We start from the raw sequence: 72,089 nt of genomic DNA, 5'->3' as shown, positions 1-72,089 counted from the left end.
ATGCAGATTTTGGAGCCATGCCATAGATCTACTGAATTAGGATCTCTAAACTGGGATCCAGAAACCTAGCAAACATCCAGGTGATTCACATGCACACCAAAGTCAGAGAACCAGAGGCTAAGAGTTTAATTAAACTTGGGTTTAAAATAAATCAACAGGGTAATAATTCTGAAAAGACAAAAGAAATCTGGGGGCTTCCCTGGTGGTGCAGTGGTTGGGGGTCTGCCTGCCGATGCAGGGGATGCGGGTTCGTGCCCCGGTCCGGGAGGATCCCACATGCCGCGGAGCGGCTGGGCCCATGAGCCATGGCCACTGAGCCTGCGCGTCCGGAGCCTGTGCTCCACAACGGGAGAGGCCACAGCAGTGAGAGGCCCGCGTACTGCAAAAAATAAAAAAATAAAAATAAAAAAAGAAATCTGAAAGTGAGACAAATTTACGTTGATCAAGGAGCAAACATATCTGCATTGCTGAAGTCACTTTTGAGCAGCTCATTTTAAGGAGATTTAAAATTTGCAGTGTACTCTGAGAAGAGCAATCAGTGTGATGAGTGTCCTTGCTGTAGTTGAAGGAGCTATGACCACTCAGCCTGGAGGAGAGAAAACTTGTGGACCAAATAGTGTTGCTACCATCCAGTTCTAGTTAAGTGATGCTCCTTGCAATTTAGTGTAAACCAGAACTCAAGTTCTAGGAATATAAAAATTAGACATTAAACACACATAGCAAATCTTACGTTCCTGCTTTGAATTATCATGCTAAACTACTCTTCTATATGTTGACTGAATGAACCAGTCAGTAAAAGAGCTTATGGAAATAACTACTTTTTCTTGAGTCTAGTGAAGTTCTGCTTCCAGCATGCTATCTCTTTTGCTCATAAGAATAAAGTTTACTGACAGTTTTTTCTTAAAGGCTAATGAGGGTTGGGTCTTTATTCTAGGACCAAGAGTTTAAAAATTATGTATAAGCTCTTCACTTAAAACTCAAGGGAAGGTCAGTCAAATATTTCTTAAGACAAAAAAAGTATGTATCATAATAGAAAAGATTGATGAATTGAAATTTATTGAAATTAAGAATTTGTGTTCATTAAAAGCCCATTAAGAGAGTGAATATGCAAGTCACACACTTGGATAGAATATGTACAATACGTATCTCTAGAAAGAATTTATAGCCAGAAGACACAAACAATTCCTACAGGTCAACCAAACAACAAAAGAAAAATACCACAATTTAAAAATGAGCTGAAGACTTGAACAGTTATTTCATAAAGAAGGACAGAAAAATGGTCAATGAACATTTGAAAAGTTATTTAACATCATTACTTACCAGCAAAATGCAAATGAAAATCACAATAGTATTTCAGTCTACATCCATCTAATTGGCTAAAGTGACTAATAATAATGTTGTTGACAATGTTGAACTCATACATTGCTGCTAGGAATGGGAATTGGTATAAGTAAGTTGGAAAACTGACTGGCAGTGTATACTAAGGATAAACATATGTTTACCTTAAGACCCTCCTAGATATATACCCCACAGAAATGAATGCACATGTGCACCAAAAGACATGTACACGGATGTTCATATAGCAGCTTCATTCATTATAGCCAAATCAAACAACTCAACTGTCCAATAGCAGTGGAAAAGATTAATGACTTCATATGATGGAAAAGTACACAGCAATAAAAAAGTGATGTATTGCTGTACACAATAATATGGATGAATCTCTAGACATAATAATGAGTGGAAAAAGCTTGACTGCACACTTCATTGTTTCATTTAGTGAAGGTCAAGAGTAAACAAAGTTAATGATAGTGATAGCAGTCCAAAAGTGGTTATCTCTGGAGAGGGGTGGTGGATATTGATTGGGAAGGAGGATGATGAGGGAAATTTGCAGTCTTGGAAATGTTCTATGTATTGAACTGTGTTGTGGTTACAAGGATGCACACATACTCACACACACACTTCATATAGATGTAACCTAAGATTTAGGATTTACTGTAAAACTTTGATAATAATAATAAGAATGAAATGTAAAAGAAGGAAACCAGCACTTCTGAAATCCTAATGTAAGCCATATACTGAAATGGGGGTTTTAAGTGACATTGATATGAACAAAAAGACAAACTACCACTGTTTATTAAGTACCAGTCTTTTAAGTTTGTTACCTCACCTAAAAACCACAGTGATCCTATGAGACAGGCATTATTATTTTACAAACGAATAAACAAAAACTGAGAGAGGTTGAGTCACTTTCCTGTGGTCTGTCAAGATAGGGTTCAAAAACAATTTTTTTATACTCAATATTCACCTGTAGAGGATGAAGACATGTCTGTTTAACTTACTTGTGTATCTCCAGCACCTGGCACAGGGTCTGGCATATATTAGGTACTCAATAAATAGAGTTAGATAAACAGGGTAGATAATATTTGAATGAATGAATAAAGGTATATTCTTTCCCCTCTACCAGGCTAGGTACCTCTCTGCTGGTCACGTCAACATTAGTGAGGATCAAAACATATTTTTTCAGATTTGGCTGGTGTGTTGACTGGAATCTAAAAAGCAGCTCAGAACCAGGAATGCTCACGGAATGGGCACATCATGGGGATCCCAGCCAATCATGAAATGCCTTGAATTAGTGGCTTTCTCTTCCCTGCCCCACCTCCCTCCAGCCCCATGCACCTTACTCAAAGGGCCTCCTGCAGATAAGCAATTACACCTGTTCCGTATGGCCTTAGGGCTTGACTTGGACCAGGTCTGATACGCAGATGGCATGCACTGCATCAGCCTGGCAGGTTGTTAATACTTTGAATATTACCCTAACTTGAGACCAAAGGGCAATAAGCTTCATGGAGGGACTGATCACTGCTTAACACAGTGAAGAAATTCCTAACAGCTGAAGATTACATGAACTGCTTCCTGCAGTAACCATGTTCCCATCAGTGGGGATGTCAAGTTCTTTGGACAAGTTCTTGCAGATGCTGTAAAGAAAATTTGAACACCAATTGAGAGCATGGACAAGATTTGCGACTTTCAAACTATTTATTTGCTTATTATTCGTGGCAGAAACCTTTCTGAATGGAAATCTTAGGCAGAGGCTCAATCCATGAAAGAAATAAAAGAGATCCTGAGATGGTGACTCAGGGCTTCCTTCTTACCCTCCCCTGAAGACCCCAGCAGTGCAGCTGGAAAACCTAGCACTGGGGAGCTCATGTTCTGTTCAGCAGGGTAGTAGAGGCTTTCATCTCTGTGGAAGTCTTTCCCTAGCAGGAAGAAACGCTGTCACTATAACATGGGACTAATGGCAGCTCCTTTCCATGTTGCAGGAAGCTGAAGATTTCATCTGTCAGGCTGTTCTCACTGTTGAATAATTTCATAGTGCCAGAGAAGTGCCCTCACTGTTGTCCCCTTCTGGAGGTACAGCCGTGTTCGTCACCTCCTTTCTCCATAATGTGGGAGAATAGACGGGGTCTGGGCTTCAGCATCAAGATAACTGGGTTTGGCCACAGGTTTGCAATTAACCATGTGGCTAAGCCAGGACCTGTAATCTCTTTGGAGTGTTTCTTCACCTGCAAAATAGTGATCATTGTGGCTGCTCTGCTTCATCATGATATGGCCAAGGGCCAAATTAATAAAAGACAATGAAAATGGAATAGCCATAAACACTGTATATAAAGTCAGGAGTTAATACAATTCCTACAACATATTTTATTTATTTTTTTTACATTATTTTTTTCTTCTCTCTGCCTTAGATGGTGTTTCTGACAATGTCTGTGACTCCTTTGGTTCTTGCTTCTGCCAGGTGACCCTGACCCCTTGGCTTTGGTAACCCTGTTTCTTCCCTTTGTCCTAAGAGCCTAAGCATGCAAGTGCCTTCCTGTTGCTAATCTCTGTACTGCTGTCTCCTGTTCTCAGCTCTTCTGTCACCTGTGCATTAATTCTCTGCATTAAATTCTGTTTCACATAGAATGGTTTTTATTTTCCTGGTTGAATCCTCATGGATACTCATTGTTTTTGCATTCCCTTCCCATTCCCTTTCACCCTGTGGAATATTGAACCTCAGTTCTCAGGCCTTTCTTTCTTTCTTCAGGCCTTTCTTTTTTTTAAAAATAAATTTATTTAATTAATTAATTTATTTATTTATTTTTGGCTGTGTTGGGTCTTCATTGCTGCATGTGGGCTTTCTCTAGTTGCAGCGAGCGGGAGCTACTCTTCGTTGCGGTGCACAGGCTTCTCATTGCAGTGGCTTCTCTTGTTGCAGAGCAAGGGCTTTAGGCACACGGCCTTCAGTAGTTGTGGCACACGGGCTCAGTAGTTGTGGCACATGGGCTTAATTGCTCCGCGGCATGTGGGATCTTTCCGCACCAGGGCTCGAACCTGTGCATTGGCAGGCAGATTCTTTACCACTGCGCCACCAGGGAAGCCCTCTGCAACATATTTTAAATATATATATTTAAACTATGTTGTTTGCAAACTGAGAAAAAATACTGTGCATTAACCTAAGCTCAACTGTAACAGAACAGATTACGCTAAAATAGGATGAATTGGAACAAATTAATTATAACAATAAGTGCCTGTCTCTTTATCCAAGCTCAACTTTCTACCTGATAGGGTTATTGTGAAGGATGCATGAGTACATGTGTGTAAGGAAGGACCATGAGTCTGCCAAATGGTTTAAATGCATTGATTACTATATTCCTACCAAAATCCTTGAGGAACAGCTATTGGAAGCACCCTGTTTTACAGCTGAGGAAACTGAGGTCCAGAAAGTGTAAGCATCCTTCCCTGAGCAGTCACTGGCTGCTCCACATCACTTTAGGCAGTGGTGATAGGGGAGGGAACTGTATTCTTCTTCTCTGATGTCATTGGTGAAAAAAAGGTACCATAATTTAGCTCAGATGGAGAGTCCAGGAAGGTATCAGGAACAGAGAAGTTGAGAAATACAGTGGGTCTGGGATGATCTTGAGGCTGGTTGGTCTTGTCTCACATGTGTTTAACGGGGCTCCTGCTCTGAGTTACACACTCCACTAGTTATTGGTGGCATAGCCAATTACACATGGTTCCTGCAATTACAATGCCCTCGGTACTAGTGTAAACAGGTTACATTTACACTTTCTTGCTGTAGCTTCTGCTTCATTCCTCCTCCCTCCTTTTCTTCCCTCAATTCTCAGCCTGTAAACACACCACGGAGATAGTTTGGCTATTCTTCCTTCTCTCCCTCATTCTCTCTCACCCTTTGCCTTCCTCTTAGTAACAATTTCTTGTATATTTACTATGTGCCAGACTTTGCGCTGCACACTTTATTTTTTTATTTTATTTTTTCATCTTTGTTGGAGTATAATTGCTTTATAATGTTGTGTTAGTTTATGCTGTACAACATATTGAATCAGCTATACGTATACATATATCCCCATATCCCCTCCCTCTTGAGCCTCCCTCCCACCCTCCTTATCCCACCCCTCTAGGTCGTCACAAAGTATCAAGCTGATCTCCGTGTGTGCTCCGGGTGCTATGCAAGTGCTACACACTTTAATTAGACCATCTCTTTTAGTCTTCATAGCAGCATTATGGTATGTTTAATTATCTTATTTAAAAAAATAGGTCTGGGGTTTCCCTGGTGGCTCAGTGGTTGAGAATCTGCCTGCTAATGCAGGGGACACAGGTTCGAGCCCTGGTCTGGGAGGATCCCACATGCCGTGGAGCAACTGGGCCCGTAGCCACAACTACTGAGCCTGCGCGTCTGGAGCCTGTGCTCTGCAACAGGAGAGCCCGCGATAGTGAGAGGCCTGTGCACCGCGACGAAGAGTGGCCCACGCTTGCCACAACTAGAGAAAGCCCTCACACAGAAACGAAGATGCAACACAGCAAAAATTAATTAATTAATTAATAAACTCCTACCCCCCAACATCTAAAAAAAAAAAATAGGTCTGGGATATTAAGTAATTTATTCAAAACAACCTGTTGTGGCCGGTACATTTCTGAGCTGGCTTTTAAGAGTGGGTCTTCGGACTTCAAGGACATCACACTTAAATGATATAATAGCTGCCTTTATTCAGCATGCATATATATTTGCTGTTGATGTGATAATCACTTCAGCAGAAGAATAAAAGTGTAACAGCTTCTGGAAACCATATTTGAAGAGAGTCGATGTGCTATATATATGAGAATTATAAGTAAAGCTTCTATGTCTTGGAGTTATTTATCTTGCATGCAAAAATAGTAACGGCTACTTACAGGCTATCTTCATTAACAGCCTGTAGAGTTAGAAAAATTGGATTTGAGTCTTGACTCTACCATTTAGTTGATGTGTGACCTTGGAAATTTAATTTTGGTAAGCCTCATCTGTAGAATGGGAGTCGAACATACGGTAATTATAGAGATTTGAAACACAGCATAATTCCTAGTATATAGTAAGTGATCAATATAATAATAACAATAATTATTGTTATTGTTATGACTATGATTGAGTCTTTCATGTTCCTCAGGTACTCTCAGAGGATGCTGTCATTCTTCATTCTTTTATGCTCAATACATGTAGAATGGATGGAAATTTGGTGAGTAATTAAACACTGTTAGAAGGGAACACCTTTTCCCTACACCTTGCCCTATTCATATTCTTAGTCTCCCTTTCTTATGGAATTGCTCTGTCCCGAGAGAGGTGTCAAGACATTATGAAAATATTAGGTAAGAATAACTGGAGGTTCTCTGTTCTTTTTTCCAGTTAATTTCTCTTCTCCTTAGCCACGTTATGAGTGTCATCTGAGCCTGCTTTCCCTGGCTAATGTGCTATAACTGAGCCTATGTTGCCAGGTTTATGTTTTCAGTGCTAGGAAAGCCATTTTGATCCTCTAATCTATCAGTTCAGGCACTAAAGCTGAACTTCTGACTGTCATCTGCCACTCTTTTGCTTACTTCTCAATGTGTTCAAGAGTCAGGAAGAGAAGAGGGGTGCCATACACTGTGGTCTCCCTTAGAGAATCCCCAACAACCACTTTCCAGCTAATTTGACAATAACATTAAACAAGTCAAGTGAGATCCACAATGCAAGGAGCTGGTAAGTTCAGGCTGAAAAGGGATTACAGTGATATGGGAAAGGCAGGACTTACCCATAGGAAGCCTATATTCCCAAATGACAATGTGAGTGGTGAGAGTGGTGCAGGCAAACCAGGGAAGAGCCAAAAAAGGAACTGGTATGGGCTGGAGTTGGTGGGGAGGTGGGCCCTGAGATGATGTCTGGAAGGATGGGAAAGATGGGGTAGTTCAAAAATACTTGGCAGGCCTTCCAGAGAGCAAGGGAAATAGTATTAACATCAAGAAAACAGCTGGGCCCTGGAGTTTGAGAGACTTTGATTACTGGGCAAACTGAATGTAGACTTGGTACAGGGTTTGGGGGAAGGGTCCTCATTTTTGTCATTTATTCACTGAATGAGCTTGGGCAAGTGAATTCCCCTCTCTGAACTATGGTTTTATCATCCATAAAATGAAGACAATAATTTTGCCTTTGTCTGGCAGTTGTGAGATCTTAATGAGACTGGATAGAAGGCATATAGCCCAATGCCTGACACATATCAAAAAACTTCATATATTTATTTGTGATGACCGAAGAGTAAACTGAGGTGCATGTAAATGAAGTGACTTAACCTGCAGTCACTGAGTGTTTTCTCTGCTTTCCATTAAATCACGTCAGAATTCTTTGACCTTTGAAAGCAAAATACCCTAATTTTTAAGTGGATATAGTTATTATTCAGTAGACCAGAGTTCTACATTTAACTTGTCTCTGCAAAAGTCTTTAAGCTCTGGTCTTTTTAAATTATTCATTTTCACTAAATTTTTAATAAAAGAAATGTAAATACAGAACCAGCCTGACCAAATTACAGTGCTGACATTTTGTACCAATTATTACATGTAGGTTTTAAATATTAAAGAACAGGATTACAAAGGAGGACTTTATGAAATCAAGTCTCGCTAGAGGTTTCATCTGCCTCAAGTTCTTATTATAGATTCTCTATCAAAGTTCTGTTTCCTCTTACCAACTCAATTGCTCATGATTTTTGTGTGTTTTGGAATACTTTCAAGCATGGCTCTTGGGTGAAAATAGCCCTATCCTTCGACAATATTGAGTTCACAACTAGCAGAATAACAAACATTGCATAGGAAATGGAGAACAGCTCTTGACATGCAACCAGAACCAGATGTGCCACTTGAAAAGCACCACCTTCCATGTCACATGGGCCACACCAGTGATCGTGGTGAACCGTTGATGTCACCCACTTGACGACCACTGTCATGTGTACACAGATGACTTCCAAATCTAGATCTCCAGCCCAGAACTCTCCTCTCTGCTCCACACCCACCTGCCCATCTCCTTGCTTGGCTTTTCCACCATGATGTCACAGGTGCCTTGATTAACATACTCCCCCCCAAAACTTGGTCTTTCTCCCAGTATCTGCTCTTTTTCCTGTCAGGATGTAAATGGTATGGCCATCTATCCAGTAGTCAACTAAGCCATTGACTCTTGGGAGTCAATCTTGGCAGTGTGTATTACTGGTATTAATGTTCGCGGTGAAGAACATAGACTCAAGGGGAAGACTATCTATTCATGAGCTGAGGGACCTTGAGTCAGTGACTTAACCTGTTGGTGTCATATTCATGTCATCCATAGCATAAGGATAATAATTCTAACATCATAGTTTTGGTGTGATGATTAAATGAGTTAATATTTTTGAGGGCTTAGAATAGGGCTTGGCACATAGTAAACGCTATGTAAATGTTTGTTAAATAAATAAATCATACATTGCATTCCCTGAAAGGCTGTTAACTTCGCACTTTCCTCTCCATCTCCATGGAGGCTGCCTTTGTTCAGACTCTAGCTCCTCTGGCATCCTATAGTGATCTTCATTTCTCAGTGAGCTCCCACCTCCAGTCCTGGGCTCCTCCAGGCTATACTACCTATGTTAACCAGAGTGAAGTTTACTGAATGCAGAGCTGATCATGTTTCTCCTCTGTCTACAACTCTGAGTGACTTGATCGTCTCACCGAGGCTGACTTGGCTCTGCATAGCCTGGCTCCTGCATCTCCAGGAGCTATTGTCTCTCCTCAGCACCGCATGTTCTAAGCATTACCAAGTCTGTTTCCCTAAGCCTGTCTTCACTTGCTCTGCTCCCTGTTGGCAGGAAGCCCCTCTCAGCTTTATTCACCTTCAGATCCAACTTAAACATCTCTTTCTCTCTGAAGATTCTCCAACTCTTCCACCAGAAAAATTCCTTCCTTTGCATTTCTTCTGTATACATGATTATTATTACACAATGCATTTATTTGTTTGTACATCTATCTCCCCAGCCATAATGTGAACTCCTGAAGGCATGGAACATTTCTCTGTCTCTCTCACATTTAATTTTAATTAACATTAAAAAGATTTTATTCCAGTACCTTCCACAATACCTGACATAGCATGGATGTTCAATCAGCATGCATTTAATGAAAAAAGAAATAAACAGAATGGCATCTTATTGACCATTTAACCAAACTCCTAATTTTATGAATGAGAGAACAGATCTCAGAGAAGTTAGTTACCTTGTTCTAGGTTACCAATCTGGGCAGCATTAGAATCTAGACTAAAACCAACTTTCCAGCATTTGCCATTACTACATAGCCTCAATTATGAAGAGCCTTTTGGATCAATTACACCACTTAGAATTCTACACTGAGGAAGCGAAGTATTCTCTGACCCCATTCTTCTCACATATCCCCATTAGAAATACCTTTCTTGATACTCTGGATTCAGACTCTGTGGACAGGAATGTTAGCTGAATCTGCAAATCTCTCGGGGCTTCTAGGACAGGAGTAAGACTTGCCTATTCTCCAGGCACTGCAAGTGACCTTTACTCTTCACCATTTTAATTTGGGTTGGGGTTGGTGCAGCAGACCACTTTTTGAAATTTAAACGTGGGAACTCTTATAAGAAGAATTATTTTGTCTTTGAGATGTGTGTGTGTGTGTGTGTGTGTATTGCATGTGGTGAGCAAGGGGTGACAGGTTACTTGAGAGAGTGCTTCAGAGGCAACAACATAGGGCTGCTTGGGTTTTGCATTCCAGTTGAAAAGTCATCAGAAAAGAGTAAGGTCAACTCTGAATTCTGCCAAGTTTTGCCTTCGGTGCTGCAGTGTGAAATGAGGTAATGTACTTTATGAGCTGTGAAGAACTACAGAAATGTGAAGCATTTTTAGAAGCATTGATTTATGGAAAAGGAAGGTCTTTAGAAATGATGTAGCTCTCCCACTTCCTCATTTCACAGTAAGGGGAAGTGACTCTCCCAAGGACATAGCTAGAAGGTAGCAGAGTTGGACTCTGCTTCCTCCCCAGCCCATAGCTTACCCCTCTCTACAGGCACTCTGCAATCTCACCAACTACTGTGGCACCTGACACTTTGGCCGGACACTTTACTTCTCTGTGCTTTTGTAAATGCTGTCCCCAATGCTAGGATACTACTTCTTTCATGGCTGCCTGGGATACTGCCTCATCCTCTGAGATTCTGCCTCATCTGGCACCCGTTTAGTCTCCCAGCTCTGTACTCCTAAAGCCCGGTCACAATATAATAAAGTCAGGGAGTTTAAAGGAATTAGTTATCTTAGGGCCATATGACCTCCAAGCTTCTATCTGGCTCTGAGGTTCTTGATTCAATGGCATAACATCCATCCCATCTCTAATATCGCAATTTTGGGTCGTGATCCCACAAAGTGTAGAAGGGCTTTTTTCCTGTGGACCTCCAGAGGAATGTTATTTTCATCAGGGTTGGAATGACCAAGTGAAGGTTCTTCGAAATGTGAAAAAAATCACAAGTGTGGTGTGGTTGTATATATGCGTATGAATATGGTGAGAGCAGAAAATATAGATATATTATGTAACTTTTATCATCTCCCTCATCTTTTCCATCCACTGATAATTCTGTGAAAATCCATTCAATACACATATATTGAGCACATCTTCTGTATCCCAGTTTCTAAGCTAGATGCTGGGGGTACAGATTAAAAGACAAATAAAATTTGGACACTTCTCAATTTTCTCAGCTTAGAGGGGAGAGACAGGAAAGAGAGCCTCCCCACCTCTCTCAGTTAGCTCTGAGCTTGTTTAGTACCTCAATATGTCCTTAACAAAATATATTCCTTTTTTATTCACCTAAAAATGAATTCCCATGCCCACCTATTTATTTAGAGTTCCTCTGCAGGACTTAGAGAATATGAATCTGTCAGAGTCCCAGAAAGACACAGAATAAATGACGTACTCAAACTGTGTGATTAGGGAAGAATTGAATAAAGGACTCCCTTATAAAGGTAGGGATCGGTTGTATGGAAATCATAAGGATAATGCAGTGTCCTGGGGCTCATAGCAGCTGGCTATTTTTACACTTGTGTGTGAGGGATAAAAGGAGGGGGCAGTTACCAGGATCCAGAGATATAGAAATGGAGGGAGAGGACCACTTGGCAGTAGTTGCACCCTTGTGCCAAGGGTGCAGCAGCCTGGGATGACTGCGGAGGAGGGAGCTGGAGCTGACTCTTGCTTCTCTGATTTCCTATGATGCCCTTCATTGCTGGACCCAACTGGAAGTCAGCGAGGGAGCCCTCTGTTGGAGTCCAAGCAGGCCAGGCTGCCAGAACACGAAGCTGGAGACAAGTGTTGTGGAGTGGATCTGGGGTAAATAATTGGAGATGGATAGTTAATTATATTAGATAAGGTAAGTCTTCAGTCCTACAAAGACATGCTCAGGGGCTTCTCTTTGATCCACACACTCATGTGCCCACATGCAAACTCCCATCTCTCCAAGTTTATGAAAACTTGCTGGTGTCAGATACTGTATGAAACACATGATGTACTTTATTTTCTCATTTCAACTTCACAATCAAAGTAGGTGAAGAGACAGAACAAACATGAGAATAAAATTTCTCTGACTCCAAAGCACATGCTGCATGCTGAGTTTCCAAGTAGTGTGAGCACGTTGGCTTTGGGCAGTGTCTTCAGGAGACAGACTCCCTTCTGCCTGGACACCCTTTCAATCCCCATCTACTTGATCAGCCATGATTCTTCACCCAAGACTCAGGTTGGTTTTCTCTTCTAGGAAGCTTTTCTAGAACTTCATAGCTGGTGGTGCGTCCCTCTTTTGTGCTCCCTGTGTACCCTGGCCTCACTTCCCAGGTGGTACCAATCGTATTGAATTTAATCATCCTGATTGCTTTTCCTGTGAGACTGTTAGGTCTTTGAGATCAGGGATCATTTCTTTTTCATTTACATGTCTGTACAAAGCACAATGTCTGCCATTTACTAAGGCGCAGTAAATATTTCTTAACTGAGTGATTGAAAAATAAGGACTTTGTCTATAACTAAAACAGATCAGGTGGAGGGGAGCTAGGAAGATAAAGTACAGAATATCCTTTATTCCTCAATATTTCAGGAACATTCAATACTCAGGAAACCTAGTAGTTTCTGTAACCAGATAGACCAAAGTGATGTCATGAAAATCCTACCGTTTTCACCCATGAGAACATCACCCTACTGCAGTTAATGGAAATAAATGTACCATCTAGTACTTTATTTTTTTATTTTTTTGCGGTACGCGGGCCTCTCACTGTTGTAACCTCTCCCGTTGCGGAGCACAGGCTCCGGACGCGCAGGCTCAGCGGCCATGGCTCACGGGCCCAGCCGCTCCGCGGCATGTGGGCTCTTCCCGGACCGGGGCACGAACCCATGTCCCCTGCATCGGCAGGAGGACTCTCAACCACTGTGCCACCAGGGAAGCCCCCCATCTAGTACTTTAAGTCACAAAGCAACATAACTGTCTTCTATTTGTGGTGACCTTCTGGTGCCCTCATTATTTTCTCACTGCGATGTCTGTACCTGATCTTGTTGATTCAGCATAAGGGGGTGACTCTGAAAGCCATAGGTGAGGTGCAGAGAGGTGGGAGAATGGAGGAAGGAGGGATCTGTAGTCACCTGAGGAGTGGGGCGGGACCACCCATGATTCCCCCATCCTCACGCGTGTCCCTCCATCACAGCTCTTAGCACATTTGTTGCAGGGCTTTACGTGTCTCGCCACTGGATTTTGAGCATCCTGAGGGCTGGTATCACATTGAATTCGTCTCTGAGTGGTCAGTGTCTGGTGTAGTGTGTTGGGAAAGGAGAGTCTCAGTGTGTATGCTATAAAAATGACAAATGGGGCTTCCCTGGTGGCGCAGTGGTTGAGAGTCCGCCTGCCGATGCAGGGGACATGGGTTCGTGCCCCGGTCCGGGAAGAGCCCACATGCCGCAGAGCAGCTGGGCCCGTGAGCCATGGCTGCTGGGCCTGTGCGTCCGGAGCCTGTGCTCCGCAACAGGAGAGGCCACAGTAGTGAGAGGCCCGCATAGTGCAAAAAAAAAAAAAAAAAAAAAAAAAAAAAAAAAAAAAAAAAAAATGAACGAGCAAATGAATGATTAAAGGAAGAAATAGTTTCTTTCTAGCTGCTACTAACGATTCAGAAGAATGGCTGAAAGAGTGAGAGAGGGAGTTATAACTCTATGAAGAAGATGATGATTAAATTTAAGGGGAAAACCCCCAAACAAGGAAGCATTTGTTCTTCTCCTGGTGCCCTTCCCTTTCTCTCTGACAGCCCCCTTACTCCTTGGCGTTGACATTCATCACTGTAAGATCTGGTACCATAAGCACCATATCTGCTTGCTTCAATGTGATATTCTCACTGCATTACACAGTGCCTGGCACATAATTGTAGCTCAACAAATTTTTTTTTTTTTTTTGCGGTACGCGGGCCTCTCACTGCTGTGGCCACTCCCATTGCGGAGCACAGGTTCCGGACGCGCAGGCTCAGCGGCCATGGCTCACAGGCCCAGCCTCTCCGCGGCATGTGGGATCTTCCCGGACCGGGGCACGAACTCGCGTCCCCTGCATCAGCAGGCGGACTCTCAACCACTGCGCCACCAGGGAAGCCCAACAAATGTTTTTTAATAAATTAAAATCTCCCTCTCAGGGCTTTTATTCCTCCTGTCATAGTCAGTCCCCCCTACCTTCCCTGTCTGTACCTCTAACGCTGAGTACATGCCCTGAGCGGCCTTGTCCAGTGGACCTTCTAAAGGGAAATAGGAAGGAGGCTAAGCTCTCATGTCATTAAACTTTCCATTTTACAGACAACGAAACTGAGGCCTAAAAGGGAAAAAGACTCATCTCAAGTCATAAGAACTATCAGATGTAGCATTAGAAAATGAATCTCTTGTCTCCTTTGTTTGCCATCATATTGTAACCCCCAAGTTCATTTTTTTGGTTCAGTGGCTTTCAACCTTTTTTTTTTTTTTTTTTTAACTAGGAAACTCTTTGTTCAAAGAAAATCTTATCTAAAAGCTCAATATGTTGGGCTTCCCTGGTGGCGAAGTGGCAGAGAGTCCGCCTGCCGATGCAGGGGACACGGGTTCGTGCCCCGGTCCGGGAGGATCCCACGTGCCGCGGAGCGGCTGGGCCCGTGAGCCATGGCCGCTGGTCCTGCGCATCCAGAGCCTGTGCTCCGCAACGGGAGAGGCCGCAACAGCGAGAGGCCCGCATACCGGAAAAAAAAAAAAAAAAAAAAAAGCTCAATATGTTAAACAGATAAAGTCAGTGCTGCTTTGATTAGAGCAGCAATGCAGACTCCCCCCAAACTCAAAACCAAATGGCTCCAGGGGAGCTCGGAGGAGCACAGCTGGAAAACCATTGATGTAACAGGGTGCATGGATCTTTATTCAAAGCATTCTGGGTGAGGGCAAAGGGAAGGGTCAGTTGAGATTGGGCTCTTCTCCATAGCTTCTTGGGAGACTACATAGTGGCAGTGGCAGTTATAAACTAGCTATGCCCAGTAGAGAGGAATCAAAAAGGTGATAGGGAAGCAGGACAACTTGGAACAGAGGTTCCAGGTTCAAGGCTCAGAGCTGCCAATTACTAAGGGCAAATGTTCTTTTTTCCTCCAATTTATTCTTGAATTCTTCAAGAAGATATAAATGAAGCTTCATATTGTCAGTGATGAACAAGCTATTCATCTTCTGATGCTGATTAATTCAGGAAATAAAAAAACATTTAAGTGCCACTTATTTTAAAAAATTCAAAGTGAAAATAACTTTATTGAGTTCTATAGAAAAATTATATTCTTATAACCTGTATTGCCTCTTTTATTAAATAGGAGACTTTCAGTGAGAAACTTGAAAACTTTTTAAGCCAGTAAAATTAAATCTTAGCATACTTGAGAAATGGCAATACAGAGACAAGCTCATAATATTCCATCCTGAAGTTGTAATTTAGCATTCAAGTTTGTTCACATGCATTATCTCGATTCGTTAATGAAAAATCCTGCAATGTAGCTATAATTGATAGGGAGACTCGGAGAGGTAAAGTGATTTTCTCCAAGTCATCCAGCAAGTTTACCACAGAGCTGGGACTCAGAGTGGTTAATTCCAGTTAATGCAATGTTTACTAACTTTGTTAATGAAGGCAGATATAACATCTGTAATAAATAAACCTCCAAAATTTAATGCTTAACACTATAAAAGTTCTTTTTTTTTTTTTTTTTTTTTTGCCAATCTAAGAGCCCACCGTGTGTGCTTGTGGTTAGTGCGTCTCTAAGTAGTGATTCAGGGAGCCAGGCTCTTTCCATCTGTGGTTCTACAATTTTAAACACGTGGCTTCCCGGTTACCTGGGGGGCCATCTCAATTCCATTCAGCTGGAAGGGGAGAAGCACACGGAGGATTGCATGAGAACATTTTTATGGAGCAGGTCTGGAAATGACACATCACTTTCCAGTAGGTATAAGTCAATCACATGACCATCATTGGCCACAAGTAGCGTGAGAAATATACCCTCACTGTGTGTCCAGTAAGGAAAGGGGCATGATGGTCTGCTGCACTGTTATCGTGAGCACCTTAAGGATTAGTGATGGGGGGGTCTTATTCATCTCTCTGGACTGCACATTGTTTTTGCTTGTAAATAATGTGTTGAATATCTTCCCACCATTGAAACCTCCCTCTGCCATTATTGAGGCTCTTTTCTTTCTGTTGGTGAGATAGAGTGCAAAATCCTAATTCCTCTTCCTTCTTCTGGTAGTATTCCTCTCTTTTCACATGAATACAGTTGGGGTTGCCATACTGTTGAACATAACCTTTCCGTTCTAGAAACAGCTGATTGGTAAAGTGGTAGGCACCACCCCTTTACCCCACACTCAACCAAATAGAATCCTCCATATGAGCCTTACTCTGGGATTTTTTCAAGCTGTAAACTTACTTCTTTGGAGGTAGAATCTATGCAATATGAGGCTCAGGAGCTGCTGGTGGTCATGATTTCCACTTTGCAGCAGAAGGCAGTCTGCAGTGATAGACAAGGAAACCAGCAGTGCAAAACCAGGGAGGTGCAGACAAGAGATGAGACACGTCCTTCTGGTTCTTGTCCCCGATGCCAGTTGCTCCAAGGCCGAACTATAAGCCCACATCCCTGCAGTTTAGTCCAATACTTCCATCCATGTGAGATAATCCAGTATCCTTCCAATAAATTCTACCTTTGCTGACCTAGAGTGAATTGAGCATATATCTAAGCAGTCGTTAGAGACCTGATCACGTGGGGTGAACCAGAGGGAAGCTGCTGTCTTCCAGAAGGGCTTTCTCACTCCAGTGGACTGCAGTGAGCTCAATCACCACCGTGCAGGCCTTTCCAGACTCAGTGAGGGAAGCCACCAAACCTCTCATGGGATTCTCCCAGGAGGATATGTGCCTGAGGATTCTATGAAAATGTTCTGTGTGGTTGCCTGGTAGACTTCCTTTGGTCTTTCATCTGCCTCATGGAAACTGAATGGACAGGTTTCCAAGCAGACTGAAGGTCTTCTCTGAAAGCTTGGTGGGTCAGTGAGGCCCCTGGTTCTGGGCTCACTCGTATCCACTTCAGATGATGCGTGAGCTCCCTTCCATCTCTGAGCTTTGTGCAAGTGCTACGCGTGGGCCGAGGGTGGAAAAATAATCATTTCTCAAGTGCCTCTCTTTTTACAAGTGACTCCCCCATCCATTTCTCTTTTAAGCCTCTAAGGGGTTAAATGACTCCATCACACATGAGCTTGGTAGCCTAGTGACCTTTAGGATTTCTGTTTTCTCATGTGTAGAATTAGTGATTAGTGAGGTTTACCTTGTGTGAATGTATGCAACACACCCAGCGCAGGGACAGGAACTTGCTAAGTGCCAGTTTCTCCCTCCCATCTCCCATTACCAACTTCTACACTCAGGGCTCTGAGCAGCGGAGGGAGCTGAAGACAAGAGGGATACAGTGGTTTTGTCCAGATTCTCTCGGAAGCCATCACTTACCTCCCTAACCTGCTCCTCTTGGCCCTCCTTTCCTTCCATGCTCCACGACGCCTCTTTTTCTCCTCTCCTCTCCCTTGCAGTGTCCTTGTTTTCTCCCAGGAGCTCCCTCTCTCCCCTCCTCCTGCCCACCCCACCCCACACCCCCAGCTGCTGCTGTGGCTGGCTGTTTTGAATCTATTGATTTTGTTCTATAAAAGATTGCTTAATTCATTTTCTCCACTGCGGCCCAGTGCCAGACCTCAGGGTAGGTCCCAAGATGACCGAGTTGATTATGTGCACGGCTTCCCATGAAGGACAGCAACCACATTCCCTCTGGATGCCCAGGCCGGGTAAGACAGTGAAGGTGAACATGATTCATAAACTCAAAAGAGCTAAACAGAGAGCAGTGGACCCTGACCTACTCATCTCCATATTTACAAGGCCTAGCATGGGGCCTGGCATCGAGTCGCTGTTGGTAATGTTGGCTGACATTAAATGAATCTCTTTTCTTAGCTTCACAGCATTCTAGATGCACGGGGAGAATCTCCACTGACTTCTGATTGCCTGCAGCAGTGATTCGCAGCCCTGGGTGCACGTTAGAATTACCTGGGTAGATTTTAAAACGACTCATGGCCGAAACTTACCCAAGACCAATTAACTTGGAATCACGGACAGTGTGGCCCAAACATTGGCACCTTGCCAGAACTGGACAGGTGACTCTGATATGCACCTGTTGTGGGCTTACAGGATACGACTATGTTCCCTAGCCTAGCACTCAAGGGCCTTCATGTCTCTGCTCCTGCCTGGTTGCCAGCCTCACCTCCTTCCACTTTTCATTCTGCACACTCAACGTCCCAACTACTTGACGTTCTTGCTCTTCCCCTTGGGCATCACTATGCCTTTGCTCGTGCTGTTTCCCCTTCCAAGACACCCCTTCCAGGACACCCCTTCCTTTGCATCTCTTCCTGGCAATTTCCTACTCATCTTTTAAGACCCAGATCAAACACCACCTCGTCTGAGAAGAATTTTCCAGCCTTTTCAAGACTACAGTGCTTCAGATTTTCACTCTGCATCATGTTCTCTTTTCTGATTGGGTTTTGCCTGATATCTCCAATTTCTGTTCTACTGCCCTGGATTTAGTTTCTTTCACTCTAGCCCCTCCTGCCTCAGTCCAGGCAGATTTTTCACTGGGCTTTGTACTCCAGCTTTGTCCTTGAACATGGCTCTTTGGGGATCTTCTTTGGCTCTAAGCTTTGAAGTCCACTATCCTTCCCCTATCCTTTCTCTGCCTTCAGAACACTTACCTGGATGCAGTGGCTGGGACCCTACATCTCCAGGAGAGGCATTTGAAAACAAATTGTGTTGGGTAACAAAGACCCACATTTTCTGAGTGCTTAGTACATACCCTGTTAAAGTGATTCACTGCATTATTTCATATAACCTTATACCAATGGGTCACTGGGCCTTAAAGACCTTAAATGAATTGTCCAAAAGCAAACAGGCAGCAAGAGGCAAAGCTGGATTTCCCTGTGGCTGAGTCTCCCAAGTCCACATGCTTCGTGCCTCTGTGATACTTTAATGCTTCTTCTCTGTGCATTTGATTTTTAACTCTGCTGTTATGTTCTCAGTGCTGTACTGTAATTTATTGGTTGGTATGTCTTGCCTACCCCACTAAACAGTGACCTCCTCAAGGTTAGGGATTGAGGTGTTCGAGTCTGTATTCCTAGCACTTAGCAAATTGCCTGGCATGGAACAGAGGCTCGGAAAATGCTTGTGGCCTGAATAAATAAATGGCCACTCTAGCCTGAAGGGAGACTGGTCAGGAAAGTAAACAGAACAATCGAGATCACAGTCTGACCAAAAAGCCCGTTTTCCTATGGCCCTGATTAGTGATATCTCTGCTAGGCAGGGTAGGTAGATGGGTGGCAGAGTAGGGGCAGCAGGCCCCAGGGTGCCTTTCCCTGGTTTCCTTGAAATCCGGCGTCTGTCCCGTCCTGTCACCCAGCAGCCAGAGAACATTTGTTCCCCAAAGGGCCGGCGCTGTGCCAGCAGCAGGTGGAGGCCCGTCCACTGGGAGGGAGGGAGACAGCCGGCGGGAGCACTGATGTGTGCCGGAGACAAGATGCTGCAAGTCTGCCGCAGCATGCCGGTGACAGCAGCTGGGACAGGGCCGCAAGTCACCATTCTGTAACCATTAAAAACCAGTTGCTGTCCCTTTCATAATAATAAATTAAAATATCACTCCACATCATGCTGGTTTCAGAGAGCAAAAAGAACAAAAAAACCCAAAAGACAAAAAGAAAAAAAAAAACAAACACCAGTGATGGACCATATGTTATAAGTTGGGTTGTCTATAAAATTGATAGGTTTCTGGGTAATTACAGAAAAGCTTTATGGCTGCTTTTCAAGATGCAATTTTTCATTTCCTTACAGAAAATTAATTTTCATTTCCCCAGCAACCTACAATCAACCAACAACGTACACGTGTGGAAATAAGAAGACGAGGAGAGTAGAGGCAAAGTATTTCTGCCTGCTTATTTGGTTGCTTGAAAACTTAAGTGTTATCACTAAGCCGAGTCATCAGTATCCTTCTTCACAACTGCCTGAAAACACGCAGGTTTGATGTCGCTGGGACCGGAGTAGAAGTCTGTGATGTTGACCTCAATGGACCCACGTGCACTGGCCTGCAGAAGGCCACTTTTTAATTTAATGACCAGATAAAGTGACCTGGAACAGCACTCCCATCTATAATGGGCAGCCCAGTGCCCTCCAGAAGATTTAAGGGGATTCATAACACAGCACCCTATGATATCTTAGAGCCTCTTGCTGTGAATTTCGGCTTCTTGATCAACCAGCTCACACTTTGCCTCTTGTGGCTGCCCTCCTGCCTCTCCCCACTCTGTGTCATTTATTGATGGGAGTCTTCTCCTTCATTTTTCAAAGCATCACTGATGCAGGGCAACCATATGCAACAGACTTTTACTAAAAATTTTGGGATGACTGCATGGATTAGAGCGCAGTGCAGGAAACAACGTAAAATGCAAAACTAGACTACTAGATGTCTCAAAAACTTCCAGCCCTCCTTCTTGCAGGAAGAGCCTCACTCGCTGCGTTTATGTTCACGTCCTGCTTGCAGACGTGTCTCCTTAGACCGCAGCTACAAAATTTCTATTACTTCATGTTCAGAGCAAATCAGGTTTTTTTTTTTTTTTGTAAATTCTTACCCATCCAGAACAATATAGGAGGCCTTGCTGTACACAAGACTTGTGTTTTATTTTTTTTAAAAAATAAATCAGTAAACAGTCTCTAAATTTTATTCTCTAAGAAATAGGAATCTAGCTTTTATCATACTAAGAGAGGAAATCTGGTTCGATAAGTTTGATATCAAATTCTTAATATAAAATATTGCTACTACTCTTACTATCAAAACTACCATGACTATAAAGAGAAAAAAAAATTGGAAAGTTTTCTGCCACATTAGCTTAGAGGCTCTGAGCTCATGCTCTGAGCCCTGATCCAAGCGGTCTGAGGATGGTAGCAGGATAGCACTGTGGCTGTCGAAGAAATGTTATACACAGTGTACTTGGAGTGATTTCCTTAAAAGGGGGCTGTGAGGATGGCAAATATTTAAATCTTCAGCCTGTTCTCTGGTAGGGTAAAGCCAGGCTTTACCTGGAGATAAAGGGGATGGCACTGATATCCTGGCTGTGGGCTTAATAGTTGGCTTAATAAATGGAAGGAGAAACATTACTTAGTGTTAAAAAGGACCTCTTCCACATTTGAAATCATGCCAAACATAGGAGACTGTTTGTGAGGTCTTGTTCCCGACGGATCAAAATAAGCTCTTCAAGGCAGTGGCAGTAGACAGTGGGATTTTGCATTCTTCATTTTGGAATCTTCTACAGAGACTTGCAGGATATCTGGCATATACTGGGTACTCTCTTTGCTAAATCAGTAAATGGAACAAATGTCATATTCCACCAAAGAATAACCCTGAAATAGGTTATTCCTGTACCCTGGAATGCTTTCTGTAAACATCTCTCTCAGACACACACACAAACCCACACACATTTTTCTCACATAACTTGGTTGATTCCTACACATCTTAGTCCCTTGTTGTCTATGTCATAATACTTGTTAAATTCGTCCCTTATACCCTATGTTCTCATCACATTTGCAATGGTATTGTTTAAATATATGTGTTCCTGTGTTTGTGATTAGTTGTTGAAGCTCTTGAGTTTTCTCCATACTTTCCGCTCCCCGAGGGGAGGCCATGTCTATATTGTAACTGCTGTCTTTTCAGTGTATGACCTAATGTCTCAGACAGAGCAAGCACTTCTCTTCCGGCCTACGGAATGAGAGTCATATGTACCCCTTCCCAGCCTTGCCTTTTAAGACCTCCCGTGTGAGACCTTCCATGATTTTTTCTCATACCACTGGCTTGTGACAGACAAGTGTAGTGATTTGGGAAGCTGCATATTGAGGATGGTGGAGTCACAGATGGCAGGAACCTGAGTCCTTGAACCATCACTTAGAATAAAGACATCACTCATCAGGATTACCTGTGTGGACTCTACTTGATCGAGAAACTTTTATTTTATTTAAGTTTTTATATTTTTATGTATTTGAGCTTATTTGCCACAGTGGCTAGAATTACCTCAATTAATACAATACTTAAGACAAATACTGTATGCTAACACATATATATGGAATTTAAGAAAAAAATAATGTCATGAAGAACCTAGGGGTAAGACAGGAATAAAGACACAGACCTACTAGAGAATGGACTTGAGGATATGGGGAGGGGGAAGGGTAAGCTGTGACAAAGCGAGAGAGAGGCATGGACATATATACACTACCAAATGTAAGGTAGATAGCTAGTGGGAAGCAGCCGCATAGCACAGGGAGATCAGCTCGGTGCTTTGTGACCACCTGGAGGGGTGGGATAGGGAGGGTGGGAGGGAGGGAAACGCAAGAGGGAAGAGATATGGGAACATATGTATATGTATAACTGATTCACTTTGTTATAAAGCAGAAAGTAACACACCGTTGTAAAGCAATTATACTCCAATAAAGATGTAAAAAAATTACAATACTTATTTTTGTGTGTGTGTGTGTAGAATTAATATATGCATACAGAGAAGCAGATATCTAGGTACAGATTGTGTCATTAGAAAAGTGGAGGCCTGCCGTATGATGGCAATCTTCAAGGTACTAAAAGACACATGATTCCATGGGTAAGAATGAGGTGGTATCCCATCAACCTAACATTCTCTTGTAGCCTTGAAACAGATCCCTTAGACTGAAGTTAACAGAGGATTGTTCCCCCTTTACACCTATAAAAATACTGTCTTCTCTAAGACACCTAACTTTGCTGGTTGCTATAGACTAACTCTTTATGTTCTCCCCAAATTCATTTGTTGGAATCCTAACCCCCAGCGTGATGGTATTGGGAGGTGGGGCCTTTGGGAGGTGACTAGGTCATGAGGGTTCCACCCTTACTATAATATTTTATTGTAAGAATTTGATAACAATGAGATTAGTGCCTTAATAAAACAGACTGCAGAGAGTTCCTTGACTCTCTCCTCCACGTGAGGATATGGCTATCTATGAACTAGGAAGTGGGCCTTCATCAGACGCTATATATGTTGGTGCCTTCACCTTGGACTTTCCAGCCTCCAGAGCTGTGAGAAATAAATTTCTGTTGTTTATAAGATACTCAGTCTTTGGTATTTTGTTATAGCAGCCTAAACATACAAGCACCAGTGCTCTCTATCCCAAAATGACCCCCCTGACCTTCCTGTGCCATCAGAAAATCCAACATTTTACCAGGTATTAATGATCTTTGAAACTTGTATTAAGGAGTAGACCAATGCTTTCTGCTTTACTTTCATAAGGAGGATTTGCATTTTTAGGAAGAATGGCAATAATTGGTCTTTAATTGCTGAAATTTCAGGACTAAATTAAAACAAGGCAAAGATTATTAAACAGTGACAGACTGTTTACACGCTCATCATCCTAAAGTATTTGCAATACTCTATCCAGAAAGCAGAGGAGAATGATAGAAGGAGTCCCAGATCTTGATTAAAAACATAAAACTGCCTTCCCAGCCACAGACTTCAACCTCTGAACTTCTGTTATTGAAGGAAAATAACTCCTAATGGAAATAGGTACCAGTATTTTCTCATGACAGTGTGATGCCTCCAGCATCATGGATGACAGGAGACTAAGGGGAGAGGGTAGGAAACTAGATGTTACAGGACCAGGAAGATTGTAGAAATGCTTTGTCATGGGTTCAGTCTGACACAGCTGTAAGAGATGAGGCAACTGAAAAAAAATTCTACTCCCCCTGGAACCTTTCTTCCCAGAAGGATAGAACCTGGTGATGAAGGCCGGACTTGAGGGACCAGAAGAATCTGCTATGTCCTTGCCTGCATCCCCCCACTCCCAGGCCTAAGAACTAACAACTCAGCCTATCCGATATATTAGGACACTAAAAGACCAGCTCTTGCTGTGATTGAGGGCTGGATAAATTGTTTTACTTCCAGAGTGAAGTGTAGGTAAGTCTTGGACGAGTATAGCACCACTCTGTCTCCATGAGTCCTGGGCTTTTGCCCCCTTGCCTCACCCTCACCATTGTGGCTTGTCTGCCTGACAGACCCAGGATCTTTGTTCTCAAGTACCCTTACAATTAAAGCCTAACCCTGCATCCCAAGATGGTGAGCTGGGATTCAAGGCCACCTTATCCTGCTAGCCCCCTTTCCTATGGAGCTAAATTCAGGCAGACTTTCTTGATTCATAACTGAGACACCTACCTGACAAAGACTGGTCCCTTCCTGAAAGTCCCTGAACTTTTTCTCCACCATTTAGTCTCATGTGTTTATGCTGTCCTTCATGGCACCCTGCCTTAAAGTCCTGGGCCACATCTTATTCATCGCCATATCCCCAGTGCTCAGCATGGAGTTTGGTATACATTGGCTACATAAATGACTCGGTATAATTTGGAAAACTGGCCTCATTGTGGGAGAAAAGACCAACTCCTGCTGCTCTGCTTAATTTTCTTTCCCCTGGTTGGCTCTAGCTTATGGCCATATAACCAAAGCCATCCAGGGCTGGGCCAAGAGTCAGCTACAGATTCTTTCCAACTGAGTGGGTGGGAAGTTAAGAAGTATCAAACACAGCAAAATATAGAGGGAAAAAACAAGAATCTGTTACTATTACCAAACATTTTGGGTAATGGGTATATTTTTTCTAAAGGAACATTGAGCTTGGGGAACTCTGACATCAGGGGGATGAGATAGTTGTTCACATTGGAAGGGACTGATGAAAGAAAAGTAGATTGCTTCAAATCCAAGATTCTGAAGTACATTGAGTAAAATGTGGTCACTAAATCCTAACAGTAATATTTCAGTAGTAATTGTGTCTAATGTGACAACTACACAGTTATGATGATCGCCATCTTGTCGCTATTGCCACCTATTATCTGAGCATGAGTTTGATGCTTTTATCAACATCACCTCTTTCAATACTCACAATAAACTCAGATAGAGATAGAGTGAGAGAGAGAGAGAGAATAAGAGAGAGGGAATCGTAATCTCCATTGTTTAGGTCAAACTGAGGTCCAGTAGAGCTAATACTATGACAGAGCTAATACTATGTGCTCACCACAGCATTTCCTGAGCACACAAACAGACTACATTCCCAGCCTCCTTGTGTAGCTACATTAGGTCATAAACTGAGTTCTGGCCAGTGGAATGTGGGCAGAAGTGATGTAAGTTACTTCCAAGACTGATCTTTAAAAACATTCTGCACAAGTCTTCAGCTCTTTCTTGCCCTTCTCTGGTGACCTTGGGGGTCCTTATCATAGATGGTGTCACTACAAGATGGAGGAGAGTTCCAATAGACACTGGACTGAGACATAAGCAAAAATAATCTTTTATTATGTTGAAACAACTGAGATTTGGAGACTTGTCTCCTACTGTACCAGCCTGGCCTACACTAACAAATTTAAGTAACTTGCCTAGATTACAAAACCAATAATTTGTAAAGCTGTTGTTTAATCCTTTTTATTTTTATCAGATGTTCTATTGAACCCAGTTTGTAATCACTCCATATTATCTTGACCATGGTTTTCTGCTTGATGCTACTGATGGCCCTCTAAGATCACCTGACAAGAACTTCATTCTTACAAGCTGAAGAAGGGAGGTTTTGATCTCCAGTTCTGTGGCCACCTTCGTGGCAGGGTCAGGTCATCATGGCACTCCACCTGTTTCCAGGCTCTCATGTTAACATGATGGCTCCTGTTTTGTGGCTTCCTTGATGCTGCAGAGACAGGAAATAACATGGAGCCCTAAGGTTTAGAGTGATGCTTATGTGCTGGCTCACCATTGTTCAGCTCCCCCCACAGGCTCCCCCCACTGCCGAGTGACTCACAACTCATGTACTGTTGGGGACTGACTTCATGTATCCAGGGATCTGTATTCCCTGATGTTGCCAAGGGGCTGGGTAATTTGAGTTGGACTTGTGAGGGAGTTGGCCCCCCATGGGATGAACTTTACCAGTGGGATAATTCTCCCTTTTTCTCCATATTCAGCTTGTATGGAGAGGCAATATGTTCATAGGATCTCTCCAGAGACATCTCCTGGGACTGAGTTGGGATGAGCTCAGTAATGCTTTCCTTATATTTGCTTTTCTTTCTTCCTATCCCCACTCCTCTTTCTCCCCCTCCTGCTTCCCTGGGACAGTACTCTCCAATGAAGCTTGCCATGAAATCTTTTGACTCTGGATCTGTTTTTTAGAGAACTCAGACTAAGATAAAAAGCTTCATGGTAGGCCAAGTGTATGTAAGCCTACCTACACTGAGATATTTGAGCTGCCTAACAAAAATGAATATAATTATGGGAATAATGGGGTGAAAATTTTAAATGTATTTATTTATTTTTTCAAATTATGAGAGTAATATATTTTTTATAGAAAATTCAGATTTTATTGTTAATGGATTCATCTTCTCTCTTTCTCTCTGCCTTTCCTCCCTCCCTCCCTCCCTCACTAATCCAAGCACTCATTCCTCTTATTAATGAAAGAAAGGTCTGAGAAATTCTTTCCCAAAGAGGCATTATGAAATTTCTTCATTGCCTTTTTCAGGGAGAAGTTCAGTCTCTTTAGAAATACTAACCTCCCGAACTGGAACTGGATCTGTCAGGCAGAAAATGGGAGTAAGGAATTTCTTGAGTCATGGGAAGAGAACATGAGAATACAGACATGAAGGCCTGGAATGATTTGTTTGGAGAATAGAGAGATGTCCAATGGAGCAGGTGAGATTATTGGGCAGATGCAAAGATGGGCAAGAGCCATGTCATTGAGGACCAAGGTAGCAGGGTTAGCACCCAATATCTTGAACTGGGAAGATGCAGAACTGTGGTGCAGAGTTATCTCTCCAAAAGTCTGTCTCCAGACTTGCCTTCTTCAATCCATTCTGCCTGACGCTGCCAGAGTCATCTTTCTAGATCTCAGAGCTGAGCATATGATTCTCCCAATAGAGCCCTCCATGTCTCTCAATTCCTGCAGGATAGAGCTCAAACCCCTTAGCATGGCATTCAAAGCCCTCATGATCATTCCAGGACTCTGTATGTCCCTGCTGCCACAGCTGTGCCACAAGGAAACAGTTCTCCCATTCCTGCTGCTTTGTTTCTCCAGCTGTAGAGTCAGAGCCTTAGAAAGGGAAAGAGACAGATGGACACCAGGTTATGTGTCCATACCTCAGCTGCCAGGCAGCTGGGAAAAGGAAAACCTCCATTTCCATCTCTCAGGAAAACATGAGATGTGAATCACTTTTTCCATATTCCAAATATAAATGGTGATTGACCTTTCCAGGGAAGTTTGTATTTGAATGAAGCTGGAAATTTTTGCCACACTGTGTTGACTTCACAGGTATTTCGACTCCTTTTGTTTCCTATTTGCCATTACAAAGGAATAAAAATATATTATTTTTATGGCATATTACTCACAGAAATATGGAATATTACTCTTAGAAATAATCAAAATAAGAAGAAATTGGCAATGACTAAAACTTTGCATGATTAAATATGTTACAGGTGAAAAAATAGGTAAAGGTGAAAATGCAAAAATTGCGGAGACATATAGTTTCTGGAGAAATAACCCAACAAAACCATCACAGACTAAAACTCGATAAAGTAAAAAAGTTGACAAGATATTAATGAGTAAATAAAACAATTTAGACAAAATTTATAAATGCAAAATTGAGTTAAGAAAATTAGACTTTGTGGAAATAATAACCCCTAAAAAACTTCCCACGGCAGAAGCTATTAGTATTCAATTTAATGTGGATGAAAAAGTAAATAAAAATCTATTATAAAATGTACATGGAAAAGAGGGGATACTCATGAAAATAATTCTTGTAAGATAGAAATAAAGATGGAAAATATGACTAAATAGAAAATTGGTCAAAGAATTAAAATGACTTAATCATATCAGAGAAATATAGTTTTTTTTTCCCATAGGGAAAATTCATCAATATTAGTATAGTTCTGGGGACATGTTTGTATTTGTGAATACTGAGTTTAATTTCAGGGTCACTAAATTTTGATTGAATTGAGCAATTGTCAACCAGAAATTATACCACTCATTTACTGGCAATAGCACTGTAAAACTACTTATTAGAGAAACAACTTTTGGCTGAAATATTTCTCTGAACCAAAGATAAAAGGCAAGGACATAAGCATTTCTTCTGAGTTGATAATTAAATTCTGAGAGCAAGCTGCCATACAATGTGCTACTAATCTGAGAGGGTTCTAATGGGGGAGGACAGCAACTGTCATTCCTCACTACATGGAAATGTATAGAAAAGTCCACATTCTTCAAAGGCACTGGGTGGTGAGCAACCAAATACAACTCAGACTGAGCTTCTTGGAGCCTCCCAAGGTGTCTCCAACTCTCTTAGTCTCTTTTGTCATCTCCTCAAATAATTTCTTTTCTCTGTTTCTGGGACACGAATAGGACTAAGGGATCCTGGGTCCTGCTTCCTACTGTTGGCAATGCCTTGCCATGCATAAGACGTGGGGCTTTAATGTTTAGAAATAGGTCACATGGGACATTTGCTCAATGTAGCCCCATGGACATTGCCAGCTGAGATCTGTTTCTGCATCCATTATCAGCAACTGAAAGCATTTACTAAGATCTCTCTGTGCATGCTTCATTGTTACACTGGATACAATGAAGAGAACAGATGTGGTGGGCCAACCTCCAGAGGTTTGTAATCCAAGGCAGAAGGATAGACAGTGTGAACACAGATGAGCGCTCAGGCATAACCTGCGAACCAGGACACAGGTACGACAGTTGGGACTGACACAGCACTGGAACCAAGGCTGAGTTCCTCCCTCTACATAAGGATGCTTCTTCTTACCACAGGGGCCTCTCTAGGGCTCCTTTGAACAGCAGGCTCTTTGTGCATTTCTAATAAGATCTGATTTACAGAACCACCTTGAAAACAATTTATGCAGGAGCATATTGACTGCATACAGCTCGTGATGGTGGTACAAAGAAAGAAAGCCAATACAGTATGTCCCCTACAAATGAACGAGTTCTGAGAGCATGTTCATAAGTCCAATTTGTTCTTAAGTCCAACAGAGTTAGCCTAGGTACCCAACTAACACAATTGGCTATATAGTACTGTACTGTAATAGGTTTATAATACTTTTCACACAAAAAATACATAAAAAACAAACACAAAAAATAAAGAAAAAAATTTTAATCTTACAGTACAGTACCTTGAAAAGTACAGTAGTACCATACAAGAGCTGGCATACAGGGGCTGGCGTCGAGTGAACGGGCAAGAAGAGTTACTGACTTGAGGAGGGAGAGGAGGTGGGAGATAGTAGAGCTGAAGGATTGTCAGCAATAGGAGATGGAGGGCAAGCTGCCATTTCACTCACAACTGACCTTGATGGCACAGGTTTTGGTTCCTTGATGGAACCAGATTCACGTTTGCATCTTTGAAAGTTTGCAACTTGAAGGTTCCAATGTAGGGGACTTACTGTATTGAACAGGAAGGTAAAGAAAATGTGAACTTGTATTTACATTATAAACAATCTGAAGGGCTCCTTCCAATGTGCATGAACATCAAAAACCCTGGTTCATTTCCGTGTCTAGCCGAAAACCTGGCATGTGGTAGATGGTTAACTAATATCTATTAAATGAATGAATGAATGGATTTAAAACAAAATATTAACACCATTCATAGGGAAGATAGATGCAACTCATTTCCATTTTCTACTTCTTTTCTTCTCCATTCTCCTCTTCCCCTTTCTCTTGCTTTTCTCCTCCTCTTCTTCCTTTCTTCTATTCCTCTTCTTAACACTTATCACTTTACTAAGTATGTCATATATTTTGGTATATGGTATGAGCCTTTACATATTTTCCCCAGAGTATTAATAAATTCCCAATGACATTCACTAAATAGTCCTTCCTTTGCTCACTAATTTAAGCTTCTTCAGGATAGGAACTCTGCTTTATTAATCTTTATGTCTCTAATACCTGCAGCAGGGCCTATAAGGTATTATCCTCTTATTGTGTGTATGATGTATTTGTATTGCCACACTTAGCACCTATTATGATCTGAATTATGTCCCTCCAAAATTCATATGTTGAAGTCCTAACCCTTGGTACCTCAGAATGGAACTACATTTGGAGATTGTGTCATAAAGAGGCAACTAAGTTAAAAAAGAGGTCATTAGAGTAGACCCTAATCCAGTATGACTGGTCTCCTTATAAGAAGAGGAAATATGGACACAGGCATACACAGAGGGAAGACCACATGAAGACAGAGAAGAGATGGCTATCTACAAGCCAAGGAGAGAGGCTTCAAAAGAAATCAATCCTGCAATCACCTTGATTTCAGGTAAAATTAAGCCTCCTATCCTCCAAAACTGTGAGAAAAGAAATTTCTGTTATTTAAGCTATCCAATCTATGGTCCTTTTTTAAATGATACCCTAGGAAACTAATAAAGCACCTATAAAAGTATATATATATATATATATATATATAATTTATTTTTGTTGTTGTTGTTGCGGAGCACAGGCTCTGGACACGCAGGCTCAGCGGCCATGGCTCACGGGCCTAGACGCTCCGTGGCATGTGGGATCTTCCCAGACCAGGGCACGAACCCATGTCCCCTGCATTGGCAGGCAGACTCTCCACCACTGCGCCACCAGGGAAGCCCCAAATTATATATTTTTATATTAAGATCTATTTGTGAGTTATCTACTTTATTATCAATAGTTTGAGCTATCTGACTATGCATTCAATGGAATTATTGTATCATTTCAAATATGTAACATATGTGTAGGAAAAAAACAAAGGAGCAAAATGTTAACCAGGGTTATCTCTGGGTGTGGATTTTGGGTGAAAGTATGATTTTCCTTTGTGTCTTTCAATATTTTCCAGATTTTGTATAATGAGCATGAGTTACTCTTCTAAATGGGGAAGGAAGCTATTTAAAATTTATAGGAGGGTGTTAGTGTGTTTATAAATTGGTGACCTAAGTGTGATATACAGGTAACGTTTGTGTGTAGATGAGTTTTGCAGTCTCTGATGCTCCTTATCCATTTTTGAATTACTGTATCTTAGGCTTATTCTGTAAAAAATGCTTGTTTCTGAAAATAATGATTTGTTTGGATGATCCCTTCCCCACTTTTTGTCTTTTTATTGTGCAATCATGATGGGAAGGCATTGTTCGCATAGACTAGCATAGTTCATACTATTCCTGTCACTGACAGTATTATTTGCAACTGCTTTTTTTAGCCTCTTCTAATTTGCACGCTACCACTTACTGTATTTCATTAAAACTGGTTTAGAAATGCAAGGCATATAATTAGATTGAGAAATATGCTATCGATTTAGTTTTCCATTATGATGTTATCACATGTACAAAAAAAGTCATTTGGTACAATTGTTATGATTAAAACCACAAAAGAGATCTATTACATCAGACTTAGTTTTCAGTGCCTGATGCAGTGTAAAATATGAGAGGGGTTAATCTGTTTTTATTAGAGCTGCATATGTCATGTATCCGTAAATGCCTATAGGCTAATAATTTCAATTGAATCTTCTCTACAGAAGATTTTTTTCAGGAAGTCATATTAAATAAAAATAAATCAATACTTAAATACTCAATTTTTAAGACTGCTGTGAATCACAATCCTTTCCCAGCTCTGCACTGCGCAAAACCACATGCCCCAAATCTGCACAAGGCAGCTTTCACTGCAGGAAGACTATGAAGGGCAAAGAGCATGGATTTTGCAGTCAGATGGAAGTGGAGTCAAATCACAGTCCCACTGCTGTCTAGGAGAAGGTGGCATCACTATTTAATACGTATGTACCATGAACCAGGCTTTTAGAGACATCATTTCAGTCAGTTCCTACAAAGCTGTTAAGTTACTGACCCAAATTCATAGCCAGTAATTGACCTGACTTTAGTCCCCTTCACCCCGAAGTCCATGTACTTTCTGCAGTAATATTCACTTTCCTTTTGTTGAGTGATTTTGAATAAGTTGCTTAATGTTTCTGAGCCTTAGTTTTTCTCATTTGCTAAACAAGGATAATAATACTTCTTCATAAGGTAGTTTTGATGATCAAATGAGTTAATATCTGTGTAAAGTTGAGAATCCTGCTTGGAAAATAAATGCCAGTGAATGCATTTGCCCTTTCCCTCTGGCAACCTGAGGTAGCCTGGGTGTTGTACAGTTTGGAGGAGAGATACTGATACTCCTCACCCTTGCATACATATAGGTAAGGAAAATGCAGGTCGAAAAAAATTATGATTACCAATATAGAAAGATCTTATTGATTAGAATAGCCGGGGAGGTAGCTATAAAGATTATCTAACAGTTATGTTTTTTAAGTTTTTAAAAAATAATTTTTATTTTTAAGAGCAATTTTAGGTTTATTGACAAATTGAGAGGAATTATAGAGGTTTCCCATATATCCCTTGCCTCAACACATGCACAGCTTCCCCCATTGTCAACTTTCACCACCAGAGTGGTATGTCTGTTACAACAGATGAACCTACATTGATCATAATTATCATCCAGAGTCCATAGTTTACATTAGGGTTCACCCTTGGGTTGTACAGTCTATGGGTTTGGACAAATTTATGATGACATGTATCTATCATCATAGAACCATACACAGTAGTTTCACTGCTCTAGGAAACTTCTGGGCTTCACCTATTTATCCCCCCCTCCCTCCTAACCCCCAGCAACCACTGGTATTTTTATCTTTTTTCTGTCTTCACAGTCTCACCTTTACCAGGACGTCATACTGTTGGAATCATACAGCATGTAGCCTTTTTAGATTGGTTTCTTTTACTTAGTATTATGCATTTAAGGTTCCTCCATGTCTTTTCATGGATTGATAGCTGATTTCTTTTTAGTTCTGAATAATATTCCATTGTCTGGATGCAACACAATTTATTTATCCTGTCACCTACTGGTGGACATCTTACGAACTCAAGTTTTGGCAATTATGAATAAAGCTACCACAAATATCCATGTTCGGGTGTTTATGTGGACATATTTCACAGCTTTGGATAAAAACCAAGGAGTGTAACTGCTGGATCATATGGTAAGAGTATGTTTAGTTTTGTAGGAACCACCAAAATGTTTTCCAAAGTGGCTATGCCATTTTGCATTCCCAACAGCAAGGAATGAGAGTTTCTGGTGCTCCACATCCTCACCAGCATTTGATATTGTCAGTGTTCTGAACTTTGGACATTTTAATAGTGTGTAGTGGTATCTCACTGTTGTTTTAATTTGCACTTCTCTGATAACCCATGATGTGGAACATTACATATGCTTATTTGCCACCTGCTTATCTTCTTTGGTGACATGTCTGTTAAGGTCTTTGGTCTATTTTTTAATTAGGTTTGTTTTCCTATTTTTGGGTTTTATGTATATTCTTTATATCTTCTTTGTGTAGAGTTCTTTGCATATTCCTGATACTAGTCCTTTATTAGATACATCTTTTGTAAATGTTTTCTCCCAGTCTGTGGTTTATTTTTTTCATTCTTTGACAGTGTCCTTAGTTCATGATCTGCCTCTGGGGAACTTAACCTAGGGGATTTCCTTAGTCAACTACTGCTGCAATAGTGCTGAATAAAAGATGTCATCAAAATCTCAGCGGCTTACCACATCAAACATTTTATTTTTACTAACAAGTTGGCTAGGGAATCTCTACTTCAGTCTACCGATTGGGTATAACACTTTTCCACATCTCTTGTTCTCTGGGATCAGGGGTTATCCACGGCATCCGTTTCTCAAAACAAAGCCAAGCCAAACAAGAACATTTAAAGCCTCTGCTCACATTACATTTATTGACCAAACATTTCATTTACCAAAGTAAATCAATCAATAGGCTAAGAATATCCTCCTTTTGCTCTAGACACAAGGCAAGAGGCATGGATACAAAATTCAATCACCAGAGCAGGATGGGGAAGAGAGTGAAAGAGATACTGTGCAGGCAAAGCCAAAAGATGTGTACTCAAATTTACAATAAGCCATGTGTGGTAGGGAATAATGACCCATTAGATGGCCATGTCCTAATTCCTGGAACTTGTGAATATGGCAAAAGTGACTTTGCAGTTGTGATTAAATTAAGGGTCTTGAGATGGGGAGATTTCCAAGATAATATAGGTGGGCACAATGTAATTACTAGAATCCTTATAAGAGGGAGGCAGGAAGTCAGAAAGGAGAGAAGATGCTGCTCTGCTGGCTTTGAAGATGTAAGGGACCAAGAGCAAAAGAATTTTGGCAACCTCTAGAAGCTAATGAAGGCAAGGAATGGATTACCCCCTGAAGTGCCCAGAAGAAAGCAGTCCTGCCATCATCTGACTTCTGACCTCCAGACCTGTAAGAGAATAAATGCATGTTGTTTTAAATTACTTTTTGTGATAATACCATCAATAAAAAACTAATACACCATATGATTTACTTATATATTTTTTCCTAATACTTTAACCCTATACAGTATGCATTAATTTTCCTATTTTAAAGATGAGCATCCTAAAGTTCCAAAACATTAAATAATTGGTCCAAGATTTTACCACTGACAAGTATCAGAGTCATCACTGAAACTCAGCTCAAACTTCAATACCAATGCCCTTGCTAGCAAGTCATTAGTTCAGCTTCTGTTTTATGCTAATGGATAAATTAAGGAATAAATGCAGTGAACCCTAGACCTTTCATAATTCAGCAGGAGATAGGGAAAATGAAGCTTTTTAACAATTGCCTTTCCCCCCCAGCTTTATTGATGTACAATTGACATATAACATTGTGTAACTTTAAGGTGTACATCATGTTCATTTCATACACATAAGTATTGCTAAATGACTACCACAATAAGATTAGTTAACACATCTATCATCTCACAAAATTACCATTTTTGTTGGGGGAGGTAAGAAAAATTAAGATCCACTTTCTTAGCAACTTTCAAGTATATAATATAGTCTTGTTAACTATAGTCACCATGCTGTACATTAGATCCACAGAACTTATTCATCTTATAACTGGAAGTTTGTACTCTGTGATCAAAATCTCCCCACTTCCTCCACAATCCAGCCTCTGGCAACTGTCATTCCACTCTCTGTTTCTACAAGTTTGACTTTTTTAGATTCCACTTATAAGTGATATTATACAGCATTTGTTTTTCTCTGACTTATTTCACTTGGCATAATGCCTTCAAGTTTCGTCCATGTTTCAAATAGCAGGATTTCTTTCTTTTTTATGGCTGAATTTCCTTTTTTATATATACCATATTTTCTTTATCCACTCATTTATTGATGGACACTGCGGTTGCTTCCACATCTTGACTACTGTGAAAATGCTGCAGTGAATATGGGGATGCAGATGTCTCTTTGAGATAGTGATTTCATTTCCTTTGTTTATATTCCCAGAAGTGGGATCATGCGTTAGTCCTACTTTTACTTTTTTGAAGAACCTCCATACTGTTTTCCATAGTGGCTGTACCAGTTTGCATTCCTACCAACAATGCCTCCACATCCTTGCCAACATTTATCTCTTGTCTTTCTGATGATAGCCATTCTAACTCGTGCAAGGTGATATCTCATTTTGGTTTTGATTTGCATTTCCTTGATGATTAGTGATGTTGGAAATCTTTTTATGTACCTGTTGGCAAATAAGGTGTCTTCTCTGGAAAAATGTCTATTGTCCTCTGCCCAGTTTTAAATCAGATTATTTGTGTTTTTACTATTGAGTTGAATGAGATCCTTTATCAGATATATGGTTTGCAAATATTTTCTCCCATTCCATAGGTTACATTATCATTTTGTTGATTGTTTCTTTTGCTGTGAAGAAGCTCTTCAGTTTGATGTCCCCCTTGTTTATTGTTGCTTTCATCGTTTTTGCTTTTGGTGTCATAGCTAAAAAAATCATTGCCAAAACTGTTGTCAAGGAGCTCTTTTCCTATGTTTCTTCAAAAGTTTTCCAGTTTCAGGGGTTCCATTTAAGCATTTAATCTGTTTGAATTAATTTTTGTGTTTCATATAAGGGTCCAATTTCACTTTTTTTGCATGTGGATATCAAATTTTCCCGGCACTGTTTATTTATTTATTTTTTTAACATCTTTATTGGAGTATAATTGCTTTACAATGGTGTGTTAGTTTCTGCTTTATAACAAAGTGAATCAGCTATACATATACATATATCCCCATATCCCCTCCATCTTGTGTCTCCCTCCCACCCTCCCTATCTGACTTACTTACCACTCTCTAGGTGGTCACAAAGCACCGAGCTGATCTCCCTGTGCTATGCAGCTACTTCCCACTAGCTATCTATTTTACATTTGGTAGTATATATAAGTCCATGCCACTCTCTCACTTCAACCCAGCTTACCCTTCCCCCTCCCTGTGTCCTCAATTCCATTCTTTACGTCTGCGTCTTTATTCCTGTCCTGCCCCCAACTTCTTCAGAACCATTTTTTTTTTTTAGATTCCATATATATGTGTTAGCATACGGTATTTGTTCTTTTATTTTCCATATATATGTGTTAGCATACGGTATTTGTTTTTTTAGATTCCATATATATGTGTTAGCATATGGTATTTGTTTTTCTCTTTCTGACTTACTTCACTCTGTGTGACAGACTCTAGGTCCATCCATCTCACTACAGATAACTCACTTTCGTTTCTTTTTATGCCAGCGCTATTTATTAAAGACTATCCTTTTCCCACTGAGTCTTCTTGGCTCCCTTTAAAAATATTAGTTGACCATATATGTGTGGATTTATTTCTGGGCTATTGATTCTGTTCCATTGGTCTATATGTCTGTTTTTTATGCCATTACAATACCGATTTCATTACTACAGTTTTTGTATTATAGTTTGAAATACAGATGTGTGATGCCTTCAGCTTTGTTATTCTTTCTCAGAATTGATTTAGCTGTTTCAGGTCTTTTGTTGCTTCCTATGAATTTTAGGATTGTTTGATCTCTTTCTGTGAAAAATGCCATTGGAATTGTGACAGGGATTGCACTGAATCTATGGATGGCTTTGGGTAATGTGACACTTTAACAATATTCGTTTTTCCAATCCATGAACATGGAATATCTTTCTATTTATTTATATCTTCTTAAATTTCTTTCATCACAGTCTTATAGTTTTCAGGGTACAAATCTTTAATTTCCTGGGTTAAATTTATTCCTAAGTATTTTATTGCTTTGATGCAATTATAAAAGGGATTGTTTTCTTTCTTTTTCAGATAGTTTGTTGTTAGTGTATAGAAACACAACTGATTTTTGTATGTTTCCTTCATATCCTGCAACTTTACTCAAAGTTTTATTGGTTCTAACAGTTTTTTTGTAGGGTATGTTGCATTTTATATGTATAAGACCATGTCGTCTGCAAATATGGACACTTTTACTTCTTTCTTTCCAATTTGTATGTTTTTAAATATCTTTTTCTTGCCTAATTGCTCTGGCTGGGACTTCCAGTACTTTGTTGAATAGGAGTGGTGAGAATGGACACTTTTGTCTCATTCCTGATCTTAAAGGAAAAGCTTGCGCAGGCCCAGCGGCCATGGCTCACTGGCCCAGCCGTTCTGCGGCATGTGGGATCTTCCCGGACTGGGGCACGAACCCGTGTCTCCTGCATCGGCAGGCGGACTCTCAACCACTGCGCCACCAGGGAAGCCCCAAGGAAAAGCTTTTAATCTTTCAATGTTGAGTATGACATTCGTTGTGGGCTTGTCTCATATTTGGCCTTTATTTTGTTGAGATATATTCCTTCTATACACAATTTATTGAGAATATTTATCATGAAAGGATGTTAAATTTTGTCAAGTGCTTTTTCTGCATCTCTTGGGATGATCATACATTTTAATCTTTCATTCTATTAATGTGGTGTATTATATAAATTTATTGATTTGCAAATGTCAAAACATCCTTGCATCCCAGGGATAAACTGTACTTGATCATGATGTATGATCTTTTTTATTTGCTGTTGAATTCTGTTTCCTAGTGTTTGTTGAGAATTTTTGCATCTATATTTACCAGGGATATTGGTCTGTAGCTTTATTTTATTGTAGTGTCCTCTTCTGGCTTTGATATTAGGGTAAAGCTAGACTCATAAAATGAGATTGGGAGTGTTCCTTCCTCTTCATTTTTTTGGATGAATTTGAGAAGCATTGGCATATATTCCTCTTTAAATGTTCAGTAGAATTCATCAGTGAAAGTCTGTCAGTATTTGTTTAAAATGTTTAGGTGCTTTGATGTTGGATGCATATATATTTACAACTGTTTATTCTCTTGATGAATTAACCCTTTTATCATTACATAATGACCTTATTTTTCCCTTTTTATAATTTTTGACTTAAAATTTATTTTTATGATCAATATAGATATCCCTGCTCTCTTTTGGTTTCTATTTGCATGGAATATCTTTTTTTACATACCTTAACTTTGAACTATGTGTGTCTTTAAAGGTGAAGTGAGTGTCTTGTAGGCAGCATTATAGTTGGATCTTATTTTTTATCCATTTAGACACTCTATGCCTTTTTATTGGAGAATTTAATCCACTTATATTTAAAGTATTATTATCAGGTAAGGAGTTACCAATGCCATTTTATTAATTCTTTTCTGACTGTTTTGTAGTCCCTTGTTCCTTTTTTCCTCTCTTGCTGTCTTCTTTTGTGAATTGATGACTTTCTGTAATAGTATGCTTTGATTCCTAATCTTAACCTCTTGTGCATCTACTGTAAATTTTTGCTTTGTAGTTACCAGGAGGCTTACCTAAAACCTCTTACAGATATTACAGTCCATTTTAAGATGATGACAACTTAAATTTGATCACATACAAAACCTTATCCTTTTAGTCCCCTTTCCACATTTTATGTTTTTGAATTAACCATTTACACCTTTTTACATTGTGTATGCATTAGCACGTTATTGTAGCTATAGTTATTTCAATACTTTGTGTTTTAATGTTTATGCTAAAGGTAAATTATTAACACACCACCATATTAATGTATTAAAGTATTTTGAATTTGACTGTATACTTACCTCTACCATTGTGTTTTGTATTTTCATATATTTTCATGTTATTAATCATCATTCTTTCATTTCAGCTTGAATATTTCAGCATTTCTTGAAAGGCAGGTCTAATATTGATAAATTCCCTCAGGTTTTATTTGTCTGAGAAAGCCTTTATTTCTCCTTCATTTCTGAAGGTTAGCTTTTCTGGGTAAACTATTCTTCATTGGAAGCTTTTTTTCCCCCTTTCTTTCTTTTTTTCTTTCAGCACGTTGAATAAATCATCCTACTTCCTCCTGGCTTGCAATGTTTCTGCTGATAAATCAGCCTTATGGGGGTTCTTTTTTATGTGAGGATTTTTTTTTCCCTCTCTCTGCTTTTAAAATTCTCTCTTCATCTTTGATTTGACAGTTTTATTATAATGTCTTGGAGAAGATCTCTTTGAGTTGAATTTGTTTGGGGATCTATGAGTTTCATTAACTTGGATATCAAATCTTTCCCCAGATTTGTGAAGTTCTCAGCCATTATTTCTTTAAATAAACTTTCCTCTCCTTTCTCTTTTCCTCCCCTTTCTGTCCCTTTTCTCCTTTCTTCAGGGACTCGAAAAATAAATACATTATTTCTTTTCATGTTATCCCACAGTTTATGTAGGCTTTCTTCACTCTTTTTTATTCTTTTTTCTTTGTTCTCTTTTGACAAGATAATTTCAAATGGTCTTCTGTCTCACCAATTCTTTGTTGTGGTTGATCAAGTCTGATGTTGATTTTTCAGTTCATACACTGTATTCTTCAGCTCAAGAATTTCTGTTTTTCTTTTTTTATGATTTCTGTTAAACTTCTCATTTTCTTTGTGCATTGTTTTCTTGATTTTGTTGAATTGTCTTCCTGCATTTTCTTAGTTCACTGAGCTTCCATAAAATAATGATAGGGCAAATCGAAGACCTCCATTTCTTTGAGGTCAGTTACTGGAAAATTAGCATGTGCCATTAGTGTGTCATGTTTCCTTGACTTTTCATGCTCCTTGAAGTCGTGCATTGCTCGTTTTGCATTGAAGAAACAGTCACCTCCTCCACTCTGTATTGACTGGTTTCAGGAGAGAAATATCTTCCATCAGCCCTGTTACAGATTCTGAGGACCTCTTCAGACCTTTTCATTATGCTTACTTCATACTTCTTGTTCCCTCTTGTGAAGGAATTCTTAATAAGACTGTGTACTATCCCTTGATCCTGCAGAGCCAGCTCAGGAGTTGATGGCCTCCCATTTGCTTTCCCTAGGGTGGTGCTGAATGCTCACATTTGTAGGTTTTCTCCCAATCCTGCAAAATTGGGATGACTTTTTGTACATACTCACTAGTCTGCAAAGGCTTGTTCTTGCTGACCTCAGGGGTTTGCACAAGGAGCCAACCATGAGGTGGGGGTGTGTGTAGGTGAGACACACTGAACGTTGTGGGAGTTCAGGCTTCCTGACGGAGTCTGCTATGCAATTAGTAGGATCATCCCTTTGATGCCCTCTGAGAGGCCTGGCTGTTTTTCTCCAAATGGCTCCCCACCCCTTAGTTGTACAGGACACCTTGGTATTTTAAGTGGGACAAGAAAGAAGTGGATATTTTTGACAGCATCCTGTACAGCTGGGGAAGCCAGGTGTTCACTCACATGCTTTCATTTTCCTTAGTGGGAGAAATCAAGAGCCTAGAAGGTCTTTCTGGGGTCTGTTACTATAAAGTTATCATGTTCCTTTGATACTGAGCTGTGCCACCTTTGGGGAGGGGTGTTGCAGGTAAAGTGAAACTGTTCCTCTTACCTTCTTCAATATGTCAATTTTTTCTAATTGTGGGCTAGAATTTCTTTGCTGGACTTCAACAAAGACACTCTTGTACATGGACGATTGTCAAAATCAATCTTCTTTGGGGGTGAGATGGCAGAAAACTCCTATTTTGCTATTTTGATGACATCACTCTCCAACGATCACCTTGGTTTTTGTAGTAGAGCTACAGATTTTACATCAACTAGTGTAGCACACACAGTGATGTGTTCCTTAGGAATAAAGATATTGTGCTTCTAAGTATGATGTTATAGCTTGAATTGTGTTCTCCCCTTTAATTAATATTTTGAAGATTTAACTCCCAATGCAACAAGTTTTTGAGGTAGAGCCTTTCAGGAGGTAATTAAGGTTAAACAATATCTTCAGGGTGGGGTGCTAATCCAATAGGGACTGGTGTCCTTATGAGAAGAGGAAGACACCAGAAGCATACATAGAGAAAAGGCCATGTGAGGACACAGTGAAAAGGTAGTCATATGCAAGTTAAGGAGAGAGCCCTCAGGAGAAAACAACCCTTCCAGCACCTTGATCTTGGATTTCTAGCCTCAAGAACTGTGAAAAAATAAATTATGTTGTTTAATGCACCTAGTCTGTGGTATTTTGTTATGGCAGCACTTGCAGACTAATACAGATGACATTTGGCCTCTTTCACCTTTATGGAGGCTTTGCAATATTTGATTTGTTCTCAAAAGTTTCAATAATTCATACCCTTTATAATGGTAAATGATAAGTTTTATTTAAAGAAACAGTTGTTGTACAGATTAAATTGTTGTGATTCAAGTATATCTTTTCATAACATAGAAAAGAGCTGGAGAAGGAGAGATCTGAAAAATGAGCAGGCAAGGAGGAAAATGTGCTGTAGAGAAAGTTCCTGGGTTTTTTTCTGAAACTAAATGTGAACCTGGTATATTTGTTATTTTGCTCATAAATATGAGCAGCAGCAGGGCTACAGTCACATCCTGAGGACTTTTGAAAGGAAAGAAAATATGTGGGAGATATTTAACCAAAAAGGGAATCACACATTCCCAGAGAGACATTAAAGAAATTGCAAATAGGCAAGTATATAGTATTTATTGACTCTAGCTCTGTGCCATGCAAGATGCTGAACCATTTATTGAGTTATATACATTATTTCATTTATCTCCAGTGATAATCCAATGAGTTGGGTTTCATTTTACTGCACTCATTTATTTGTATGGTAGGCTTCCTTCTTGAAATGTGTGCTTCTTGTCATTAGGATTCATGTCCAACTTGTCCCTGTATCCTTGGTGCCTGGCACAGTGCATGGCATACAGTGAGGACTCAGTGTCTGTTGGCTGAATACCTGCATGGACAGGTGGATGGATAAATACTGGTTAGTATTTGCAAGGCCAAGGTCATGTCATAGAGAGCTGATGGGCAAAACAGAGTAGGAGAAGAAATGTTTGAGAAATAGACATGTATGCTAGGTGGGGGATAGAAGCTAGATGCTAGATAATAAACTGATCTTCAACTGAGAGAAATTCTAGTCAATAAATTCAAGCACAAATCAGGAATATGTGTGTTGGTGCTATAGCCCAAGCAAGTGGTGAGGAGGTCTCCAGAGTTAAGGGATCTGGGAGTTGTCCTTTAGATGTTCTAGGCAGGTACTCATGAATCTGTTGGGCTAAACATTTCTGGTCTACAAATTTGCTGATTTAGTAAAAACCATGTATCTAAAATGTTTGGTTACCTAAGATTGAAAAGTAATCAGAATTTTCTGGCTAATGTCAGCACTTTTTTTTTTTTAACATCAGATGCACAGATTTAAGGTAATCATCCTCCTCAGTCTGGTTGACTCTCATCCTCAGCATTTGTAGGTGCCCTTTTTTCTTGCTATATTTTTGTACTTTCTCCCTTCATTCTCTTTCCCTACCTCTATTATTTCCTCCCTCTTCACAGTTGTCACACAAATGGTATATTTGATATATGCCCTTCTAAACCACCTGCCACGCACAAGGCAGTATAGCACATTGTTAAGAATGCAGGCATTGGAACCTGGGTTCCACTCCTCACTCTGCCACTGTGAACTTGGGCAAACTGTTTAGCCTCTCCATTCTTCAATTTCCTAATCTGTGTATTATTATTTGATGATTAAATTGATTAATACATATACAGTATAAAGTTAGTGCCTGGCATAAAGTAAGTGTTTATAAACCCTTGAAAATGTACATATTGTTTGTGTGTTTTAAATGGATATATTTATAAATCAGTAAATCATATTTAGTTTATTTTCATTGCTGTTAAGGTCTATAGATATTGACAAATGCATGTTGGCACTAATCTACCACCATAGTACCATATAGAAGAGTTTCATTGCCCTAAAAATCCTTGTGCTTCACCTAAACAACCCTTCCCCTCTACAGATCTCTGGTATCCACTGATCTTTTCTCTATTTCTATCATTTTGCCTTTTCTGAAATGTCATATAAATGAAATCATAGAGTATGAAGTCTTTCAAACTGGCTCCTTTCATGTAACAGTATGCACGTAAGATTCATCAGTGTTGTTGCATGGATTAATAGCTTAATTCTTTCCTATCACTGACTTGTGTTCTATTATATAGATTAGTACAGTTTGCTTACCATTCACCTATTGAAGGACATCTTGGTTGTTTCCAAGTTTTGGCAATTGTGAGAAAAGTTGCTAAAAACATTTTCATGAAGATTTTTGTGTGGACATTGCATCTATTTTTAAAATAGAAATTGGCTTGTATTTTTATTTTCTCATCTTGATATCTGAATTTGGTAAAAATCATATATTACCTTCATAAAATGAATAGACTTGTTTAACCTCTTTTTGTATTCTTAAACATTTAAGATTGGAATATTTATTTCTTGAAAATCTTGTGTAATTCATCTGAAAACCTGTGTATGCTGTGGCTGTTTAGGTAAGTAGAGGTTTTTTGTTACCACTTCATTTTTTTAAAATAATTATTGATTCATTAAAAATTTCTAATTTTTTATGTGCCAGTGTTGGCATTTTATATTTTTCTGGAAATATATCAGTTTGATACAGGTTCTCAGAAGTATTGTTTCATAAAAACATCTGTTATATGTATATTTATTTCTTGTTTTCCTTCTGTGTGTGTGTGCATGTGCCTATTTGTGTATTTTCTTCTTCTATGTCAGTTTCTCCTTGCTAGAGATTTATTTACATTATTGTTTTTTTTTTAAAAACAGATTATGGTTTGCTATTTATCTGTTTTTTTTCTTTTTCATGTATTTCTTTTCTTTATTATTTTATTGTTTGTTTCTTTGTGTTTATGTTGACATTCTTTTTCTAGCTTTTTTTTTTATTCTGGCAAAGAAAATCCAGGTAACATGACATTTATCCTCAACATATTTTTAAGATTACAGTATAGTATTGTTATCTATATGCATATTCTTGTACAGCAGATCTCTAGGAATTTTTCATCTTTCATGACTAATACTCTATACCCATTGAACGGCAACTCCCCATTTCCCTCTCTCCCCAGCCCATGGCAACTGCAATTGTATTTAGTGATTCTATGAGTTTGACTATTTTAAATACCTCATGTAAGTGGAATCATGCAGTACTTTTCCTTCTGTGACTGTTTTTTTCATTTACCATAATGTCTACAAGTTTTTTCCATGTTGTAGTATATGACAGAATTTCCTTCTTTTTTAAGGCTGAATAATATTTCACTGTGTGTTTATGTTACATTTTCCTTATCCATTCATCCTTGATGGATATTTGTATCATTTCTACCCTTGGCTACTGTAAGCAATGCTGCAATGGACATGGAAGTGCAAATACCTCTTCAAGATAGTGTTTTCAATTCTTTTGGGCAAATACCCAGAAATGAGATTGCTGGATCATACCGTAGTTCTACTTTTAGTTTTTTGTAGAATATCTGTATTGTTTTCCATAGTGACTGCAACATTTTACATTCCCATCAACAGTACACAAAGACTCAAATTTCATCACATCCTTGTTAACATTTGTTCTCTCTCTCCTCTCTCCTTTTAATAATAGCCACCCTAACAACTGTGAAGTAATATTTCATTGTGGTTTTGATTTGCATTTTCCTGTTGATAAGTGATGTTGAATATCTTATCATATACCTCTTGGCCATTCATATGTCTTTGTATGTCTCCTTTGGAGAAATGTCTATTAAAGTTCTTTGCTCATTTTTAAATCAGATTTTTTTTGTGTATGCCTATTGAGGTGTACTTTTAAAAAAACCTTATTGTCAGATGCTTATTTTATTTGTTTTCAGTCTTTCTTATTTTTAAATAAATATTCAGAGCTAAAATTTTCCCTTTAAACACTGCTATAATAGTTATCTCACAAAATTTGTCATATAGTCCTTTTATAGTCTTTCAGCTCTAAATATTAATAGCTTCCTTCTGACTTAATTTTAATAGATATATTATTTAACTTTTAGGTATAGGGAATTTCAAAGTTATCCTTTTATCATTTATTTATGATATCATAGTATAGTAATTAGAAGACACAGCTTGCTTAATTTCGATTCTCTCTTTCATGTTGGGCATTCAAATTTGTCTGAATTCTGTGAATGTCCCAAGCATTTTAAAAAAACAAAACATGTAGTCTTTATTTAACCAGTGTAAAGCCTTCTATTTATATTAGTTCAGTGTTAATCATGTGCTTTATTTTTTCCACCTAGGGTTATTTTTTTTTAACATCTTTATTGGAGTATAATTGCTTCACAAGGGTGTGTTAGTTTCTGCTTTATAACAAAGTGAATCCGCTATACATATACATATATCACCATATTTCCTCCCTCTTGCATCTCCCTCCCACCCTCCCTATCCCACCCCTCTAGGTGGTCACAAAGAACTGAGCTGATCTCCCTGTGCTATGCGGCTGCTTCCCACTAGCTATCTATTTTACATTTGGTAGTATACATAAGTACCTGCCACTCGCTCACTTTGTCCCAGCTTACACTTCCCCCTCCCTGTATCCTCAAGTCCATTCTCTACATCTGTGTCTTTATTCCTTTCCTGCCCCCAGGTTCTTCAGAATCATTCTTTTTTTTTTTTAAGATTCCATATATATGTGTTAGCATATGGTATTTGCTTTTCTCTTTTGGACTTCCTTCACTCTGTATGACAGACCCTAGGTCGATCCACCTCACAAAAAATAATTTCATTTCTTTTTATGGCTGAGTAATATTCCATTGTACATATGTGCCACATCTTCTTTATCCATTCATCTGTCGATGGACACATAGGTTTCTTCCATATCCTGGCTATTGTGAATAGAGCTGCATTGAACATTGTGCTATATGACTGTTTTTGAATTATGGATTTCTCTGGGTATATACACAGTAGTGGGATTGTTGGGTCATATGATAGTTCTATTTTTAGTTTTTTAAGAAACCTCCATAATGTTCTCCATAGCAGATGTATCAATTTACATTCCCACCAACAGTGCAAGAAGGTTCTCTTTTCTCCACACCCTCTTCAGCATTTATTGTTTGTAGATTTTTTGATGATGGCCATTCTGACTGGTGTGAGGTGATAGTAATTGTAGTTTTGATTTGCATTTCTATAATGATTAATGATGTTCATCATCCTTTCATGTGTTTATTGGCCATTGGTATGTCTTCTTTGGAAAAATGTCTGTTTAGGTTTTCTGCCCATTTATGGATTGGGTTGTTTGTTTTCTTAATATTGAGCTGTATGAGCTACTTGTAAATTTTGGAGAATAATCCTTTGTCAGTTGCTTCATTCGCAAATATTTTCTCCCATTCTGAGTGTTATCTTTTCATCTTGTTCCTGGTTTCCTTTGCAGTGCAAAAGCTTTTAAGTTTCATTATGTCCCATTTGTTTATTTTTGTTTTTATTTCCATTTCTCTAGGAGATGGGTCAAAAAGGAACTTGCTGTGATTTATATCATAAAGTGTTCTGCCTATGTTTTCCTCTAAGAGTTTTATACTGTCTGGCCTTACATTTGGGTCTTTAATCCACTTTGAGTTTATTTTTGTGTATAGTGTTAGGGAGTGTTCTAATTTCATTCTTTTATAGGTAGCTGTCCAGTTTTCCCAGCACCACTTATTGAAGAGGCTGTCTTTTCTCCACTGTACATTCTTGCCTCCTTTATCAAAAATAAGGTGATGATATGTCTGTGGGTTTATCTCTGGGCTTTCTATCCTGTTCCATTGATCTATATTTCTGTTTTTGTGCCAGAGCTATGTCTTGATTACTGTAGCTTTGTAGTATAGTCTGAAGTCTGGGAGCGTGATTCCTCCAGGTCCGTGTTTGTTTCTCAAGATTGTTCCAGCTATTCGAGGTCTTTTTTGTTTCAATACAAATTGTGCAATTTTTTGTTCTAGTTCTGTGAAAAATGCCAGTGCTAGTTTGATAGGGATTGCATTGAATCTGTAGATTGCTTTGGGTAGTAGAGTCATTTTCACAATGTTGATTCCTCCAGTCCAAGAAGATGCTATATGTTTCCATCTGTTGGTATCATCTTTAATTTCTTTCATCAGTGTCTTATAGTTTTCTGCATACAGGTCTTTTGTGTCCTTAGGTAGATTTATTCCTAGGTATTTTATTCTTTTTGTTGCAATGGTAAATGGGAGTGTTTCCTTAATTTCTCTTTCAAATTTTTCATCATGCAAGAGAGTTCTGTGCATTAATTTTGTATCCAGATACTTTATCAAATTCATTGATTAGTTCTAGTAGTTTTCTGGTAGTGTCTTCATGATTCTCTTAGTATCATGTCATCTGCAAACAATGACAACTTTACTTCTTTTCCGATTTGGATTCCTTTTTTTTCTTTTTCTTCTCTAATCACTGTGGCTAAAACTTCCAAAACTATGTTGAATAATGGTGTTGAATGTTGGCAACCTTGTTCTGTTCCCAATCTTAGTGCAAATGGTTTCAGTTTTTCACCATTGAGAATGATGTTAGCTGTGGGTTTGTCATATATGGCCTTTATTATGTTGAGGTAAGCTCACTCTATGCCTACTTTCTAGAGGGTTTTTATCATAAATGGGTGTTGAATTTTGTGGAAAGCTTTTTCTGCATCTATTGAGATGATCATATGCTTTTTCTCCTTAATTTGTTAATATGGTGTATCACATTGATTGATTTGCTTATATTGAAGAATCCTAGCATTCCTGGGATAAACCCCACTTGATCATGGTGTATGATCCTTTTAATGTGCTGCTGGATTCTGTTTGCTAGTATTTTGTTGAGGATTTTTGCATCTATGTTCATCAGTGATATTGGCCTGTAGTTTTCTTTCTTTGTGACATCTTTGATTGTGGTATCAGGGTGATGGTGACCTCACGGAATGAGTTTGGGAGTGTTCTTCCCTCTGCTTTATTTTGTAAGAGTTTGAGAAGGATAGGTGTTAGCTCTTCTCTAAATGTTTGATAGAACTCACCTGTGAAGACGTCTTGTCCCTGGGCTTTTGTTTGTTGGAAGATTTTTAATCACACTTTCAATTTCAGTGCTTCTGATTGGTCTGTTTATATTTTCTGTTGCTTCCTGGTTCAGTCTCAGAAGGTTGTGCTTTTCTAAGAATTTGCCCATTTCTTCCAGCTTGTCCATTTTAGTGGCATATATTTGCTTGTAGTTATCTCTCATGATCCTTTATGTTTTGGTAGTGTCAGTTGTTACTTCTACTTTTTCATTTCTAATTCTATTGATTTGAGTCTTCTCCCTTTTTTTCTTGATAAGTCTGGCAAATGATTTATCAATTTTGTTTATCTTCTCAAAGAACTAGCTTTTAGGGGCTTCCCTGGTGGAGCAGTGGTTGAGAGTCCACCTGCAGATGCAGGGGACACGGGTTTGTGCCCCAGTCTGGGAAGATCCCACATGCCGCAGAGCAGCTGGGCCCGTGAGCCATGGCAGCTGAGCCTGCGCGTCTGGAGCCTGTGCCCTGCAACAGGAGAGGCCACAACAATGAGAGGCCCGTGTACCGCAAAAAAAAAAAAAAAAAAAAAAAGAACCAGCTTTTAGTTTTATGGATCTTTGCTATTGTTTCCTTCATTTCTTTTTCATTTATTTCTGATCTGATCTTTATGATTTCTTTCCTGCTGCTAACTTTGGGGTTGTTTTGTTCTTTCTCTAATTGATTTAAGTGTAAGGTTAGGCTGTTTATTTGAGATGTTTCTTGTTTCTTGATGTAGGGTTGTATTGCTATAAACTTCCCTCTTAGAACTGCTTTTGCTGCATCCTATAGGTTTTGGGTCATCGTGTTTTCATTCTTATTTGTTTCTAGGTATTTTTTGATTTCCTCTTTGATTTCTTCAGTGTTATCTTGGTTATTTAGCACTGTATTGTTTAGCCTCCATGTGCTTTTGTCTATTACAGATTTTTTCCCTGTAATTGATATCTAGTCTCATAGCATTGGGCTTGGAAATGATATGATGTCAATTTTCTTAAATTTTCCAAGGCTTGATTTGTGACCCACGATGTGATCTATCCTGGAGAATGTACCATGATCACTTGAGAAGAAATTGTATTCTGTTGTTTTTGGATGGAATATCCCATAAATATCAGTTAAGTCCATCTTGTTTAATGTGTCATTTAAAGCTTGTGTTTCCTTGTTTATTTTCATTTTGGATGATCTGTCCCTTGGTGAAAGTGGGGAGTTAAAATCCCCTACTATGATTGTGTTACTGTCAGTCTCCCCTTTTATGGATGTTAGCCTTTGCCTTATGTATTGAGGTGCTCCTATGTTGGGTGCATAAATATTTACCATTGTTATATCTTCTTCTTGGATTGATCCATTGATCATTATGTGGTGTCCTTCTTTGACTCTTGTAATAGTCTTTATTTTAAAGTCTATTTTGTCTGATATGAGAATTGTTACTCCAGCTTTCTTTTTATTTCCATTTGCATGGAATTTCTTTTTCCATCCCCTCACTTTCAATCTGTATGTGTCCCTAGGTCTGAAGTTGGTCTCTTGCAGACAGCATATATACGGGAGGTCTTGTTTTTGTATCTATTCAGCCAGTCTCTGTCTTTTGGTTGGGGCATTTAATCCATTTACATTTAAGGTAGTTATCAATATTTATGTTCCTATTACCGTTTTCTTAATTGTTTTTTGTTTGTTATTGTAGGTCTTTTCCTTCTCTTGTGTTTCCCGCCTAGAGAAGTTCCTTTAGCATTTCTTGTAAAGCTGGTTTTGTGGTGCTGAATTCCCTTAGCTTTTGCTTGACTGTAAAAGTTTTAATTTCTCCAACTAATCTGAATGAGATCCTTGCTGGGTAAAGCAATCTTGGTTGTAGGTTTTTCCCTTTCATCACTTTAAATATGTTCTGCCACTCCTTTCTGGCTTGCAGAGTTTCTGCTGATAGATTATCTGTTAACCTTATGGGGATTCCCTTGTATGTTCTTTGTTGTTTTTCTCTTGCTGCTTTTAATAATTTTTTTTGTATTTAATTTTTGATAATTTGATTAATATGTGTCTTGGCATGTTTCTCCTTGGATTTATCCTATTTGTGACTCTCTGTGATTCTTGGACTTGATTGAATATTTCCTTTCCCATGTTAGGGAAGTTTTGGACTATAACCTCTTCAAATATTTTCTCAATCTCTTTCTTTTTCTCTCCTTCTTCTGGGACTTCTATAATTTGAATGTTGGTGTGTTTAATGTTGTCCCAGAAGTCTCTGAGTCTGTCCTCAGTTCTCTTCATTCTTTTTTCTTTATTCTGCTCTGCAGTAGTTATTTCCACTATTTCATCTTCCAGGTCACTTATCCGTTCTTCTGCCTCAGTTATTCTTCTATTGATTCCTTCTAGAGAATTTTTAATTTCATTTATTGTGTTGTTCACCATTGCCTGTTTGCTCTTTAGTTCTTCTAGGTCCTTGTTAAACATTTCTTGTATTTTCTCCATTCTATTTCCAAGATTTTCAATCATTTTTACTGTTATTACTCTGAATTCCTTTTCAGGTAGACTGCCTATTTTCTCTTCATTTGTTGCGTCTGGTGGGTTTTTATCTTGCTCCTTCATCTGCTGTGTGTTCCTCTGTCTTCTCATTTTGCTTAACTTACTGTGTTTGGGGTCTTCTTTTCGCAGGCTGCAGGTTTCTTAGTTCCCATTGTTTTTGGTGCCTGCCCCCAGTGGCTAAGGTTGGTTCAGTGAGTTGTGTAGGCTTCCTGATGGAGGGGACTGGTGCCTGTGTTCTGGTTGATGAGGCTGGATCTTGTCTTTCTGGTGGGGAGGACCACATCTGCTGGTGTGTTTTGGGGTGTCTGTGACCTTATTATGATTTTAGGCAGCCTGTCTGCTAAAGGGTGGGGTTGTGTTCCTGTCTTGTAGTTGTTTGGCATATGTTGTCCAAAACTGTAGCTTGTTAGTCATTGAGTGGAGCTAGGTCTTACGTTGAGATGGAGATCTCTCGGAGAGCTTTTGCTGTTTGATATTACGTGGGACCGGGAAGTCTCTGGTGGACCAATGTCCAGAACTTGACTCTCCCGCCTCAGAGGCTCAGGCCTTATACCCAGGCCAGAGCATCACGACCCTTCTAGCCACATGGCTAAAATCCAGCTGCAGGAGGTCATGGAGAAGACATAATGGCTGGTTGAATGGAGAGGTGGAGCCAGGCACTTCTCTCCTTTTTTTTAATTAAAACTTTTTTCTTTTTCATTATGGTTTATTACAGGATATTTACTCTAGTTTCCTGTGCTATACAATAGGACCTTGTTGTTTACCCATTCTATGTATAATAGTTTGCATCTGCTAGTCCCAAACTCCCAATCCAACCCTCCCACCCCCCTCCCTCTTGGCAACCACAAATCTGTTCTCTATGTCTGTGAGTCTGATTCTGTTTTGTAGGTAAGTTCATTTGTGTCATATTTTAGATCCCACATATAAGTGATATCACATGTTATTTGTGTTTCTCTTTCTGACTTAATTTTGCTTACTATGATAATCTCTAGGTCCATCAATGTAGCTGCAAATGACATTATTTCATTCATTTTATAGTTGAGTAATATTCCATTGTATATATATACCACAACTTCTTTATCCATTCATTTGTCAATGGACATTTAGGTTGTTTTCATGTCTTGGCTATTATAAATAGTGCTCTATGGACATAAGGGTGCATGTATCTTTTTGAATTATAGTTTTCTGTGGATATATGCCCAGAAGTGGGATTTCTGGATCATATGACAACTCTATCTCTAGAATTTTTGGGGAACCTCCTTACTCTTTTCCAGAGTAGCTTCACCAATTTACATCCCCACCAACAGTATAGGAGTGTTCGTTTTTCTCCACACCCTCTCCAGCATTTGTTATTTGTAACTTTTTAATCATGGCCATTCTGATTGGTGTGAGGTGGTACCTCATTTTAGTTTTGATTTTGATTTGCATTTCTCTAATAATTAGCAATTTTGAGCATTTTTCATGTGCCTATTGGTTATCTGTATGTCTTATTTGGAAAAATGTCTATTTAGGTCTTTTGCCCTTTTTTTTTGTTGTTACTGAGCTGTATGAGCTGTTTGTATTGATATATACTGATATATATTTTGTTAGAGTATCTTCAAAGCACTGTTGTTTCTGGAGGCTCTCACTCTGTGCTGTATAGCCTAGCCCAAGAATAGGTCATGGAAGGGAGTTGAAGAAATAGTGAGGTGATCTTGAATTTGATGAAATAAAACAGACAGAGGGAATATTCATGGGTCAGAATAATCACAGCTCCTGTAACAGTGCCAGGTATATCAGGTCACACCTGTGGTTTGCCTTTGGCTATAGCTATTTCCAAGCCCAATTTTCCACCCAGGCTCTCATGGGAGTCTGTGAAGCTTGTTTTATCTTTTTATCTATCATCTATCTATCTATCTGTCTATCTATCTATCTATCTATCTTTTGTCTATCTAATTTGTTTAGGAAAAGAAGAGTAATTATCTTTTGAAAGCACCCATGAATTCTATCTAGAACACTATGTGCTTCATTTAACCTTTTAAGATGTAATAAGTTTATAAATTAAAGATAACATATACTCCCTGGGCTTGTCAGCTCAAATAAATTTTTATATGCAGTAAAAGATTAAAATGTAATACTTTTATGCTGTAAAAGAAGAAAACAACTGAATTTGTGAATCTATTGCTGGCAAATGATGACTTAGGGTAAGATATGGAGAGCTGATTATAAAATGAGGTTTTAGGAGCAAATGTTATTTTGAAAGCAGGTATCATGTATCATCTCCTTCCTCTAGTGAGTATAATTACTTGGTTTCCAGTGGAGCTTCTGCTTCCCAAGTGAAAGGAGAAATGTGTAAGATATTTTAAAGTGTTTATCTGTTTGTTTTATTTATTTACCTCTTGGTTGTCTTTCCTAATCATGGAGAAACCTCTGTCTGATTAATGAACAATTTCTTGTTCTGTTTCAGTATCTGGCTGCAGTGCATTTGCTATTTGATATCTGAGAGATATACAACATGTTCACAGTGAATTCTCCAACTGAAAACAGCAGAGTTCAAATAAAGTCAATTAATTCACAGAGTGAATGGACTGAAGCCCAGAACTGCATGTCTTATGGAGGCCTTTTTGATTCACTTGCCAAAAGATATCTGTTTATAAATGTAGAAACGTAACTCTTTGGTTCTCTGGCAGTTACAGCCTGATGTGATTTTTCCCCCATGTGTTATTGATGACCTCAGATAATTAAGTTACATTTTACCTGCATTTCAAACATTTTTGCACCCTCTCTCTCCCAATGATTCAGTCATGTCTTCCTACTTTAACATATAGATCTTCTCTCCCTCATTTTCTGCCATTCTCTCTCAGATTTCCACCTTCCTCTTTTCTGTTTTCTTTCTTTACTCCCTAAATCTTCTTATAGTTCTCTTACTCTCCATGATTTCTTTCTTTATATTATATTCTTCCTCTTTCCTTCCTTCTTTTCCTCTCTTCCCTTTCTTTCTTCCCTCTTCCAGCCCCTTCATCCTGGATACCTGAGACGGCTCCCCTGCAGGCTCATGTATCCAGTCCCTCCCAGCACATTAGGAGCCTCGTTCTCCTTGCACTTTTATTTCTATTATCCTCTCTCACGATGTGTCTGGAGCTGGTTCTCAACAGTGAGTGCTCACTGAGGCCCTGGATCTCACCTAACTTGCCTATAAGCCTTGACCCTCTACCTATTGCTGCTTTGTTGTTTGATTGTTTTACACTGAATTTCTCTTTTTTTGCTCCATTCCTATACTGTATGTGAGCCTTGGCTTAACTCTTAGCTTAGCTAGTGATCAAATATCTCTTTTTAGGTCTCATTTTTGAATTTGGACGCAGTCCCTGATAAAAAAAAAAAACAAATAGTATCATATTTGAAAAGGTCTGGTAACCAGAATTCTGAGTAAGTCTTACTTTGATTTCAAGGATAACAACCTTCCTGGAGATTCCTGTAGCTGTGTCATTCCCATGATATTGCATGATATTGGATCCCTTCTTATACACCAGGTCCAGCCCCCACTGCACCCTGTTACACTCTGTCAGACACTCTATATTGAACTGTGGGATACCCTACTTAGAAACTACCAAACAAGATGTCTCTGGTCATTCCTGCTTCAGCAATGCCCTATTTTCCTCCTTACTAAATCATGCCACCCATATTCCTCCCACCCTCTCTATATCTCCAGCCCTGCATATTTCTTCTCCCTTTAGGAGGGAGATGGACAAGAATTTGCAGGAGAATAATTGACCCTCCTTTCTTGAAATATGATTTTCTTTTGGCTTTTTGACCAAACAATTTTTTCAACATTTTTATTCTTTTCTTTTCAGTATTGCTTACACACATCTCATCTCTACTGGACCTTTAAAAATTAGAGGTCATGACACGTTGTAGCCCTCTTCTCACTACATTCTTTCTTGCACTGAGCTCATCCATTCCTACCATTTCATATGCTATCTTAATGGTGGTTTTTCCTAGTGATTTTCTCAGGACATCTAGTTTTGTTCATTCTGTATGCTTAATGTTAATGGACCTGTGTTTCCAAATTAGTAATAGTAATAACTTCTTCAAGTGTTGTTGCAAACTTTCAATAATATAGTGTTTGCAAAATTTCCCTGTAAAATATAAAACACTAAATAATAATGGCTAACATTTATTAAGAAAAATAGGTATTTCAGGAACTCCTTTAAGCATTTTATATGTCTCCTCTATGTGAATTATTACAGTTTCCTATAATCAGAAACTGCTATTTTCCCATTTTATAGATGAGGTAACTGATGCTAAAGAGCAATGCGTTAGTCTCAGTACTAATATGTCTGATTTAGGAAAAAGGAATTTACTAAAAGAATTGATGGGCTGATTGGAAAATCAGGTTCAGAGGATACTGTAAACAACGCTACCCAAAATTAACTCTAGAAAATTGGTTCATGAAGGAAAATATTGCTGCTGCTGGAACAGAGCTAGAAATGAGGGGACACTGGAGACCAGCATTAGTCCTGGAATGTTATTTTTCACTGGTAATCTTTAAAGGAGGAGCTTCTCTATGGCTCTGAATCTTTGGGTTATGAGCTTCTAATTCATGGTGAATGCTGCTGATTGGCCACTTCAAATGCTCAAGTCCTGTCTGCTGAGGAGGTTAAAAAGCAAGCATTCAACTTCTTTAGCTTCTATGCTGAGAATTAGGCTATGCTCTAACAAAGATTTGTAAGGTAGAAAATATCCCAAATATGTGAAAGGAGTTAAGATAATAAGTAACTGAAAAGAGTGGCAAATGTCCATTACAAGAATTTGCCCAAAGTCACAATGCTGAGGTGTTAAAGGAAGGTTTGCTAAGACCCAGGAATGAACTACTCTACCATGATGCCTCCCAGGCCAGAAATGGGAGCTAGTGGAGGAAACTTTAAGCAAAGCATGGAATTCTAAAATGCAAGTGTTGGATGGCTCATTAAAGGTGACTTAGACTGGAATTCCTTATAAACTCCCCTCTTTGACCCCTTCAGACACATTGTCTTCATTAACCCAAGTTTGGCTAATTCTGTTCCAGCAGAGTGGTGTGGTGCTACCTGACTGTCACCCCTGCTTCCTAAATTTGGCATCTGAGCTTCTAGCTTGGCATCTCTCTCTTAGATTTCTGAGTTTGGTTCGTGCTGCCTTTGGCTCCTGTTACTGTTTCCTGCTAGATAACATTCTTTTTTTGTAAGTACATGTGTTTTGTAAATAAACATGTAGTGAACTCCTCTTATATCGCAGGACCTTTCACATATATTATCTCATTTATCCTTCTTATTCCTTATGACAAATTTGTAAGGGAGGCACAATTGTGACCACGTTGCAGATAAAGACACTGAAGAAAAATTTTTAGGATTTTTGCCCAAATTTTTGCCCAAATCACCATGTCCTAAAAATAGAAGATCTGGGGTTTAAACCCAGCATGGTCTGACATCTGAGGGTGTCACTAGTCCAACACGTTATCTCACTGTGTCTTCTAGTTTCTATTTCACTGAGCACTGTACAGATCAGGGAGTTACTTCATGCTCAGGGGGCTCTCCTCAACCCCATTTCCTTTGCCAATTATCTGACATCATGCTGTTTTTAACCTTTTATGGTCTAACACATTCTTACATTTGAATGGTGAACATCTAATTTTTTTATCTTCCCTTTGGATAGCAACTGAGGAAATGCGATTTTTCCAGAAGCTGATTTTGAAGTAGAAATTATAACTTTCAGGTGTGTTAATAAAAGTTGCAATTCACCCACTCTTATATAGTTGTTAATTAATAAGTTAATCAGAAAAATAAACATTGAATAGCTACCATATTCTAAATGTGTTTTTATGGTGTTTGATCACTTTAGGCATTTTTTTTTAAAGTACCCCTTCTTTTTTTTCTATTTTTTAATTTAGATGTAATTGAAGCCTCTCCCCACTCCCCATCTGAATGTTTCAGAGTATAGCTCAGGATGTCTTTCTTTTCTTTTTTTTCCTTTAAAAAAATGACTCTCCAAGAAATTCCCTTGAGGATAACTCACATCATCCATGATCCAAATTCTAAGTGAAGAAATCTTTTGAGATTCGGTAATTATTTTCAGCACCACATTAAGTTGTGCCCTCTAAACTATGTGTGTGAGATGCAAGTCCCCAAGCACACATTCTGAACATCAATAAAACACTTCCCTTAGTACACCAGTATCCTCTTACAAACCCTACACACTACTTCTCAGATATTCCAAAAGTTAACCCAAATAATTACCTTATTGGATGGCTATTAGCGTTACACACTTGATAAAAACCATGTCTGCCCAGCACTTTTGCATGCTGTCATGACTTAGTTTATTATTATTATAGATAATAATAATAACTTCTGATGGTATGAATGAATACATTCTTTATGTGCTTCTAGGTCAGAAACTTCTACTGTTAATCAGATCCCTCTGAGTATTTCACATCTAGTTTTGATCCCCATGCCATACTTTTACACACACACAAAACATGTAGTTTTAATTTGATCATGATGGTTACTGTTTGAATAGGTTTTTTAGACTTTGGGCATTCTGGATATTTAAATGGACTCAGACAGTATAAATCAGACTCCCAGTGGCTTCTGGCAAGCACCTACTCAGTTCTCTACTGAACCTTATTTAAGTCAGCTCAACACTAAAGTTCTTTAGAATTACATGCAAGGTCACAGGATTTCAATAAAGAACACTCTAACATGAGACCAGAATACCTATGGATGTAACCTGCTCTTGAATAAACTTTCTCCCTATCATTCTTTTCTGGAATACTGTAATCTTTTTATAGATCTTATTCTTTTGCAATCATCCAGGTTTCTATTTGTTGAGTGACCTCTTTGCATCAGATATTTTGAATTTCTTTTATCCTTATATCTACAAGGGAAATAAGATCAACTGCAATTTATGGATGAGGAAGCTGTGGCTAAGACAGTGAGCAACTAACACGTTTACTGCTATTAAATGATATAACTAAGTTTAAACTGGCATTTATCATGTATACACAATGAAGATTTATTCTTAACATAAATGGAGCATTTACTACATCCTAATCACTGTTCCACTGTGTTGAATAACATTAAAATGCTGATCATTCACCTACAAAATAGCAATTCCATGTGATTTAACCTAATATTAGTTGAATTTGACCCTAACAATAGCTTTACAAAGCAACTATTGTTAATGTTATTTTTTAAAAGAGGAAATTGAAGCTTAGCTAGGTTATATAATATGCACATGGTTAAACAGTCAATAAGTGGTGTGTTTTTTTCTTTTTCACAAGGCAATTCTTCTTCACTATGAACTGGTGACTACGATGAAGTAATATGACATTTTTATTGTTCCCAGTGGTGGCGATTCTGGGTTTGCTACTTCACTGACTTCATTCAATATATTGAGCATATGTTGTGTATGTGAATCATATATATTCAACCTGTGAAGGAAGAGTGAGGTGGGAAATTAAGCTAGGTAGTACAGATTTACGTTTAAAAAACCCAAAGCCATCTGAAATAGATTTTCTTCAGCGCCTATGTAGGTAGACGTTGAAGAGAGTTCCAAAGGTATTCAGAGATTGGTTATTATTGGAAGAGTGTGTAGTCTTTCAAAGATTTTTTTAAAAACATCTTTATTTGAGTATAACTGCTTTACAATGGTGTGTTTCTGCTTTATAACAAAATGAATCAGCTATACATATACATATATCGTTATATCTCCTCCCTCTTGTGTCTCCCTCCCATCCTCACTACCCCACCCCTCTAGGTGGTCATAAAGCACCGAGCTGATCTCCCTGTGCTATGCGGCTGCTTCCCACTAGCCATCTATTTTACATCTGGTAGTGTATATAAGTCCATACCACTCTCTCACTTCGTCCCACCAAACCCTTCCCCCTCCCTGTGTCCTCAAGTACATTCTCTACATCTGCGTCTTTATTCCTGTCCTGCCTGTAGGTTCTTCAGAACTATTTTTTTCTTTCTTTCTTTTTTTTTTAAGATTCCATATATATGTGTTAGCATATGGTATTTGTTTTTCTCTTTCTGACCTGCTTCACTCTGTACGACAGACTCTACGTCCATCCACCTCACTACAAATAACTCAATTTCATTTCTTTTTATGGCTGAGTAATATTCCATTGTACATATGTGTCACATCTTCTTTATGCATTCATCTGTTGATGCACACTTAGGTGGCTTCCATGTCCTGGCTATTGTAAATAGAGCTGCAATGAACATTGTGGTACATGACTCTTTAAATTACGGATTTCTCTGGGTATATGCCCAGTAGTGGGATTGCTGGGTCGTATGGTAGTTCTACTTTTAGTTTTGTAAGGAACCTTCATACTGTTTTCCATAGTAGCTGTAACAATTTTACATTCCCATCAACAATGCAAGAGGGTTCCCTTTTCTCCACACCCTCTCCAGCATTTATTGTTTGTAGATTTTTTGATGATGGCCATTCTGACTGGTGTGAGGTGATACCTCATTGTAGTTTTGATTTTCATTTCTCTAATGATTAGTGATGTTCAGCATCCTTTCATGTGTTTGTTGGCCATCAGTATGTCTTCTTTGGAGAAATGTCTGTTTAGGTCTTCTTCCCATTTTTGGTATTGGTTTGTTTTTTTGATATTGAGCTGCATGAGCTGCTTGTAAATTTTGGAGAATCATCCTTTGTCAGTGGCTTCATTTGCAAATATATTCTCCCCTTCTGAGTGTTGTCTTTTTGTCTTGTTTATGTTGTCCTTTACTGTGCAAAAGATTTTAAGTTTCATTAGGTCACATTTGTTTATTTTTGTTTTTATTTCCATTTCTCTAGGAGGTGGGTCAGAAAGGATCTTGCTGTGATTTATGTCGTAGAGTGTTCTGTCTATGTTTTCCTCTAAGAGTTTTATAGTGCCTGGCCTTACATTTAGGTCTTTAATCCATTTTGAGTTTATTTTTGTATATGGTGTTAGGGTGTATTCTAATTTCATTCTGTTACATGTAACTGTCCAGTTTTCCCAGCACCACTTATTGAAGAGACTGCTTTTTCTCCATTGTATATTGTTGCCTCCTTCATCAAAAATAAGGTAACATATGTGTGTGGGTTTATCTCTGGGCTTTCTATCCTGTTCCGTTGATCTATATTTCTGTTTTTGTGCCACTACCATACTGTCTTGATTACTGTAGTTTTGTAGTATAGTCTGAAGTCTGGGAGCCTTATTCCTCCAGCTCCGTTTTTCTTTCACAAGGTTGCTTTGGCTATTCAGGGTCTTTTGTGTTTCCATACAGATTGTGAATTTTTTGTTCTAGTTCTGTGAAAAATGCCAGTGCTAGTTTGATAGGGATTGCATTGAATCTGTAGATTGCTTTGGGTAGTAGAGTCATTTTCACAATGTTGATTCCTCCAGTCCAAGAAGATGCTATATGTCTCTATCTGTTGGTATCATCTTTAATTTCTTTCATCAGTGTCTTATAGTTTTCTGCATACAGGTCTTTTGTGTCCTTAGGTAGATTTATTCCTAGGTATTTTATTCTTTTTGTTGCAACGGTAAATGGGAGTGTTTCCTTAATTTCTCTTTCAAATTTTTCATCATGCAAGAGATTTCTGTGCATTAATTTTGTATCCAGATACTTTATCAAATTCATTGATTAGCTCTAGTAGTATTCTGGTAGCATCCTTAGGGTTATCTATGTATAGTATCATGTCATCTGCAAACAGTGTCAGCTTTACTTCCTCTTTTCTGATTTGGATTCCTTTTATTTATTTTTCTTTTCTGATTGCTGTGGCTAAAACTTCCAAAGTTATGTTGAATAATAGTGGTGAGAGTGGACAACCTTGTCTTGTTCCTGATCTTAGAGGAAATGGTTTCAGTTTTTCACCATTGAGAACAATGCTGGCTGTGGGTTTGTCATATATGGCTTTTATTATGTTGAGGTAAGTTCCCTCTATGCCCACTTTCTGGAGGTTTCTATCATAAATGGATGTTGAATTTTGTTGAAAGCTTTTTCTGCATCTATTGAGAAGATCATATGCTTTTTCCCCTTCAGTTTAATAAGGTTTATCTCATTTATTAATTTACATATATTGAAGAATCCTTGCATTCCTGGGATAGACCCCACTTGATCATGGTGTGTGATCCTTTTAATGTGCAGTTGGATTTGGTTTGCTAGTATTTTGTTGACAATTTTTGCATCTATGTTCATCAGTGATATTGCCTATAGATTTCTTTTTTTGTGGCATCTTTGTCTGGTGTTGGTATCAGGGTGATGGTGGCCTCATAGATTGAGTTTGGGTGTGCTCCTCCTTCTGCTACATTTTGGAAGAGTTTAAGGATAGGTGTTAGCTCTTCTCTAAATGTTTTGTAGAATTCACCTGTGAAGCCATCTTCTCCTGGGCTTTTGTTTGTTGGAAGATTTTTAAGCACAGTCTCAATTTCAGTGCTTGTGATTGGTATGTTTATATTTTCTATTTCTTCCTGGTTCAATCTCAGAAGGTTGTGCTTTTCTAAGAATTTATCCATTTCATCCAGGTTGACAAATTCATTGGCATATAGTTGCTTGTAGTAATAATCTCTCATGATCCTTTGTATTTCTGCAGTGTCAGTTGTTACTTCTTTTTCATTTCTAATTCTATTGATTTGAGTCCTCTCTTTTTTTCTTTTTTTCTTTCTTTTTTTTTTTTTTTTTTTTGTGGTACACGGGCTTCTCACTGTTGTGGCCTCTCCCATTGTGGAGCACAGGCTCCAGATGCGCAGGCTCAGTGGCCATGGCTCACGGGCCTAGCTGCTCCATGGTATGTGGTATCTTCCCAGACCGGGGCATGAAACTATGTCCCCTGCATCGGCAGGCAGACTCTCAACCACTGTGTCACCAGGGAAGCCCTCCCTTTTTTTCTTAACGAGTCTGGATAATGGTTTATCAATTTTGTTTATCTTCTCAAAGAACCAGCTTTTAGTTTTATGGATCTTTGCTATTGTTTCCTTCATTTCTTTTTCTTTTATTTCTGATCTGATCTTTATGATTTCTTTCCTTCTGCTAACTTTGGTTTTTTTCTTGTTCTTCTTTCTCTAATTGCTTTAGGTGTAAGGTTAGGCTGTTTACTTGAGATGTTTCTTGTTTCTTGATGTAGGATTGTATTGTTATAAACTTCCCTCTTAGAACTGCTTTTGCTGCATCCCATAGGTTTTGGGTCATCGTGTTTTCATTCTTATTTGTTTCTAGGTATTTTTTGATTTCCTCTTTGATTTCTTCTAAGTGATCTCTTGATTATTTAGTAGTGTATTGTTTAGCCTCCATGTGTTTGTGTTTTTTACAGATTTTTTCCCTGTAATTGATATCTAGTCTCATAGCACTATGGTCAAAAAAGAGACTTCATATGATTACAATTTTCTTGAATTTTCCAAGGCTTGATTTGTGACGCAAGGTATGATCTATCCTGGAGAATGTTCCATAAGCACTTGAGAGGAAAATGTATTCTATATTTTTTTGGATGGAATATCTCATAAATATCAATTAAGTCCATCTTGTTTAATGTATCATTTAAAGTTTGTGTTTTGTTGTTTATTTTCATTTTGGATGATCTGTCCCTTGGTGAAAGTGGGGTGCTAATGTCCCCTACTATATTTGTGTTACTGTCAGTTTCCCCTTTTATGGCTGGTAGCATTTGCCTTATGTGTTGATCGGCTCCTATGTTGGGTACATAAATATTTATCATTGTTATATCTTCTTCTTGGTTTGATCTGTTGATCATTATGTAGTATCCTTCTTTGCCTCTTGTAATAGTCTTTATTTTAAAGTCTATTTTGTCTGATATGAGAATTGCTACTCCGGCTTCCTTTTGATTTCCATTTGCATGGAATTTCTTTTTCCATCCCCTCATTTCCAGTCTGTATGTGTCCCTAGGTCTGAAGTGGATCTCCTGTAGACAGAATATATACAGGTCTTGGTTTTGTATCCATTCAGCCAGTCTATGTCTTTTGGTTGGAGCATTTAATCTGTTTACATTTAAGGTAGTTATTGATTTGTATGTTCCTATTACTATTTTCTTAATTGTTTTGCATTTGTTATTGTAGGTCTTTTCCTTCTCTTGTGTTTCCTGCCTAGAGAAGTTCCTTTAGCATTTGTGGTAAGGCTGGTTTTGTGGTGCTGAATTCTCTTAGCTTTTGCTTCACTGTTAAAGTTTTAATTTCTCCGTCTAATCTTAATGAGATCCTTGCTGGGTAGAGTATCTTGGTTGTAGGCTTTTCCCTTTTATCACTTTAAATATGTTCTGCCACTCCCTTCTGGCTTGCAGTTTCTACTGAAAGATCAGCTGTTAACCTTATGGGGATTCCCTTGTATGTTCTTTGTTGCTTTTCTCTTGCTGCTTTCAATATTTTTTCCTTGTATTTAATTTTTGATAGTTCAATTAATAAGCATCTTGGCATGTTTCTCCTTGGATTTATCCTGTATGGGACTTTCTGCACTTTGTGGAGTTGATTGACTATTTCCTTTCGCATATTAGGGAAGTTTTGGACTATAAACTCTTCAAATATTTCCTCAGTCTCTTTCTTCTTCTCTTATTCTATAATTTGAATTTTGGTGCATTTAATGTTGTCCCCGAGGTCTCTGAGACTGTCCTCAATTCTTTTCATTGTTTTTACTTTATTTGGCTCTGTGGTACTTATTTCCACTATTTCATCTTCCAGGTCACTTATCTGTTCTTCTGCCTCAGTTATTCTGCTATTGATTCCTTCTAGAGAATGTTTAATTTCATTTATTGTGTTGTTCATCATTGTTTGTTTGCTCTTTAGTTCTTCTAGGTCCTTGTTAAACATTTCTTGTATTTTCTCCATTCTATTTCCAAGATTTTGGATCATCTTTACTATCATTACTCTGAATTCTTTTTCAGGTAGATTGCCTATTTCCTCTTCATTTGTTTTGTCTGGTGGGTTTTTACCTTGCTCCTTCATCTGCTGTGTGTTTCTGTCTTTTCATTTTGCTTAACTTACTGTGTTTGGGTTCTCCTTTTCGCAGGTTTCAGATTCTTAGTTCCTGTTGTTTTTGGTTTCTGCCCTAGTGGTTAAGATTGGTTCAGTGTGTTGTATAGGTTTCCTGGTGGAGGGGATTGGTGCCTGTGTTCTGTTTTATGAGGCTGTAGCTTGTCTTTCTGGTGGGAAGGACCGTGTTCGTTGGTGTGTTTTGGGGTGTCTGTGACCCTATTATGATTTTAGACAGCCTGTCTGTTAATGGGTGGGGTTGTGTTCCTGTCTTGCTAGTTGTTTCACATAGGTTGTCCAGCACTGAAGTTTGCTCATTGTTGAGTGGAGCTGGGTCTTATCATTGTGATGGAGATCTCTGGGAGAGCTTTCACTGTTTAATATTACATGGAGCCCAGAGGTCTCTTGTGGACCAATGTCCTGAACTCGGCTCTCCCACCTCAGAAGCACAGGCCTGATATCCAGCCAAAACACAAAGACCCTGTCAGCCACATGCCTCAGAAGAAAAGGGTGAAAGAAAGAAAGAAAGAAAAAAGTTATTAAAACAAAAAATAAAAAAATTATTAAAATTAAAAAAATTAAAAAGTAATAAAAAAAGGAAAAGAAAGAAGTGAGCAACCAAACAAAATAACAAATCCACCAATGATAACAAGTGCTAAAACATATACAAAAAAAAAAAGGGGACAGACAGAACCCTAGGATAAATGGTAAAAGCAAAGCTATGCAGACAAAATCACACAAAGAAGCATACACATACACTCTCACAAAAAGAGAAAAAGGAAAAAAAATATATCTATATATTAAAAAAGGAAGCGAGCAACCAAATCAATAAACAAATCTACAAATGATAATAAACTCTAAATATGAAACTAAGATAAACATAAAACCAGAAACAACTTGATGCAGAAAGCAAACCCCAAGTCTACAGTTGCTCCCAAAGTCCACTGCCTCAATTTTGGGAAGATTCATTGTCCTTTCAGGTATTCCAGAGTTGCAGGGTACATCAAGTTGATTGTGGAGATTTAATCCGCTACTCATGAGGTTGCTGGGAGAGATTTCCCTTTCTCTTTTACGTTCTCACAGCTCCTGGGGTTCAGCTTTGGATTTGGTCCCGCCTCTGCGTGTAGGTCACCTGAGGGCGTTTCTTCTTCGCTCAGAGAGGACGGGTTTAAAGGATCAGCTGATTTGGGGGCTCTGGCTCACTCAGGCCAGGGAGAGGGAGGGGTACGGATGCGGGGCGAGTCTGTGGTGGCAGAGGCTTGTGCGACGTTGCAATAGCCTGAGGCGCGCCATGTGTTTTCCCGGGGAAGCTGTCCCTGTATCACAGGACCCCGGCCGTGGTGGGCTGCACATGTGGATAGTGACCTGTGCTTGCACACAGGCTTCTTGGTCACTGAAACTGTAGCTGTAGTGTTTCATGCCTGTCTCTGGGGTCTGCACTGACAGCCGTGGCTTGCGCCCATCTCTAGAGCTCGTTTAGGTGGTCCTCTGAATCCCCTCTCCTCGTGCACCCCAAAACAATTGTCTCTTGACTCTTAGGCAGGTCCAGATTTTTTCCTGGACTCCCTCCCGGGCAGCTGTGGCACACTAGCCCCCTTCGGGCAGTGCTCACGCCACCAACCCCAGTCCTCTCCCTGGGGTCTGACCTCCAAAGCTGGAGTGTCAGCTCCCAGCCCCTGCCCGCCCCGGCAGGTGAGCAGACAAGCCTCTTGGGCTGGTGAGTGCTGGTCGGCACCGATCCTCTGTGCGGGAATCTCTCCCCTTTGCCCTCTGCACCCCTGTTCCTGAGCTCTCCTCCATGGCTCCGAAGCTTCCCCCCCTGCCACCCCCCATCTCCGCCCCGAAGGGGCTTCCTAGTGTGTGGAATCTTTTCCTCCTTCACAGCTCCCTCCCACATCTGCAGGTCCTGTCCCTATTCTCTTGTCTCTGTTGTTTCTTTTTTCTTTTGCCCTACCCAGGTACATTGGGAATTTCTTGCCTTTTGGGGAGTCTGAGGTCTTCTGCCAGTGTTCAGTAGGTGTTATGTAGGAGCTGTTCCACATGTGGATGTATTTCTGGTGTATCTGTGGGGAGGAAGGTGATCTCCATGTCTTACTCCTCTGCCATCTTGGAGGTCTCTCTCTTTCAAAGTTTTTATTTCTAAAGTAACTACACTGTTTGGGTAGTGTAACTACACCCTGTGGATAGTGAAGGTTTGCTAAATAGTCACTTTTACTGTTCTCTTCGCCTGGAATGCCTTGTCCCTTATCACAAGATCATTGAAGTCTTAGCTCAATGGTTACTTTCTCTATAAGTCTCCTCCAATTATTTCCAGCAGCAAATGAATTGTCCCTAATTTTGGTTCTCATTTCATTTTGTTCTCAATTTTCATATGTCACCAGTCACCTTTTCTCCTACATTATGTTTATTTGCTTATCTATCCATACACTCATCAATCTGTCATTTACTATATGTCTATAAATCTTTAGTCACTGTAATGGGTCCTGAGGATACAGGGATGAAAAAACAGTTCCTCCTCAAAGGTCTGGCAGAGAGAAAGATAAGTGAACAGAATATTTCAATACAACTATAGTTCTCTTATTTTTATTCCAGCTCAACACATCTGAAAAATGTGCTCCTATCAGTAACAGTTAGTCATAATGGCGGAAGTTCTTGTGGATGGTGTGGACTGGTGGGAGGGCAAAGGGAGAAAGAAGGGAGGAGCTATCCTCCACTCTCCCCAGGATGGAGATGGGGAATACATGTTTCATTTCCCTCCAGCTCAGCCTCCTCAACTGGGGACCAATGTGTGAGCTTAGCACAGGTGATCCTGCTACAGAGAGGAGGCATGTTTATCCCACACTTGGAGCATCCTTGCGGGTTGTGCAGGGAAGACTTCTGGGAGCTGAAGTTTGAACTAAATTATGAAGATGAGTTCACTACACGAGTAAAGGAGCAAAGGAAAGTCAGGTAAAGGGGGTAGTTAATGCCTCAAAAGGCCTGAAGGTAAAATAAAGAATGCTCTGTGTGTGTGTGTGTGTGTGTGTGTGTGTGTGTGTGTGTCTGTGTGAGGAGGGTGGGGGAGAGATCTGATATGGCTATGTGAGAGGGAAAAGTGGGCAAGAATTGAGTGGTCAAGAGCAAATAGTATCCACATAATGGTGTTTTGAAAAAGCCGCACTTTATGGTTTGGAGAATGGGAAATACGTATATATCTTACATGCATCTTTAGACTGTGATCTACCTGATGGCAAAGACTTTCATGCTGTCCATATCTTAGTATGCCAGACCCCTAGTACATCATTCTAGACATTTTAGAATTAACTACCTTATAGCTATATCTTGGATCTCACCTCTAATCTTTCATTCTGGTTGCCCAACTTACAGGGCAGTGAATTTCAAGAGAATATTGCTAGTTTTGGGGGACACTGGGGAGACAGAGGCACTGGGCTGTAAGTGAGAGGGTCTGCTTTGAAGAAATAAAGGAGGCTTAAATCCATTATCACAACCACACTCCAATACAGCATTCCTTCTCTGAATGGTATTTGTTCCTGTTTACTTTCTTCTTTGTGGCATCGAGCTGGGCTGCATTAGCCATTGAGGCATAATTACTATTTTATTATTATTTTTTCCACAGATAAGTGGAGCATTTGAGCACAGCTGAATTGCTGGGAGCCTTAGTGGAAGAAATCTATTAGTGGTGTGGCTTGAAACAATACACAAAAGGCCCCTGCGTGTGGTCTGCCCTCCACGCTTTCAACTTCCTTGTGTGGAACAATAAATCTCCAAGTCAGCTAGAATGCAGAGACTCTCATCCAACGAGAGGGGAGCTACATTTTATCTTTTATTCATTGGCAGGAACATTAGCTGTAGGAGGTATTCAAATCACACTTTTATTTAAACAAACACAGCTGGATCGCAGCCTCTTAATATAGCAATTCTCTAATGAAAAATAACAACATAGTATTTATCTCTTTTCTTTTGTGTGACTCTCAATTTGCTAAAATTAGGCAGACTTCAATCCCATACAAAATTGGCATGTTTTCATGACCAGAGCTCATCGCAACTAACTGCAAAATTATAATGGGGATGTAATTATAGGAGGGCATGTGAAATACACATCCTTTTGCTGCTGTAAGCTATATGGGGTTATACAATTATGTTGTAATAACATCATTTATCTTAAAGGAGTCAGACAGCTGACTTCATTTATTTAACTTGAGTACTCCAATTATGTGCTGTGTCGGTTTAACATAAATGTCTTGCCCAAAGAACACGGTGTAATAATAATGGTAATAGCAATAATAATAATAGTAGCACACATTTGTATAGGGCTCTATGGAACACAAAGCATTTTTACAATTGTGATCTTGCTGGGGTCTCATCACTGCTCTGTAAGGCAGGCATCTGGGACTGTGGTTCTATTTGCCCCATTTTACTGGTGAGAAAACTGTGGTTTGGAGACATGAAGTGAGGTTGTCAAGACTGAATGGTTAGTAAGTGGTGAAGTAAGAGCTTCAAACCCAAATTTCCTGATTTGACATTCAGAAATGGTTACGCTGATCTCCCCAAAAGTATCAGATTTTGGACAGTGTGTTTGGACACATTTGTTCTCATCTCTTATCCTATTTTATCTCACAACCTTCATTTAAGGCATGTAGACTAGTGGTCATGGGAAGCACAGGTATTAATTCTGTGATCTTGGGAAAATTAAATTAAATTTTTAGACCCCAGATTCTCTGTCAGAAAAAAATGGATTATTATACCTACTAAGAAGATGAACAGAGTTGTAAGAATTAAGTAAGATAATGCTTGTGAAGTCAACGAGTAGGTGCTCAGAAAATGAGTTTTTTCTCTTTCTCTGAAAGATAAGAATTTTTTTTTTTACACATGATGAAATTGTTGTCTGTTTTGCTTAACTGACCTGCTCAACTTACCAAGCTAGTAATTGTCAGGGCAGTGACTGAAATCCACCTCCTCCTCTTTCCAATCTCCTTGTCATTAGTTTTAGTCAGATTGCCATGTCTTTAAATGCTCGCCATAATTTTCCAGCTGTTTTTCAATTCTTCACAAAATTCATTTGCTTAAATACCCAAAGATGGAATAAAATCCTTATATTTTATTTGAACTAAAATCTTTGGGCTCTTTGCCTGAGTGAGAGACACTGCAGGTGTGGAGAGAGCAGAATTTGAAGTCAGGAAGTTACGTTGAGCTTCTGGTGGCAGTGGTTACTAGCTGTGTGAGTTTAGGCCAATCTTCTGACTTCTCTCAGCAAGGGTCAGAGATAAATTTATTGCAGTCTGAACTTCCTGAGAGGAAACCTGAAGTACATGGTGTTTCTAGGAAAGAAGAAAAAGGTTTTAAAACAATAGACTTAGTTTACCCCATGCTAGGCACTGTGAACACATTGCTCAACAAATACTGTCTCATTGAACTCATAAGATGATGAGTTACAGATCAGAAACAGATGAGGAAATGGAGATTAAAAGACGTCAAAGAGTTATAAAATTATACTTAGGTGAGTTCTACTTAATGGATTGGAGGACTTAATTTTCAAGTTTCTTGAATAATTAAGTAGTTAAATGGGAGAAGGTGAGTGGGGTCTCTTTAGATGCCTCCAATTTACAAAAGGGAAAGTTTGATAAACTTTATCTGATTCCCAGAGGAATCATTACTGATGTGGTTTCTTTCTTTTTGTGTGTGTGTGTTTCTTTTCTTAATATATTTTCTTGAATTTTATTTTTTTATACAGCAGGTTCTTATTAGTTATCTATTTTATACATATTAGTATATATATGTATATGTCAATTCCAATCTCCCAATTCATCCCATCACCACCACCATCTCCCCTTGGTGTCCATACGCTTGTTTTCTACATCCGTGTCTCTATTTCTGTCTTGCGAACCGTTCATCTGTACCATTTTTCTAGGTTCCACATATATGTGTTAATATGCAATATTTGTTTTTCTCTTTCTGACTTACCTCACTGTATGACAGTCTCTAGGTCGATCCACATCTCTGCAAATGACCCAATTTTGTTCCTTTTTATGGCTGAGTAATATTCCATTGTATACATGTACCACATCTTCTTTATCCATTCATCTGTTGATGGGCTTTTAAGCTGCTTCCATGACCTGGCTATTGTAAATAGTGCTGCAATGAACATTGGGGTACATGTCTCTTTTTGAATTAAGGTTTTCTCTGGGTATATTTCTAGTAGTGGGATTACTGGGTCATATGGTAATTCTATTTTTAGTTTTTTAAGGAATCTTCATACTGTTCTCCATAGTGACTATCAATTTACATTTCTAACAACAGTGAAAGAGGGTTCCCTTTTCTCCACACCCTTTCCAGCATTTGTTGTTTGAAGGTTTTCTGATGCTGCCCATTCTGACCCATGGGAGGTGGTACCTCATTGTAGTTTTGATTTGCATTTCTCTAATAATTAGTGATGTCGAGAAGCTTTTCATGTGCTTCTTGGCCATCTGTAGGTCTTCTTTGGAGAAATGTCTATTTAGGTTTTCTGCCCATTTTTTGATTAGGTTGTTTGTTTTTTTAATATTGAGCTGTATGAGCTATTTATACATTTTGGAGATTAATCCTTTGTCCATTGATTCATTTGCAAATATTTTCTCCCATTCTGAGGGTTGTCTTTTTGTCTTGTTTATAGTTTCCTTTGCTATGCAAAAGCTTTTAAGTGTCATTAGGTCCCAGTTGTTTATTTTTGTTTTTATTTCCATTACTCTAGGAGCTGGGCCAAAAAAGATTTTGCTGTGATTTATGACAAAGAGTGTTCTTCCTATGTTTTCCTCTAAGAGTTTTATAGTTTCCAGTCTTATATTTAGGTCTTTAATCCATTTTGAATTTATTTTTGTGTATGGTGTTAGAGAGTGTTCTAATTTCATTCTTTTACATGTAGCTGTACAGTTTTCCCAGCACCACTTATTGAAGAGACTGTCTTTTCTCTATTGTATACCCTTGTCTCCTTTGTCATAGATGAGTTGACCATAGGTGTGTGGGTTTATCTCTGGGGTTTCTCTCCTGTTCCATTGATCTATATTTCTGTTTTTGTAACAGTACCATATTGACTTCATTAATGTAGCTTTGTAGTATAGTCTGAAGTCAGGGAGTGTGATTCCTCCAGCTCCATTTTTTTCCCTCAAGATTGCTTTGGCTATTTGGGGTCTTTTGTATCTCCATACAAATTTTAAGATTATTTGTTCTAGTTCTGTGAAAAATGCCATTGGTAATTTGATAAGGACTGCATTGAGTCTATAGATTGCTTTGGGTAGTATAGTCATTTTCACAATATTGATTCTTCCAATCCATGAACATGGTATATCTCTCCATCTGTTTGTGTCATCTTTGATTTCTTTCATCAGTGTCTTGTAGTTTTCTGAGTACAGATCTTTTACCTCCTTAGGTAGGTTTATTCCTAGGTATTTTATTCTTTTTGTTGCAGTAGTAAATGGGATTGTTTCCTTAATTTCTCTGTCTGATCTTTTGTTGTTAGTGTATAGGAATGCTAGAGATTTCTATGCATTAATTTTGTATCCTGAAACTTTACCAAATTCACTGATTAGCTCTAATAGTTTTCTGGTGGCATCTTTAGGATTATCTATGTATAGCATCATGTTATCTGCAAACAGTTACAGTTTTACTTCTTTTCCAACTTGTATTCTTTTTATTTCTTTTTCTTCTCTGATTGCCGTGGCTAGAACTTCTGAAACTATGTTGAATAATAGTGGTGAGAGTGGATATCCTTGTCTTGTTCCTGATCTTAGAGGAAATGCTTTCAGATTTTCACCATTGAGAATGATGTTTGCTGTGGGTTTGTCATATATGGCCTTTATTATGTTGAGGTAGTTTCCCTCTATGCCCACTTTCTGGAGAGTTTTTATGATAAATGGTGTTGAATTTTGTCAAAAGCCTTTTCTGCATCTATTGAGATGATCATATGGCTTTTCTTCTTCAGTTTGTTAATATGGTGTATCACATTGATTGATTTGCATGTTTTGAAGAATCCTTGCATCCCTGGACAGATATGATTTCTGTTTCTAACTGAACCAGCAAGGATGGAGTTTCTTAGATAAATTTTACTTACTGAAGGCATATCAAGTGTCTCACCTAATCCAGCCTCAGCCTAGAGGCTCAGATATTTTTAGGTGGGCAGATGAAAACACAGAAACATGAAAGGCCTTAGCCAGGAAGGAATAGAACAAGATTTTATGTCTATGTCAATTTTTTTCCCATTTTTATTCATTCTTCTCCCCCTACTGATATCCAGTCATACATTTAATTTTCTAAATTTTAAGTTAAAAATAAAGTCCTGTTCTTTCACTGATTTCCAGGAGCTTGTGATGTACTGGGGAGACATCTAGGTGAGAAAGTATTAGAGTGTGATGAGATTGCAGTGAGACAGAGGCTGTGCCAGTGGTGAGTGGTAGGTTTAATGTTGGCTCATAGGTGGGGCTATCAATTCTGCTTAGAGAATGGAGTTGGGAGAACTTCACAGATTAAGTGTCCCTTGAGCAGCATTTTAT

This window comes from Delphinus delphis, chromosome 1, assembly GCF_949987515.2.
Source record: "Delphinus delphis chromosome 1, mDelDel1.2, whole genome shotgun sequence".
In the NCBI taxonomy this organism is placed as follows: Eukaryota; Metazoa; Chordata; class Mammalia; order Artiodactyla; family Delphinidae; genus Delphinus; species Delphinus delphis.
The sequence above is the reverse complement of the archived record's forward strand: the minus strand, read 5'-3'. Positions refer to the sequence as shown.